Raw genomic sequence first — 72,089 nt, forward strand, 5'->3', positions numbered from 1 at the left:
CATATTTAGAATAGGGAGTTATTCTTTATGGAACACACATGTTGTATTATTACGATACTGACTGTGATTCTAACTAGTTTTTTAATCTATTTTATAATGAAATATTGATTAATGGATTATATTAACTTTTATTGCTGAAATTTGACTAATGAGTAATTAGATGAACTGATACCGTTCCTCTCATCACCCCAGCATATGTAGAATAGAGAGTTTTTCTTTATGGAACACACTTGTTGTATTATTACTATACTGACTGTGATTCTAACTAGTTTTTTGATCTATGTTATAATCAAATATTGATTCATGGATTATGTTAACTTTTATTGTTGAAATTTGACTGAGTAATTAGATGATCAATTAAAACATTTGAAAAAAAACACTTTATTTCACACCATCTCTCTTTATTGACTGAGTTTTAAGTCTTTAATGATCAATTGTTTATGTACACAATTGTACTTAATTTCTCTTCTCAACCTTCAAAGGTCCATATGACCAGAGGCAGGGGTTCTTTAACGGTTAAACCCGAAGTTTGTGAAACAGAAAACCCCATTCCGTCAAAGCAATTATGGCATTCTTGGAGCCCTCTAATTAATTACATGTAACACTGAAACATTTTGGTCTTTGCTGACACGTAGTCTCTGATCTATCAAACAAACAATTAGTATTTGTAGAGCACGGCAATAACACCCCAAGGGGTATCTTGTGCTGGGGTGCGAGGTCTCCATCAAAAAGTCAGGTCTTGAGGAAACGGCGGGAAGAAATTAGCAGAAAAGGCAAAACAGAGGGCAGAAAAACAAGTTGAAAAGGCAAAACTGAGGGCAGAAAAATGAACATAAAGGCAAAACTAATCAGAAGAGGGCAAAAGAGAAGGCATAAAAACAAGCACAAAAGGCAAAACGAAGGGTAGAAAAATGAGTAGAAGTCTCATACCTTTTAGGTCAGGTTAGGGCATTTGAACCTGAGTACAAACCCCTCATAGCTATAGCCCAGAGCAGACAGTCTTAACTCAGAGAACGTTTGGAAAGTCTTTAGTAGTACCAAAACAGTCAAAAAGTCAATATCACAACACAATAAAAATTCTAATACAAGGGGCGTGGCTACGCAGCTGAGCAAAATGGTCGCAAGTAGCGGTGTCTCTGTGACTCCCTCCCGATACCCCCTATACGACTCACAACTCCTTACCTCTGAGGCCAAAATCACAGACCTGAGGTATAGTGGAGCACATCGACGCCGGTTTTGTGCACAAGGGACATCCAGAGTCGAAGTTACAGGCACAGACATTTGAGTCCTCCTCCGAGGCGAGAGCCGGGCCTGGTGTGAAGACCAGGCCAGGGAGGTGATCATGTCTGACAGCATGACTCCTGTCCCCCTTCCGGGACCCCGGATACTCTGAATCTAAATTTGCCAAGTCAGAGCGAGCCAAGATACTCCGTGATCCCGCAGTTCCTGGCCTCTTACTGCCTTACTGATATCGGGCTCCAAATATCGAGGAGAGGCATGGCCCTAAACACTGCGTATGCAGAGAGGATCCCAACAGTGAGCGGACCGAGCTTTACGGAGACCTGCGGGGGGCGCGAGAACTGCGGACTTTGGAGGGGACTGGTGCAGGGATGTTGCACCCTGATTATTGCCCGGTGTGAAGGGATCCCCCCAAAAGACCTGATTGAACTGATCCTATGGGCCTCCACTGGCAGCTACTGCGGCGCCAACATCTAAGGCCCCAAACTCCGAGTGGCCCATTCATACCCTGCACTTACCATGCTGTGACAGCCAGCAAGCACACCGACGGGGGGTGGCCCCCTCTGCATCCCAAATGAGTATGCAGTACCGCTAAGCCTGGGGCTGTTAGAGGCTTTTATACCTTGTAAAGTGGCCATTGTTGACCTTCCGCGGTCGCTCTGAAAGGACCCAGCCAAAACCGAAGAGTTCCCATAGCCACAAAAATCAGCTGAGGTTCGGAAGACCAGAGGGGCGCGCTCCTTCCCCCCTTCCCCGCCAGTAGTGCTCCAAGCGGGACCAGCTTAGGACAAGTGGTGGCAATACCAATTACGGAGCTTTGACCGAGTGACCTTGCGGACATCACCATGTCTGGAGCAAAGGGCGCAAAATCAACCCAACAGAACAGGCTGGACCGCTACACTTGCCCGAAAACAGACTTGCCCAAATGTAAGTTGGCAGGGGACAAGCAATAAGGAGGTGCCAAAAATGACTCTCCAGACCTTACCCTGAGAGACGTAATGAAGGCCATAAATGAGTTGCGCACCTCCATGGAGCAGCGGATGGATGCCCTTTCCTCAGAAATGATGCTTATCAGAGCTGACCTTACAAAACGCAGAGAAAAGGTTAAACAACTGGAAATTACCATGACCAGCCTTGTGCAAGACACCTCGCAATTACAAACCGAAATCCAAGAACTCCAAGCGTTTGGTAAGTTCACTGAAAATAAGCTGGACGATTATGAAGGGCGCAGAAGGCGCAATATTATACGTATCCTAGGCGTGCCGGAAAAATCAGAAGGGCTGGCCACGGATGGTTGCAAAACACTTGCAATTTACCACTTACTTAAAGTAGCTGGTAAACTATTCACAAACTGGAAGGGGTCCCCAGGGGACCCCTTCCCCTATATAAATGGGTCACACTGCCTGCCCTTAAAAAATGAAACAAAAAGTTTCATTTTTCATTTTATTAAATGCGTTCGATTTTCCGTTAAGGAAAACGGGCTGTATTTTAAAAAACTACTTTATTTAAAAGCAGTCACAGACATTGGGGTCTCCTGACCCCAGCAGGCCACCATCCCTGTGAGTGCTAGCCATTCCTAATGGGGACGTTAATTGCACCTGCCTCATTTATATTAATGAGGCATGCAATTTGCGACCCCATTAATGCTCGCAGTCTCTGCGACACTGTTGTACATCCTAATTTGCGAGTCACAAATTACGAGTCGCAAATGCGATGCAATTTGTGAGTCGCCAATTGGTGGGTCATGCACCTGGCCCAATGCCCTTTTATTTCATTGCTGCCTTACCTAAAGATGAATCTTCCTATTGCCACAGTGCAATCTATGCAGATCAAAATAATGTGTGGTCAGCAGGTGCTTTCATGAAACGTTGCAGGTAGGAAAACCCCAAAAAGTAAAAAAAAACACTCATGAGGCTCAGACTTGAAGGGCTTCAAAAAGTAGACATCCACTTTAAAATCCAGACTAAGGGGATGAAAAATGCAATTAAAACATATCATTGGCGGTGTTGTCGGGCACTCCCTGAATTTAGCAGTTGTATATATTGGAAACATAAGAAATGGTATCAGAGAAAGTATAGAAACCACAATTGATTGCTATTTCATGATAGGAATCTTAAGCACCCACCATCTTGGATTGTGACTGTACATATACACTAGCTTTTGCAATTCCTGAATTCTTGTGGGGACAGAAAAAGCAGCTTGGTTCTAGAAGGATTCTAGAGGGTAAGTAAATAGCTTCTTTCAAAGAATGTCTGCCCAGACAACTACTCATTTCAAAGTATTCTTCACAGAAAGTTTGCCTTGTTGGGAAAAAGCTTCCACTGATTTGTGGTACTGATGAACAACTGAGTGAACCGAAACTGCAAATTTTATCTGCTATTGAAAATGCTTATGTTAGTAATGTGTACAAGTTTAAGTTTAAAATATGCTATGCTAAAAGGAAAAATTGCAGTAGGTAAGCAATTAAAGTGCTAAATTAAGTTAGCTTAACTGTCAAAGATGTTTTTTTTCTCTTTTTTCTGTAGATTTTTCAACATAAGAAGCCTACTGTTAGCTAGTGAATAGACATGTGTTTTTTATTAGACACCTGATAGTAGGGTTTTCACCAGAAGGAGATGAAAACGACAGGAAGGAATATTCATGGGAAGAAGGTTTGGACCACAAGAAAACAATGCTGTAACCTTTCAAGGACTAATGTCCAAGAGCCTTTTATCCTTTTGTGAAAGTATGGGGAATGAACCTGTTCACTGGAGTCTGCTGATATTCTATTGGTGGAAGATGAAGAAAGAAAATAATTTTGGAACATTGAATTTATGTGTTTATTTTAGGTCATGTTCCTAGAGGAGGTAGGGCAGATCTTACGGATACCTTCCCCAACTCTCTGACAGGATACTCACCTTTTGAGTTTCTGGTGCCTTTCCTCCTGAGAGACTGCTTTCTTCATTTTTTCCCTGAGCTGTCAGCTGTTATTCTGAGCTGATAAAACTTTCCAGCTTATGATCTTGTACGCTAATTCAGTCATCAGTACTCTCTATGGATTTCTAAAGTGATACCGTTCCTCTCATCACCCCAGCATATTTAGAATAGGGAGTTATTCTTTATGGAACACACATGTTGTATTATTACGATACTGACTGTGATTCTAACTAGTTTTTTAATCTATTTTATAATGAAATATTGATTAATGGATTATATTAACTTTTATTGCTGAAATTTGACTAATGAGTAATTAGATGAACTGATACCGTTCCTCTCATCACCCCAGCATATGTAGAATAGAGAGTTTTTCTTTATGGAACACACTTGTTGTATTATTACTATACTGACTGTGATTCTAACTAGTTTTTTAATCTATGTTATAATCAAATATTGATTCATGGATTATGTTAACTTTCATTGTTGAAATTTGACTGAGTAATTAGATGATCAATTAAAACATTTGAAAAAAAAACACTTTATTTCACACCATCTCTCTTTATTGACTGAGTTTTAAGTCTTTAATGATCAATTGTTTATGTACACAATTGTACTTAATTTCTCTTCTCAACCATCAAAGGTCCATATGACCAGAGGCAGGGGTTATTTAACGGTTAAACCCGAAGTTTGTGAAACAGAAAACCCCATTCCGTCAAAGCAATTATGGCATTCTTGGAGCCCTCTAATTAATTACATGTAACACTGAAACATTTCGGTCTTTGCTGACACGTAGTCTCTGATCTGATTCTGATCCTGTACCATGGGAGGAAAGCAACTTCCTGACACTGGTGTAATCCTTCTGTTTGAGGATTGTAAGTGGAGTGGGCAGTGCAGGTTAAAAGGGCAGTGCAGGTTAAAAGAAGGGACAGCTATCTTTATGCTGCACACTCTATCCTAGCAAACACCTTCTTATGGATACCCATATCAATCAAACAAACAATTAGTATTTGTAGAGCACGGCAATAACACCCCAAGGGGTATCTTGTGCTGGGGTGCGAGGTCTCCATCAAAAAGTCAGGTCTTGAGGAAACAGAGGGAAGAAATTAGCAGAAAAAGGCAAAACAGAGGGCAGAAAAACAAGTTGAAAAGGCAAAACTGAGGGCAGAAAAATGAACATAAAGGCAAAACTAATCAGAAGAGGGCAAAAGAGAAGGCATAAAAACAAGCACAAAAGGCAAAACGGAGGGTAGAAAAATGAGTAGAAGTCTCATACCTTTTAGGTCAGGTTAGGGCATTTGAACCTGAGTACAAACCCCTCATAGCTATGGCCCAGACCAGACAGTCTTAACTTAGAGAACGTTTGGAAAGTCTTTAGTAGTACCAAAACAGTCAAAAAGTCAATATCACAACACAATAAAAATTCTAATCCAAGGGGCGTGGCTACGCAGCTGAGCAAAATGGTCGCAAGTTGAGGTGTCTCTGTGACTCCCTCCCGATACCGCCTATACGACTCACAACTCCTTACCTCTGAGGCCAAAATCACAGACCCGAGGTATAGTGGAGCACATCGACGCCGGTTTTGTGCACAACGGACATCCAGAGTCGAAGTTACAGGCACAGACATTTGAGTCCTCCTCCAACGCGAGAGCCGGGCCTTGTGTGAAGACCAGGCCAGGGAGGTGATCATGTCTGACAGCATGACTCCTGCCCCCCTTCCGGGAGCCCCGGATACTCTGAATCTAAATTTGCCAAGTCAGAGCGAGCCAAGATACTCCGTGATCCCACAGTTCCTGGCCTCTTACTGCCTTACTGATGTCGGGCTCCAAATATCGAGGAGAGGCATGGCCCTAAACACTGCGTATGCAGAGAGGATCCCAACGGTGAGCCGAGCGAGGGTTACGGAGACCTGCGGGGGGGGCGAGAACTGCAGACTTTGGAGGGGACTGGTGACGGGATGTTGCGCCCTGATTATTGCCCGGTGTGAAGGGATCCCCCCAAAAGACCTGATTGAACTGATCCTATGGGCCTCCACAGGCAGCTACTGCGGCGCCAACATCTAAGGCCCCAAACTCCGAGTGGCCCACTCATACCCTGCACTTACCATGCTGTGACAGCCAGCAAGCACACCGACGGGGGTTGGCCCCCTCTGCATCACAAATGAGTATGAAGTACCGCTGAGCCTGGTACTGTTATAGGCTTTTATACCTTGTAAAGTGGCCATTGATTGACCTTCCACGGTCGCTCTGAAAGGACCCAGCCAAAACCGAAGAGTTCCCATAGCCACAAAAATCAGCTGAGGTTCGGAAGACCAGAGGGGCGCGCTCCTTCCCCCCCTTCCCCGCCAGTGGTGCTCCAAGCGGGACCAGCCTAGGACAAGTGGTGGCAATACCAATTACGGAGCTTTGACCGAGTGACCTTGCGGACCTCACCATGTCTGGAGCAAAGGGCGCAAAATCAACCCAACAGAACAGGCTGGACCGCTACACTTGCCCGAAAACAGACTTGCCCAAATGTAAGTTGGCAGGGGACAAGCAATAAGGAGGTGCCAAAAATGACTCTCCAGACCTTACCCTGAGAGACGGCCATAAATGAGGTGCGCACCTCCATGGAGCAGCGGATGGATGCCCTTTCCTCAGAAATGATGCTTATCGGAGCTGACCTTACAAAACGCAGAGAAAAGGTTAAACAACTGGAAATTACCACGACCAGCCTTGTGCAAGACACCTCGCAATTACAAACCGAAATCCAAGAAATCCAAGCGTTTGGTAAGTTCACTGAAAATAAGCTGGACGATTATGAAGGGCGCACAAGGCACAATATTATACGCATCCTAGGCGTGCCGGAAAAATCAGAAGGGCTGGCCACGGATCTTTTTGTGGAAACCCTAATCACTACACACCTGCATCCAAAGGGCCTATCCAACCTGTTTGTGATCGAAAGAGTTCACAGGGTGCCGGGGGGCTGCCCGAGGCCAGGAGCCCCCCACCTGACACTGGCCAAACTGCTGAATTACAGGGATAGGGATACAATCCTGCAAGCTGCCAAAGTTGCCCACCAATTAAGTTGGATAATTTGGAAATCACTTTCTTTCTAGACTTCACACAAGCTGTGCAAAAACAACGGCGCTCCTTTCTAGACGTCAAAAAGAGACTACGTGACAAGGGCCTGAAGTACTCCATGCTCTTCCCGGCCCGTCTCCGAGTCAATGCTGAGGGAAAGACTAGGTTTTATGATCTCCCGGAAGCTGCATCCGACTGGCTTGACGGTTGGAGGGATTCGATGGAGAAGAGTTCCTGTGGCAGTTGAAGCTCACCACCTGACTTCAACAGTAAGACTCCAAGTGGTCCCTAACCACTTGCTCACCTTCTGGTTTGACTGTCACTCGCCGACAACTGGTTCAAGTAGAAATTAGATCAAATTGGTGTGCACCGGTGGACTCCGAACTTTACTACATACTGTAATTTTGGTCCAACTGGGCCCAGAGAAATAATATCCTAAAGTATTGGGGAGGTGGGAAGATGAGATACCTCGGCCTCCCCCCAGTTTCTTCTTTTGAGCCCAGAGTGCAGGGAAGCAGGGAGGGGGGTTGTTGGGAGGGACCGATTTCATCTGTTTGTAGTTATTGGGTTAGTATCAACAGTACAGTCAGTAATTATCGTAGCAGAAGTTACATTTTAATACGTCGTCAATGTGTGCAGAGTGGCAGAAGGATATTAAAATATTGAGTTGGAATGTCAATGGTCTTCGGGACAAGATTAAGCACTGTGTTGTCCTGCAACAAATTAAGAGATTTGCGCCAGACATTGTGTTACCCCAAGAAACTCACCTGGTTGGGAACACATGCAGTACAATGAAGCGGTGGGGCTACTCGATGTTTGCACATGCAGGCTTCACAACCAACTCCCGGGGAGTGGACATCATGATGAAAAGAAAATTTCTCCTATCGCTCACGTACACTTGGGCTGACAATTGGGGTAGGTACATCGGGATCACTGCCACATGGAAGGGGAAAACCATAACGTTTATGTACGTATATGCTCCACGGGGCCTACAACCCACCACCTTCACTGACCTAAGCGCTATATTGCTAGCATTACCAGATGGACTGGGTGGTGCTTGGGGAATATTTTAACTCTATACTCTCTGGTACCCCCCTCATGTGCTGCCTCAATCTTCGCACTCCTTCTCCGGCTTTCTAGAGGCCATGGGGCCTGTGGATGGGTGGAGAACCGACAACCCGAGCAAAATTCAACACACCTTCCATTCCGGGGCACACAACACCCTCTCAAGCCTGGACTACATTATAGTTCCTGCCCCACAGGTCGCAAACATTCACAAAATCAGACATCTTGATAGGGGCATTTCCGACCACTTCCTGCTATGGGTGCACATAGTCCTTGACCATACAAAAGTGGGAAGAATCGCCCCTATAAACCTGTGGTACTTACAAGATCTGAAAGTTCATAAAGACCTGATCAAGTCCATAGACAACTACTTTCTAGAAAACGAGGAATCAGTGGACGATCCCCAGGGACTGTGGGAGGCCTTTAAAACTGTACTCCGAGGACAGGCCCTCTCACTGATAGTGGGAATGAAAAAAGACAAACGCAAACACATTTCCGATGCGGAGCAAGAGATATATTGACTAGAACAAGACATTGGTTCAGATGTCACACCTGATGCACTCCACACACTCCGCCTCCGCCAAGACGAGTACAGGGCATTAGTGACTGACAGAGCCAAAACACTGGGACAGGATTAGATGGGTGGAATCTACAACTGGGGGGACAAGGCAGGGAAATTGATCACCTGGCTTGACAAAAAAGAGTGTGCGATAAAAGACTTGTCCCAGCGTTCAAGGACCTTGAGATGGCTCCCATAACAGACCCTCAAGATACTGTTACCCATTTTGCCGACCACTTGCGAACTGTTTACACCTTTGTGGCACCACACACCAAAGATGAATCCCTGGACCTCCTAAGGGACATTTCTCTCCCCACTCTTTCACCCGAGGATCGAACATACCTGGACAGCAACCTTTCCACTGACGAAATAGCACTCGCAATACATGCATTGCATCCCGACAAAGCCCTAGGGCTGAACGGCATCCCTATTGAACTTTATAAACTCTGTCCTGATTAACTGGCTCCGTACCTAAAGGCTATGTACGAGGAAAGCCTCAAAAGAGAATCACTGCCTATAGATCAAAGAATTGCAACTATTGTCACAACCCACAAAGTGGGGAAAATCAAAACCGACTGCACCTCCTACTGTCCTATCTCACTTTTCAACGCAGAGCCCAAGATCCTTGACAAGCTACATGCCAAAGGATTAATTAAAGTCATAGGGGATCTGGTACACCCTAACTAATCAGGCTTTATGCCGCACAGAAACACTATGTTAAATCTGCGCAGGGTCCATGGGGTTTTGGGTAGAGCATCCACCATACGGGAACAGGTGATTATTGTTTCCCTGGATACCACCATGGCTTTTGATATAGTTGAGTCGAACTACCTCTTCTCCGTACTCACAAAGTTGGGACTTGGACCGGGCTTTATTCGGTGGGTGCGTCTTCTATATTGCGAATCTATGGCTCAAGTAGTTGTGAATAACAAAAAATCAGAGGCCTTTACACTCAGTCGAGGGACACAACAGGGATGCCCTCTATCCCCTCTACTGTACGCACTGGTCCTGGAACCCTTTGCAGCATGGATCCGGAGAGACCCAGTCATTCGAGGAATGCACTGGTCCACAGATTGGGAGGACCGTATTTCTCTCTATGCTGATGATATCCTGCTATACCTTACATTCCCTAGGAAATCTCTCATCGCAATTCTTGACATCCTAGCCATCTTTGGCAGATACTCCAGGTTTGGCATTAACTGGCAAAAAGCCATCCTCTATGTCGTCCATGGAGACCCCCCTCCATTACCTCCAAAATGGGAATATTGATCTCTCATGATCAGTCACTCTGGTATTCTCACAACCTCATCCCCCCACTGCAAAGGCTTAAACAAGACATCACAAATTGGAAGTCACTTCCCCTCTCAATGTTGAGCAAGGCGGCCCTATTTAAAATGATGTCATTGCCCTGTTTTTTGTATGCACTGCAGAACTCGGCAGACCCTGTCCCTAATTCATACTTCAGTGAAATAGAAGGGCTCCAGCGTGAACTTCTGTGGGATGGGAAACCAAGCATCGCCTTACACAAATTTACACTCAACTGGTATGACGGGGGAATCGGATTACCGGACATCAAAAAATACTACTGGGCTGCACATCTGGCAGCCATTAATCACGGCATCTACGGCCACTTTGATGAACCGGGATTTAATATGGATAGATGGGTCCTCCCCGGAGGTGTCTACAATCGGGTACTCTACTCCAAACCAGGCAGACACCCCCTCACTGGTCCCACCAAACACGGTCGATGTCTGGCACTCAACTAATAAATCGCTCATATGGGACCAGAAACTTACGCTAGCAACGCCTTTATGGGATTCTCAAAAACTGGGGATTTGTGGAAATCAAAGGGCTTTGACAAGTGGGAGCTAGTAGGCATCTCGCGTATACAAGATCTCTGGGACAAGGTCAATGAAACCCTTTGCTATACTCCAGGGCCAGCATGAGTTGGCAGATTTAGAGAGGTTCCGATACTTGCAAATCCAACATGCTCTGCGAGCAGCCTTGCCCAGAGAGTCCTCCCCTCCTGACGCATCCCCACTAGAGGACAGGATACTTGACGGACACTTACCTGAGAAAGCCATTTCCCTCATATATAAAAAACTCATAAAGCACATGGAGGATCCTCTCCGCACGTTTACCGAAAAGTGGGGCAGAGATGGCATTGAAATAGATGACGAGGATTGGCAGTTAGCTGTTTCCTCCCCCAGAACAGTCGCAATCCCAGCACATCTTCGATTAATACAATTGAAGGTCCTCCACAGAATCTATGTCACAAGACCTCAACTATTGCATATGGGAGGGCCAACTGACGGGAATTGCAGATGGGGATGTATTCAATTGGGCACATTCATGCACATAATCTGGCATTAAATATCTATGAGCCGAGTTACCTCAGCACTCACACTACTCAATGGGTCACACTTGGACTCACAGAGCTACGCACACACCCAAAATAGCAGACTGGAAGAGAGATCTCGACTGGTGTATGCATAGGGAAAAGACGGTCTACATTGCCCGTGGCTGCCCCCGTAAATGGTCTAAAATCTGGGACCCCTGGAATATGTATCATGGTAATGTCTGTGTTCCACCCCGTAATATTGATTGTGATGATGCCGCTTCTCCTTGACCCCCAATGAAATATCCTATTGTATTTGTAATGATAATTGTCTCCACTGTAATCTCACTTGTTATTTCTGCTGTACTGTATGATATATGATAATAACATTTAAAAAAAATAAAAAATCCTAATCCAACATATAAAAATAATTACAACATAATAAAGCAAAATTGCAGAACTCCAGTTAGGGGAAATGGAGATATGTATTTTTAATGATTTAAAGTGCCCAGTGTGAGTCAATTGAAAAGGTAGTTGCAATTTCTAAGCTGACTGCAATGACAGCTGGGTCAGATACACCAAGTGGATTGGTCCGAGTAAAAGTATGGAAGCCGAAAAGTTTTAAAGAGTTTCTAAGATGAACTTCAAAAGGGGTTTTGAGAAGAAAAATCCTCCCATCATGAGTAGCTGCTGAAACTGTAGCCAATGCCAGGGAACAGAAGGATGGATACCTGAAGAAGGTTACTCCCTCTGGCACTCAAAGATTTCTTCCTGAAAATGTTCTAAGAGACAATGCAGAATGGTACTTTATTGCTTTTTTTGAGGTACAGGGACATCTTAGCATCGCAAAACTGAAATCCAATCCGATGCTGCGGAACTGCAGGGTGAATACTTTTTCTGGTGTTTCACTCTGTAACTCTAGATTAAAAGTTTTTAAAAATTTCCAAACTTGCTACTTATGCCCTAACAACTAAATGAGTACACTTGTAAAGTTCCCTGGACCTCAAGGGAAGGCACTAAGAGACCCTTTGGGTGTCGGGCAGAGGCAAGCAACAGGGTCCAGTCCAAGTCCAGTTGCTGCTGGTCAGCTGGACACTTCAGGAAGAAGGCGAGACGCACTTCCTCCAAAGCAGCCTTAAAATCTCTCCACTGGCTACCAATCTCTCAAAGGATCAAATTTAAAGCCCTATGTGTGTGCCACCGGATTTTAGGAGGCAGGGCACCTATCCCTCTCAACGGTCTTATTACCCCCTATAGACCTGAACGAACGCTTAGATCTTCGGATACTGGCCTTGTCAAGGTTCCTAAAATACGCAGAGCCCGGATGGGTGGAAGATCGTTCCGTTTTCTTGCAGCCAAGCACTGGAACTCACTACCGATTGAACTTCGTCTCGAACCCTCCGAGACCATGTTCCGCAGAGCCCTCAAAACATACCTGTTCCGCCTAGCACTACCCTAGTTCCACCCCCTCACTCTTCTCATTTTTAGCAACTCAGCGCAGGGACACGCCGGTGAGCGTAACTAGCGCTTTATAAAATTCCAAAATAAATAAATACATAAATAAATAAGGCCTATTGCAGCTGTTGTTTCTCTTTATCCACATAGGAGGTCAGACAGCTGACCCCTGGAGTCCACTGCTTTGTCTCGGGTACAAATGGGAGGAGCAAGTCTAGCCCTTCATGTTTCCTTACAGGTCTCAACCAGCAGGTGCAGTAATTCTTCTGATCTTCCTTGGGATTAAAGACTTGGAACATCCTCCCCATCCCCCTACGACAGACCCAAGACCTGCTTACCTTCAGAAGACTCCTTAAGACCTGGCTCTTCGAGCAGTAGCAGCATCCCCCCCCAGCACCTTGAGATCCTCACAGGTAAGTAGTGCGCTTTACAAATGTATTGATTGATTGATTGAGGAGGGTACCTTGGGGTGCCATGTTTAATCCTGTCACCAGCGAGTGGGTGGGGTTACTCCTGGATCTTCCCTATCCAATGGGGTAAAAGATTCCAAAGGCAACCTTCCACACTTTTGTAGCAGTGGCTGTTTGCTCTTCTGAAAACAATTGCACAGTGCACCTTATTTAAAAAAATCTAAGATGAGGAAATCTTTTCCTCTTTTACAAAACATGTGTGCCCACCCAGGAAGTGACCAGGGTAATGATTAGTCTGCTGTGTGGGCACCAAAATCAGTCCTAGGGGTAGCTTTCCTCCCACTGGGTTAGGTGCCAGCCTGGCTTTAGAGACAAACGATGGGCCTTTCCAGGTGTCGCCTAACATCTATCTGCGACAGGGCAGGACCCTTTGGCAGGTCCAGCCCTCTTGGATTTATGCATAAAGGGCCACTGGGGATTGTTAGAGTAAGGGTGGAATGCATTCGCCTTCTCCATTCTCATGTGTATGGTGCTAATAATGGTTGTGACACTTCCCAAGATTCCATATTGTAAGAAACAGGGGAACTGATTGGTAGGGGTGAAGCCCTTCTCAAGCAGCAACCAGAATTCTTGTCAGAGTGAATTGACAAGCAAAGTGTAAATTAACCTGTTCTCAACCCTGAGGTGGCTTGGCAGAGAACAGTCAGGCTTGACACAGAGGCACTGCATAAAGCATTTGTGCAAACGTAACAGAGTAACAGTGAAATACACCACAAAAGAATGCCACACAAGTTTAGAAAAGTAGATTCATTTTTAACCAATAAAACAAGACCAAAATGACAGAAATCCTATCAGTTGAGCTAGAGAGATGCAATTTTAATTATTTTAGTGAAAATAGTACCAAAAAGCACAAAGCGCTACCTGCTGGACAAAGTCAACAGTTCAGGCTGAATGCAATGGAGCACATGCCTGCTACAGAGACTCATTTAGCCTCGCTGAACAAAGTACCATAAATCCTGGTTTGCAGACCATTCTTATGAGCCACATTGAAGATGTTGTGTCCCATGGCGGAGTGCGGGCTCGAACACTGCCTTGAGACACTACTTTTGTTGACCTACTACATTTCCCAGGCTCCTAAGCTGATGCGCGCGGCGGAAGAGGCAGGTGACGTCATCACGCAAGACTTCATGAGGAAGCCGGGAAATGTGGAGCGCCGCAGTTGATTATACTTTCTTCGAGGAAGATTACGGTAGGGGTGTTCGCACCGACTCTAAGTTTATTCCTGTGATGATCGAGTGTCCGTTGCCAATCTGGTTCCAGATCCTTGTGGGTTTTTGTTTCGAGGGCATTACCGAAGGTGCCTTAACCTGATGTCTGTTTGTTTCCTCCTGACTCCGTGAGGGGAAGTTCGGATCTTCCACCTTGGGAGAGTAGTTTCCTCATTGGCATCTGAGTGCCTCTCTACTGTGGGGAATATATTGTGACTTTGTTGGCTGTGCTCACCTCCAGGCGCAGCAGTTTACGTTACGAGTAACCTTGTACTTCGTTTGCTGGGCTCACCTCCAGGCGCAGCAGTTTACGTTACGAGTAACCTTGTACTTTGTTTGCTGGGCTCACCTCCGGCACGGAATGGGGAACAGTGGGTAACTCTCTGCGTTAAGAGAGTCGAGGTGTCTTTTGATACTGCACTCACCTTCAGACACTTAGGAGACCTTTGAGCGTCTCTCTGCCGTAAGAGAGCACTCGTGACTTTGATCTACTGTGCTGGCCTGCGGGCACTGTAGGAGTATCCTTGTGGTGCTCCCTGATTTTCATTGGAAGCTATTTCATGTTATAGGGTGAGTTTAACCCGTTGCGCAATCCTTTGACTTGGATATTCAAATGACTTATTGCGCAATTTATGTCTCTTTGCAACAGGGGAACTTGAGTCTGGCAGGCTGTTTTTCCCAAGCCCCCCCCTGTTGAAGTCTATTGCATTTATACTTTTGGTATGTAGTGACGATGCCTTTTATTTACAGGGACATGTCATTGATCTGTTGATAACATTATAACCTAGAGTTCTTTGTATTTTAGAATTGAACGTTCTTTGCATCTCCAGATTGCCAGGCAAAGCACCATAATTTTCCTTTACAGGTATTGCATCTTATTTGTGTATGTACAGAAGATAGCCTGTAGCAATTGTCATCTTCGTATAAGAGGTCATATTGTGTGAACTTGACTCATAGTGCCTTGTTCTCGTTTCAGCTCTCTCTCCCTGCCGTCCCCATCCTGCCCTTCCCTTTTTTTTATCCCTCACTTGACCACTCCTTTGAGTCTGTGGTAATTCAGACCTAGGGGCTGTCTAGTGGTGGAACCCATTGAGCATCGTACGATCCTGAGGACACACGGACCTGACAGAATCAACGGCCCACGAATATTAGTCCTCCCGATCGTACGATACCATAGAGGATGTCATGGCAGCGTTAGCACTAATGCAATCAGAGTTGCAGGCTTCTAGGGCTGAGACAGCGGCACTACAAGCTCAGGTAGAAAGGATGACCCGAAATCCTTTTGATGCAGGTACACTTCAGGCCTCTTCGGTGGTGGTGGAGGTTCCCGCTCCAATACCATTAGCCCCACCGGAAAGATATTATGGGGATAGTAGTAAGGTACAGGTATTCCTCACATAGGTTTTGCTCCACTTCTCCTGTAAGCCTAAAGTCTTCAACACCAATCATGCCAGAGTAGCATTCCTTATTTCGTACTTAGCAGGGGATGCTGCGCAATGGGCAGTACCGCTGGTAAAAAGAGACGACCCCTTATTCAGGGATTGGGAGGCCTTTCTGGTAGACTTTGAAAAAACGTTCAATCGTAGGGCAGCCACTCTGTCAGCGGATAGGGAGCTGTTGGAGTTGAAACAGGGAGGCCGAGACTTGATAGCTTACCTCAATGATTTCCGAAGGCTCATCGCAGAATCCGAATGGCCAGAGGAGAAACGCCTCGCTATCTTTTACAAGGGGTTGAAGGATGAGATGAAGGACATATTGGCTCAGATTGACCCTCAGCCCACCACGTGTGAAGAGATGATTAACCTGGTAATCAGGTTGGATCACCGTCTTAGCGACAGGAAGGGGGACAACAGGAGGAAGGAAAGGCTACCTCCACGTTATGAACAGTCTAGGAACCCGGAGGGGAATACCGCGTCAAAGACAGAACCCATGGAAATAGGAGCGGTGAGATCCCCTTTAACCACTGAGGAGAGGGAATACAGAAGGAAGAAAGGATTGTGTATATACTGTGGAAGAAAGGGACATTTTATCAGGGAATGCCCTTTGAGGTCAAGGCCCAAACAGGAGTATAAAAAGGTATCCGTAGTAGCTTCAGACCATGTGGCGGGAAACGAGAGAACTTGAAGAAGGAAGAAGGGACCCCTTCAAGTTGTTTGTTCATCCCTTCATTGGACGGAGAAGTAATAAAGGAAGGATTGCATTTTTATGTTGATATTCGGTTGAGAATAAGGAATGAATGGTCAATGATCCGTGCCATGCTGGACTCCGGGGCCACGGGCTGTTTCATGGACAAATCCAAGGCTACCAGCTTAGGGCTCATATTGTATGAAAAGGACATACCAGAAGCAGTATTTGCAGTAGATGGAAGAAAGCTAGATGCTGGTCCTATCCGGCTACAAACAGGGGACCTCAGTATGACCATGGGTATGGAACATCAAGAAACCTTAATTTTCAATATTATCCATGCCCCACAATATGGGGTGATCCTGGGGCTTCCGTGGTTACGGAAACACAATCCCACGGTGGATTGGGAAGGCCAAACCCTTCAATTCACCTCTGATTACTGTCAGCAAAACTGCTACCCCTCACGGTCCAGTCCCGCTTCTGGGTTAGCCTCTATACATCATATCGCAACAGCGGAGGAACAGGACGTGGAGCTTCCATCGGAGTATCAGGAGTTAGCGGAAGTCTTTAGTGAAGCTATGGCTGAAGTGCTACCGCCACATAGGCCCTACGATTGTCAAATTGACTTGATTCCAGGAGCGAAGATACCAGTAGGGCGAGTTTATGCGCTTACCGAGCCAGAAACTTTACACCTGCGGTCATATCTGGATAAGTTATTGGAGCTGGGTTTAATCAGAGAATCAAAGTCCCCAGTGGCCTCGCCTCTGTTTTTTATTCCCAAGGCAAATGGAGAACTTCGTGCTTGTGCGGATTACAGAGCGTTGAACGCAATCACTATAAAGAACAGATATCCGCTCCCCCTCATAAACGTGTTGTTGGAGCAAGTGAAGAAAGCAGTCATATTCACTCGTTTAGATCTGAAAGGAGCCTACCATTTAGTCAGAATGCGACCCGGGGATGAGTGGAAGACTGCCTTCAAGACTCGCTTCGGGCTCTATGAGTACTTAGTGATGCCCTTCGGGCTCTGCAATGCGCCTGCTGCATTTCAATTCTTCCTGGATGACATACTCAAAGAATACTTGGAGCATTTTGTTGTAGTCTATATTGACGACATTCTGGTGTATTCGTCAAAAAGGGAACAACACACAGAGCACGTGAAAACTGTCCTTAGAACGTTGCTGGAACATCGTTTATATTGCAAACTCAGCAAGTGCGAGTTCAATACCACCACCGTTGAATTCCTAGGGGTTATGCTCACCCCAAGGGGACAAGAGATGTCGGAAAGAAAGATCATGGCAGTGAAGAATTGGCCTACTCCCAAAACAGTTCGGGATATCCAGTGTTTCATCGGCTTCGCGAATTTATATCGCAGATTTATCGTGAACTTCTCGGCTTTGGCTACTCCTATAACAAAGTTGTTAAAGAAGAAGGTGCCGTTTATATGGTCTGAAGAAGCCCAAAAGGGTTTTGAGAATCTCAAGGAGGCCTTTGCTTCAGCACCCGTCTTAGTACATGCAGACCCAGACAAACCCTACATAGTGGAAGCAGATGCCTCCGACTCAGCCGTAGGAGCAGTCCTATCTCAACGCCATAGTGATACAGGCCAATTGCATCCTGTTGCATTTTTATCAAGAAAACTAAATCAGGCTGAGCAGAATTACGTCATTTCGGAAAAGGAACTGCTGGCGATACGAATCGCATTCTTAGAATGGAGACATCATCTCATGGGAGCCCGTCATACAGTGACGGTGTATACTGACCACCGGAACTTGCAATTCATGGCAGCAGCACGTCACTTAACACCTAGGCAAATGAGGTGGATGATGTTCTTTGCTGAGTACGATTTTATTGTGACATATCAACCAGGGAAGGAGAACAAAAAGGCAGACGCCTTGACTAGACAGTCAGCCAAGTCCAGACTCAACGAAGTACACAAAGACTCTATCATCAGCCCTGATAAGGTTATCGGTGTAACATGTACCCAAACGTTTCTGCGTAATGTCGCCAGGAACATTTTACAGGAGGGATGGAAGAAATGGCTAAAGGACAACACAGAGTGGAAGATGGTCCAGGGACTCCCTATGCGTCAGAAACAACTTCTACTGCCCATCCAGGCGCTAAGGAAACAGGCGTTTCATTGGTGTCATAGTTCTCCTTGTGCAGGACATAATGGGACCGTTAAGACATTGGAAAGGATACAGAGACAATTCTGGTGGCCCAATATAAAGAAGGATGTTGCGGCTTGGGTAGCTGAGTGCCCTATATGTAGTCAAATGAAGAATCTACATACCAAACAGACGGGACTGTTGCAGCCTCTTCCTACTCCTGAGGTGCCCTGGGAAAACATCTCGATGGACTTTGTGGTGGGCATGCCTGCCGACCAAGGGTGTACAGCAATCCTGGTAGTTGTTTACTATTTAACCAAAATGGCTCACTTCATAGCATGTAAACAGGTTCCTTCTGCTAGTTTGTTAGCTCGTTTAATTTTAACACACATAGTGAGGTTACATGGTTTGCCCAGGGTTATAGTCTCGGATAGGGGCAGTCAATTTACGGCCAGATTCTGGAAGACCCGGTGTAAAGCCCTAGGAATAACATCGAACACTTCCACTAGTTTCCACCCCCAAACAGATGGCCAAACCGAAAGGGTTAATCAAACTTTAAAGCAGTATTTAAGATGCTATGTGGATGTCACAAAGGAGGACTGGGTGGACAGGTTGTGGTTGGCTGAAATAGCTTATAATAGCGCAGTTCATGGCTCAACAAAACACGCACCGTTTTATAGCACGTATGGTTTCCATCCCAATTTCACACCTTTTAAACACCCTGCATCAGCAACACCAGTTCCAGAAGTACAGGAAAAGGGTACAGGCCATACATGAGACATGGAAAGAGGTTAGAGATCATCTGAGACATGCTAAAGCGAGTTACAAGGCCTATGTTGACAAGCACAGATAACCGGCTCCGGTGTATAAAAAGGGGGATTATGTGTGGCTCTCGTCCAAGAACATACGTTTCAAGAGATACAGCATATTCAACCCAAAATACATAGGTCCCTATAGAATAATCAAGCTCGTCAACCCTGTGGTGGTCAAGCTGGCCATCCCTTCCACTTTGAGGATACACCCAGCCTTTCATGTTTCCCTGGTCAAACCTACTCACTCCAGGAAGAGAATGCGCCCTGTATCGGTCACAATAAATGGTGAGGAAGAACATGAAGTAAGGGGTATCCTGGATTCAAAGATACACCGCACCAGATTGTGGTATTTGGTGGAATGGAAGGGGTATGGCAATGAGGAGAATTCTTTGGAGCCTGCAGCTAGCAGTCATGCACCCAGGTATGTAAAACAATTTCACAACAGGTTCCCACTCAAACCATGTCTCTGTCAGTGTTCTTCTGGGGAGGGATGTACTGTTGTGTCCCATGGCGGAGTGTGGGCTCGAACACTGCCTTGAGACATTACTTTTGTTGACCTACTACATTTCCCAGGCTCCTAAGCGGATGCGCGCGGCGGAAGAGGCAGGTGACGTCATCACGCAAGACTTCATGAGGAAGCCGGGAACTGTGGAGCGCCGCCGTTGATTCTACTTTCTTCGAGGAAGATTACGGTAGGGGTGTTCGCACCGACTCTAAGTTTATTCCTGTGATGATCGAGTGTCCGTTGCCAATCTGGTTCCAGATCCTTGTGGGTTTTCGTTTCGAGGGCATTACCGAAGGTGCCTTAACCTGATGTCTGTTTGTTTCCTCCTGACTCCGTGAGGGGAAGTTCCGATCTTCCACCTTGGGAGAGTAGTTTCCTCATTGGCATCTGAGTGCCTCTCTACTGTGGGGAATATATTGTGACTTTGTTGGCTGTGCTCACCTCCAGGCGCAGCAGTTTACGTTACGAGTAACCTTGTACTTTGTTTGCTGGGCTCACCTCCAGGCACAGCAGTTTACGTTACGAGTAACCTTGTACTTTGTTTGCTGGGCTCACCTCCGGCACGGAATGGGGAACAGTGGGTAACTCTCTGCGTTAAGAGAGTCGAGGTGTCTTTTGATACTGCACTCACCTTCAGACACTTAGGAGGAGACCTTTGAGCGTCTCTCTGCCGTAAGAGAGCACTCGTGACTTTGATCTACTGTGCTGGCCTGCGGGCACTGTAGGAGTATCCTTGTGGTGCTCCCTGATTTTCATTGGAAGGTATTTCATGTTATAGGGTGAGTTTAACCCGTTGCGCAATCCTTTGACTTGGATATTCAAATGACTTATTGCGCAATTTATGTCTCTTTGCAACAGGGGAACTTGAGCTTCGCCTGGCAGGCTGTTTTTCCCAAGCCCCCCCCTGTTGAAGTCTATTGCATTTATACTTTTGGTATGCAGTGACGATGCCTTTTATTTACAGGGACATGTCATTGATCTGTTGATAACATTATAACCTAGAGTTCTTTGTATTTTAGAATTGAACGTTCTTTGCATCTCCAGATTGCCAGGCAAAGCACCATCATTTTCCTTTACAGGTATTGCATCTTATTTGTGTATGTACAGAAGATAGCCTGTAGCAATTGTCATCTACGTATAAGAGGTCATATTGTGTGGACTTGACTCATAGTGCCTTGTTCTCGTTTCAGCTCTCTCTCCCTGCCGTCCCCATCCTGCCCTTCCCTTTTTTTTATCCCTCACTTGACCACTCCTTTGAGTCTGTGGTAATTCAGACCTAGGGGCTGTCTAGTGGTGGAACCCATTGAGCATCGTACGATCCTGAGGACACATGGACCTGACAGAAGATGCATTGCACAACCAAAGTGATGCATAGGTACGGAGGTGCAGTAAGGCTGTAATGTGAGGTCCTGTGAAATCATTGAGTTTCCCGTTGACAAGGGCTTGCGATGCAAAATTTGGTGTCAAGGTGCGATGTCCCAAGCAGCCCTGAGAAGGGAATGTGAAGTCCGGCATCATTCACAAGGCTGTCCTTGATGACGGATGCATAAGCCTGAACCAAGGATGTGTCCTGCAGCAGTGGTTCCTAAGAGACTGCAGAGGCGATGCAGGCATTTGAGACGGGTCCAATCCATGCAGCAGACATGCTTCGGTTCTACACAGGATTGCGTCGTGCAGCATCGGAGATGAGTCTGTTCTGTGGGATCCACTGTTGGAGCATTCTGTTCCTGAGACTCTACGCTGGAGGCCAGTCAACTAGTCCTTGGAGTGACTCTGTTCATGGGCTCAACAGATGCAGGTCTAGTCCTTCTCATCCATGCAACAGGGCAGCAGCCTGCAGGTCAGCACATCAAGAAAGCAGTCCAGTAAGACATCAGCATAGAAGTCCTTCTTCCTGGCAGAGTATTAACAGGTCCAGAAGTGTACTGAAGAGTTGGTGTCTGAGGACCAATATTTATAGCCGGTGCCCCTCCTCTGGAAGGTCCGAGAAGCTTCTAGAAATTCCCTTTGAAGTTCATATCATCCTGCCTTTCCTGGCCCCAGATTTACAACAGGGGGATGCAACCCTTTGTATTGCCGCAGGACAAAGCCTATTCAAGTGTAAGTAGGGCTGGGCCCAGCTCTGCCCTCCAATCCTGACAGTGAGGGGCCATCCAGGCACACCTAAGCTCTCATTTGTGCAGGTGGTTAGGAGAAATACACAGAGCCCAACTGTCAGCTACACCAAATCATGTGAGCCTGAAAAAGGCTACAGCCAATAAATGGCTAAGGCAGGAAAAACGGTGAAAATGCCAATTTTTCAAAAGTAAAATTTTCAAAATTGTAATTTAAAATCCAACTTTACCATGAGAGAAAATTTGTGTCATGATTCCATAGACACCAAACATGAATTGATTATCTACTCCCATTTGAAAATTACAGCTAGCAAAAAGTAATAAGGTAACTATAATGTTATCCTAGAGGAAAGGTAGGCCTAAGGCCAGCAAAACAAGATCAGCAAACATGCAGGAGAAAGGAACAATTTTGGGGGAGAAAATCCTATGGCTGACAGGACTAACACATACATGTTGTAACTCTTCCAATATGATCCTCAGAGGATGCTCTTAACTTTGTTTTTCACCTTGAGAGAGGCACTACACCTTCCATGCTCCTGTGCTGATGCAGTCTTGGGCAGGAGGCAGAGGAATGAGGAAGTTTTACACAGCTCTATATAGGATGCTTCATTTATCCAATGTGCAGGATTCATGCAGGAAAAAATGTTCCTTCTGTGTCAGTAAGAGGCTAGTCCATGCCTCCATCCTCCTTTTATCAGATTTGTTTTTATCTTGGAGGACATAATAGGTAAGAGGAAGAATAACAACACTTTTTAAACAGGAAAACTTTGACCCCTTCCTAACAAAATTGTACGTTTTCAAAACAGCACACTGGGACATTTAGAGGAAGCTCTATGTGGAACAACTTTCGGTCACACAAAGACTTTCCTCTGCTGACCTAGCATCTTCTGATGAGATGAACCCTAAACATATCACCCTGAACACTCCATGTGTCTACACTCCCCCCTGCTCTCATTGCGAAATGGTATTATCAGCCTTAGCATATGGATTCCTGTCTCACCTTCCCTCCACTGGCTAAAAAGAAGAAAAGGTCTAATTGACTGGTTCCACAAATTGCCTTAGTAAATCAAATAATGCAATTCAAGATACCATTACTAGAAATAAGCTTTGTAAATCCCCCAACTGTCAATGGAGAATTTCAGAATCCCTCAGCTTGTGTTGCATATTATATTTTAATTATCAAATATTGCTTTACACAATTGAAAAGCTATGGCTCTCCCTTTGAGTTTTTTTTTATAAAGACCTGGTTTGTCCACTACCAGCTTTATGCCTGGGCAGTCCTGAGAAATGTAATTATGTCATTTCTCACTTTGACTCCACTAACAGATCGGCTCCTCTTGATTCACTTGACAGCAATGATTGACTTTGTCCTTCTTTTGTCAGTAATTTTAATCATGATAATGGTTTTTGAACTGTCTGTTCCTTGCCTTTAATAGATAGGCTTGACAACTGCTCTAATCAGATGAAAGTGGATTCATTGAACAGTGCGGGTTTGTAGAACAAAATGTTTAATTAAGATTGGTTAGCCTTTGTTTGAAATTTTTCATCTTTTCATATTACAAGAAACTTGGGCTAAGGAAAGAATCTTTTTAGATGGGTTTTCAACTGATGCAGTAGCCACCAGTATCTTCTTGTTGGGCAGGGGGAAAGGCAGTTTAGCTTTTTTATTTTGCCACCTAACTAAGATGAAAGGTCAGAACTTTACACTTAAACTTGCTGAATGTTCAAGTTTTAGATCTTAATTTTGATCAGAGTTTGAGCTGTGTATAAATAATGTTTGTAATGATCATTTTACCTGTTAAAATTCTCGTAATACTGAAAATCTCTCTGCAATTTAAAAGCATCATAGTGATGTGATCAGCGGCAGCCTTTTCTGTTATTGCCACTCAGAGCCAGCTTTAGTGCACCTCACACATATGAACTCTTCCTCAGATTCTCTCATTATCAAATGGCAACATTTCCCCTCATCTCTCTATAGCCCCTCTCTCAAATACATTTCACTTGTTTTAACTGCGCTAGTAAAGGCTGGCGTTACTAATCCACTCAGCTATCCACAAAAATTGCAGCAGGCATAATAACCCTTTGTGCAAAACTGTCACTCGCAAAACTCGATCTCTGTCTAGCAGGAATATTATTCAAAAGAATTATCATGACATTTTCTTTTCTGCCTAAAAGCTGTAGGAACAAGGAACTCTGCAGCAAGTGCTTTTAAATCGTACTTTATTGCTTAACACAGCCAGCCCCCCCCCCCCCAGGTTAGTGCCTCCCCCTCAAGGTCAGCGCCCAGTGTGTCCACACCAATTGCACCACTTTAAAGCTGGCCATGTTGGCAGTGGGTCTCTCCAACTGTGAGTACGGTTTCTTCCATTTTGTCTAAAATTCTCAGGGGAGTCACGAAACAATTTATTGCATTAAAAGTATGGTAAATGTGCATCAGATCACTTGTCATCTTTCCCTGTTTGTACTTACTTTTAAATCTCGAGAAGCTCATATATTTATTGGTTAACTTTTCATTTCAGGTACCTTTAGGAATACTGCTGGTAATTTCAAAACTATGGTCAGGGTATTTAGTGATCACACTCCTATTACCCTTTGTTTAGCACTTCTTTGCAAGTCTAAACGTATTAGCGTAATTCATCCTAGAGTTGAGGTGAAAACTGAAAAAGGGTTATTCATGCCTTTAGCCAGAAAGGATTGGTGGACCAAGCTTCCCATACAGCTACTTATAAATCTCCCCAACACAACAGTCAAGCATGGTTTGATAAATCCTGCTCAGTAGCTCATAACCATCTTCTCAGAGGACTAAAAAGAAAAATTCGCATTTATGCTGTGGTGGTCACCTGTAGGAAGTTGTTGAAAGTTACTATCTTTTGTGGGGTATTTCTACACGTTTTTTCCTAACCTGAATTTGTTATCTTTACCATTCTACGCACTTTACTGCTTCTAATAAGTAGTAAAAGGTTGTGCTCTTTCTTACAATGCACTGGAACTGCCATACACCTTGACTGACACAATTTTGTTACCTATAAATTCCTAGTAGATGTACTAAATGTACTCAGTGCCTATAACTTAAATGCTGCTAGTGGGAGGCAGCACTGATTGTGCCAATCACTACAGTAGAAGTGTAAAGCATGCCTCCAAGCCTGTCACTGCAGCTTGGCTGTGAGGTGTTCAAACTGCCATTTCAACCTAACAAATCACTCTTGTGACAATCCTAAAACTTCTTTAAAATATTTTAAGTCACCCATAAGGTAGGCCTTATTTCCCAGTAAGGCAGGATGCATGGCATTTTAATGTAGGGAATGCTGGTATTCAACACTCACCTGACCCCATGATGACTCCCCTGCTGTGAGGTGTGGATTTCTCCTAGAGAGAGGACAAATGGCTCGGGTGTGTCAAGGACTGTACCCAAGAGCTAGTTACACTTCAAAGAGGCCAACCCTGTCACAGGCAGATGAACCTTACCCCAGGCCTGCTTGCCCCTCTAGTCAGCTTGGCTTTTAATCCAGTGGAAGGGGGAGCTGCCCCAGAACTAGTTTAGATTGACCACAAGGAAGGGTGTGTCCATTATTGTAGTCACACATTTGGGTGTGCCCAGTGAGCTCTGTCTATGAGAAAAATTCCGTACTATTTTAGGAGGGGCACTGTGGGATGGTTTACCATAAAACAAACAGAATGTGCTGCGGAAATGGGTATGGTCACCTCTGTGAACTCTTATCTCATTGGGCAAGGTGTGGGCAGTGGTTACCCTCACCCACAGGCTGGCACTGGACATAAATGTTGCATCCCCAGTACACTTCTCAGAGCACTCCTTGACCTGAGAAGAGTCAAAGGAAGAGCTGATCTGACCTGTGGCTGACCTCATGTTTGAGTTACAGGACGACAGCAAGTGCTTAGTGGCCTTTTTCTGCTTTCTAGTGAGTCTCGACCCCCAGGTACTATCCCCAATGTTCTGGTCCCTTGACTGTGGTTAGAGTGTACCCCTCTCTGTCTAACTGAAAGCTTCACCGGATTAGAAATCAAGAAGTACCCAATCGACTTGACGCTGAGCAGCACACGATTAATGGCTTTACCAGAATTGACGATAATCAGCATTCAATTGGCTCCAAGATCACAAGCAGTGCCTCCCTGTTGTCATTGAGCGTTTCATTGGTTCCAGTCAGCTGCCCGGCCCCACTGAAGACTTTCTACCTCCATAAAAGTTTCTAAGTGATAAGATAACTTTGCAGGAGAGATGAACCTGGTCCTTGTATCCAACGTGTGCTACATTGTGGTCAGCCTCACATCTTACCCTTGTACTGTTCCAGCATGTCTTATTGCCCACAGTTGGTTGTTAGCCATTTTATGTGGTTTTTTCAAGCACTAACTTTTAAAATAAAAAAGTCTGGCTTTACTAATTGGATTTTTGCTATTTTGGTTGAATTGTACTTATTAAAGTATTCTCTATTTTTCTAAAGTGGTTTGAGATTTTTCTTGTGTGTGGTTTTTGCTTTATTGCTGTTTGAGAACTGCATACATACTTTATACATTGAATCTAAGTTAAGCCAGGCTGCTCTAGCTAGCATTGGGTCAAGCAAAGGTTTATTTAGTGACTTTTGTGATTCACCCAAAGAGGATTGTGAATATTTTGTGAGGTGGGTTCTCATCCGGACTCAACTAATGCCTCACTTTCTTACAGAAGGGCTATAAAGGTGCACAGGGCTGAAGGAAGGCTAACAATATAAAGGAGTCGTGGATCAACATTTTTTATGTCAGCAGCCACACAAAAATTGCTGACTTCTGCTGGATGGTTTCTTATCCATTCTCTACAAAACAAACTAATATAGTTTCGGACCTTGTGATGCTGGCTGATATTTGGGTAAACAATTTCACATATATTTATTCTGCTTCTGCTTCACTGGACAACTCTCATCTCACCCTTCTTTAGTGAAAGCAAACCTCTAATATTTCTTCTATCAGTTGTCAAAGAAGCAATCCGTGATAGTCCTACAGGCATGTCCTCTGGCCCTGACAAAGTGCCCATGGATCTATATAAGTATAATTCTTACGGGTGAGTATCTCTGCTCAATATTATGTTTATTAAATTGTGTAATACAGGCTTATCTGTCTCTTGGCCTAAATTCATCATACTCCCAATTTTTTGAAAATGAGCTAAGGACAACCCTACATTTTATTACCTGATATCACTTATAGATTCCATGATTAAAATTACAGGCAGAAGTTTAAAGGACAGGTTATCTGATTGAGCTAAGAATATCAACATCCTTTCAGATGTTTAATTTGGTTTAGGGCCCCGTCCGTAGAACCCTAGAGAAGTCTTTATGCCTCCAACTTTAGTTGCATAATTGCTGTCCATTTAGTCTTTATGAATCTGAGTTCAATGTTTGATTGTGTTAACTGTATTAAGTTAAGATCCAATGTTATCATCCTTGGAGCTGCCATGATAGTGTTCTTTTAAAAAAAAAATACTTTGTAATCTTTCAGCATGAGTAAGATTTGTCTTATAGGGACAATGTAATAATTCATTCTTATTCATCCGTAGGGTGTGGAACTGATTCATTCTGCCATCATTTCCTTTTATGTTATGTATTAATATTTTGTAATAAAAAAAAAACTCAAAATGGTCTAGATATGCTAAAAATTGATACTTGCATGTTATGAGTGATTATATATGCAGATTATGCTATTTTTACGACTAGTACAGTCAAGGGGTTACATTTGCTGGTCAACCTTTTTGTGGAGTTCTAGAACTAGCAATAACTCAGTACACACTTATCTCATCTTATGTGATGGTAGTTGGCACAAAATGCACTACAACCTGATGCATTGCCAATAGAGGCATGGAGGGTTTACTTTTTTCATATGTGGGAGTCACTCATCATTGTTCTGTAGTTGACAACACTCGGGGGTCGATTCCGATTCCGGAAAAACCGCTCCGAATAGCCGTTCGGAGTGTTTTTCCCATACGAATTGTACCCTGCAACGTCCCCCATACGTATGACAAAGTACGATTCGTACCAGGAGTAAGCATGGGCGGATTTTGCGGATCCACGATTCGCGGATTTGCGGATTTGCGGATTTGCGGATCGTGGATCCGCAAAATCGGCGGATTTTGCGGATTTGCGGATCCGCGGATTTGGGGCGGGGCTTCCATGCGAGTGCACATGCCTCTTGTGTGGGTAAAAGGTCCGATTGTTTTTTGGGCTGATGAATGAGTCACTGCATTTGAGCTTCAACTAGTTCCAGCGACCATGTGTGTGTTACTATGCAATCGCCCCGAAGGGCGCAGGGGTCCCTTAGGTGAGCTGTCCATCATAGTGGGTCAATGGCGGGAAGACGGTGCACACCGCGAGTGTGAGGGCGGGGCTTCCATGCGAGTGCACATGCCTCTTGTGTGGGTAAAAGGGTTGAGGCCGATCAGAGCAGTAGGTGAAGAGACAGAAGCTCCTGGTCACAGGAACAGCAAAAGGATTGCGCTCCTGAAAGTCAAGGATGCAAAGGCCTCTGTCCAGCATCACAGCTGATTTTCGAGGGTAGATTTGGGAAGAAGGCACACCTGCCTCGACGACGCTCACGATTTTTTTTGGGCAGATGAATGAGTCACTACATTTGAGCTTCAACTAGTTTCAGCGACCATGTGTGTGTTACTATGCAATCGCCCCGAGGGGTGCAGGAGTGCCTTCAGCTTCCTGGCCACAGGAACAGCACGAGGATTGCGCTCGTGAAAGTCAAGGATGCAAAGGCCGCTATCCAGCATCACAGCTGATTTTCGAGGGTAGATTTGGGAAGAAGGCACACCTGCCTCGACGACGCTCACGAGTTTTATTGGGCAGATGAATGAGTCACTGCATTTGAGCTTCAACTAGTTTCAGCGACCATGTGTGTGTTACTATGCAATCTCCCCGAGGGGTGCAGGGGTCCCTTCAGCTTCCTGGCCACAGGAACAGCACGAGGATTGCGCTCGTGAAAGTCAAGGATGCAAAGGCCGCTATCCAGCATCACAGCTGATTTTCGAGGGTAGATTTGGGAAGAAGGCACACCTGACAGAAGCTCCTGGTCACAGGAAGGCCATGTTATAAATATTTTACGATGGCGCCGGCAAGCTGCCAGCGCCATCCTAAAATAGTTACTAAATTAGCTTCAACAGGAAGCTCTAATAGATAAAATAAAGCAGGTGCTCGAGCTCGAGCACCTGCTTTATTTTATCTATTAGAGCTTCCTGTTGAAGCTAACTTAGTAACTATTTTAGGATGGCGCTGGCAGCTTGCCGGCGCCATCGTAAAATAGTTACAACAGGCCAGCAAGGCTTCAACTTTTGCCCCCGGAATCTGCCGCGCGTGGATTTGCGAATTCGCAGTAAAGTCGCGGGAGTTCGCGGATCGCGAATTTACCGAAAATTCGCAAAATCCGCGAGCGGAACGGATTTTGCGCCCATGCTTAACCAGGAGCCGTACTCCATACGAGTCGTACAGAGACCGTACGACTCTAATCTCCGTACGATTCTCCCTTGGAACCCGCTGTATGCGACATCTGAACGGTTCGCGGCTGGTTTTTATGACCCAGCAAGTACAATATGTGTCGGGTACGCACCGTACGACCCTTTTTCTACGGGAGCTGAAAACAGCCGTAAAAGCAGAGTTCGTGCCAAAACAGGTACGGAACGGCCCCCGGGTACGGTGCGTACCCCCCCATGATCGCAGGGGTATGCACCGTACCCTACGATGGGAGTATGAGCCGTACCCCGTTGTACGATGGGTGTACGAGCCGTACCCCATTGTACGATGGGTGTACGAGCCGTACCCTCATTGTACGATGGGTGTACGAGCCGTACCCCCATCGTACATGGGGTACGACTCGTACACCCATCGTACATGGGGTACGGCTCGTATACCCATCGTACAATGGGGGTACGGCTCGTACACCCATCGTACAATGGGGTTACGGCTCGTACACCCATCGTACAACAGGGGTACGGCTCGCACACCCATTGTACAATGGGGGTACGGCTCGTACACCCCATTATTGCAGGGGTACGGTGCGTACCCCTGCGATCATGGGGCGTACGGTGTGTATGTGTTTGTGTGCTTTTCCGTACGACTCGCCCTTACCTGACGTGGACCGTACGAATCGCGTCCTCATACCCCGGTCCGGATCGTACTCATCGGGTCGTACGGCATGTGTACGAGTCGTATGGTATGTGTACGAGTCGTGTGGTTCACGGTTTCAGCCTTGCAATACATACGGATCGCGACGATTCGGACGGATTCACGGAATACGGATCGTACTTCGTGACTCGGACGGACGGGTACGATTTGTACGGAGAGGGCTCCGGATACAAATCGTACGGACGTTTTTTTTCCCGAATCGTAATCGACCCCCATGTGTTATGCAAGTGACTAAAGTTAGTGAAATCTATTGGTGCTCTGTTTGAGTGTGTAACTAATCTTGCCTCAAAACCAATTAAACCAATGCTTAATATCTGCAATGCCAAATTAGTTGCCATTGCATATTATGGGACAGGTGTAGTGAGCTATGCCAATATTTCGAATTTCCAATGTGACAGAAGTGGTATGTGCTTACTATCTTTACCCCATTGATCACATGTCTTATCTGTCAAGAAGAACTAGATCAATAACATCTGGAGGATTCGATTAAATTTCAACTACTCCTTTTATGGACCTCCCCATAGCACAAAAAAAAGTCTGAACCAAAATCTTATAAAAGACTGTTTAACCTTGAATTGGGTACATAATATTCCTTGGCTAGCTTTTGTTAAATCATCTTTTAGGGAGTTTGTCAGGCCAGATTTGTACTCTAGCCCCTCCAGCATAAGCACATATGAAATTCTTTAGTTTAAGGTTGCCTTTCTTTTACTGTAATGTGCTTGTGGAGAGACAAATGATTTGGCAAAGAAACCTGCTTGCATAAATTTAAAAACTCTGTTCTCCGTTCATCCAACTTTATCTCAGTGCAGAACAGTATTGATAGATTCCTACTAATACATTTTATATTAGGCTATATACACCAACTACTTGGGTTTGCTGTTTGGTCAGTGATGAATCATCTCTTTTTTCCTTTGGTCACTTTTTTAAATAATGCACTTTGCATAATGTTCTATTGCGTTCTTTTCATTAATTTCTGCAGCGTTGCTGCTTGTTTTCCTAACCAAAGTAATGGAGATTTCCCAGGCTAGACTTGCACTTGTTTTCTTACAAATGTTGAATACTGACCTAACCTGTGTGATGATGCCTTGCGTTTTAAAATAATGTGTTAGTATCAGGAAGGGTATCCTACTTTCATAACTTATTTTATATATTAATTTCTATTTTTTTATAATGTTTATTTATTTTAATATTGTATACTTTGGGTTTTGCTGTTTCTAAATAGCCTTTGGCAGAATTAAAAATTATTTTTGCATGATTGGTGTTCAGATCACTTTTTTTTGCTTACTCCACTGATCGCATAGGGAATCAGCCTTTCCTACAAAGTTTTAACTTCGCGCATCATTTACCACACATTTTTTACTACGAAATAACTGTTGCCACCAAGTCTTTATATCGCAAGACTTTACCACGCAATTGAGCAGCAGGTGGCAATGTTACACCTTAGCCTTTTTAAATAGGTGTTTTAAATATGTAGAACATAGCCTTATAGCCCACAATAGCGGGCTATACCGGCTATTAAAGGCACGCGGCAGCATTAAAGGCCCCAGGGCCTTTAACAAGGGAGCGGAACTTTATTAGTCTGTATAGCCCAGATATGAAGGGCTACAAGGCTATTAAAACATTCTGCCACTAGAAGGCAGAATGTTTTAACAAATAAATTAAAGGCTTCAGGGAGTGTGAGGGGTTTGAAATCCCCTCAGGCTCCTTAAAGCTTTGTACACAGCTATGAACAAAGAAACATTGGAATGTTGGAGCTCTGGGCTCATACCAGCCATTATAAGCCTGGAGCTACCCCAATGTTTTCAATGGAGCTTCCAACATTCCAGTGTACTAATTGGGTTTATATGTAGATTTGGGTGTGTTGTAATACCAATTAAATTAAAGAACGGACTGCATGGCTATTAATATGTTTTAAATGACATACCCTGTTGTACCTGAGTATTAATTTACTTAAAATCAATAACAAGAATTGAAACCAAAATACTTTCAGGTCGGAATGCATGGGGTTCTCGGACTATTAGCGGGTAATTGTATTATTAAAAAGGAAATAAAACCTGGACGGGATTCAGAGAGTTTACATGCAATCCACTTGCACCTCTTGCAATACTAGAGTATTTACTAGAGTATTCACAAGGCAACTAAATAAAATATACATATTAATACTATTAAAATGCTACCTGAATGAAATGCTGAGAGTTTAGGGACAGTGGGTAGAAAAGTATTTAAGTACTCAGACATTAAGTAAACAAAAACACATTACATGCACATTTTTGCAGACAAATAAAATACAAAATAAAATTATTTTGCGTTCTAAATAATTTTATTAACCAGTTTCAAAAACTGAATTGCATCGTATTAAGTAAATAAGTCTTCACAAATAATATAAACAAAACAAACCAGAAGTTCTTAAATTGATTTATTTTGAAAAATATTTCAAGGATGTCAAAACAAATATTAAAATATTTTAGCCCTTTTGTTGCCAGGACTCCCTGTGTCACACCCTTTTTTGGCTATTTGGGGTAGTTCACGCTCAGGCCCCTATACCGTTTGGTCCACATAAGGTATTCAGGCCAAATAAATGTCCTATTTTTTCAACCTCCAGTGGATTATAAAGGTACCAAGAGGTTATGGGGTCCCCTATAGGGGAACAAGAACTAGCAAAAATACAGCTACATTTTATGGTGGGGAAAAATGGGAAAAAAATACTGCAGAAAAAGTGTCTGTCTTTTCTTTGCAAATGGTATCAACAAAGAGTTTGATGTGCCAAAATCACAATCTTTCCAGCTTTCAGAAACAGGCAGTCTTTAGTCAGAAAACCAACATTTTCTACACAGGTTTGAAATTTTACTGGGACATAGCAATTTTTTCATATTTTTTGTGCTTTAACCACCATCCAGTTAGTGGTAGAAATGGTTGTGAAACCAATAATAAATCGTGGAAAGCTATACATTTCTGAAATATACACAAAATTCTGAATTTAGAAAAAGTTAATGTGTGTAGATCCTTCAAGTTTTTCCTATATAAAGTAATAGTTGAAATGATAAAATATTAAAATTTAGTTTAAAAAAAACGCTATTTGTGCCTACATTTTCACCTGTAACTTATTCTAACTATGACAGATTTTTTAAAACAATATACTGGCACATATACTGGATCAATATGGTTCTGGGGATATATAGTGCTTCTGGGTTTACTAAGAGCCCAAGGTACCCAGAACCAATAACTGAGCTGCGTCTTGCAAAGGTTTTCATTGTGTCCCGGGTATACAGCAATTCATTTGGTAAAATATAAAGAGTGTAAAATAGGTATCAAGGAAACCTATGTGTTTCCAAAATGGGAACAAGAAATACAAGAATTGTTTAAGCAGAAGTTATTTGCACATCTCTGAATTTGTGGTTACTCATACTAGCATGTGAATTAGAGGGCATTTTAAAAAATGTCTTCTTTTTTACACATTGTCTTACATTTGGAAGGCAGAAATGCATAGAAAGACAATGGGTAATAACACATGTTCTACTATTCTGTGGTCCCCTAGGGCTCCTGATAAAAACGGTACCTCACCTATGTGAGGAGGCCTAGTACCCGTGACGTAAAATGGGTCAAAACTCAACGTGGACACATTACGGGGCATATTAGCAAGAACCTCGTTTAAATTATCGCCGTTTTAGCGGCAGGAAATTGCCGCTAAAACTGCGATAATGGGCTTGCTAATATGCGTTATAGAATTCCAATAGAAGCCCTGGTTAGATGTCCTGCACATTTAACCTGGGTTTCCATTGGAATTCTATAACGCATATTAGCAAGCCCATTATCGCCGTTTTAGCTGCAGTTTCCTGACGCTAAAACGGCGATAATTTTAACGAGGTTCTTGCTAATATGCCCCAACATTTTTCCAGTGACAACTGACCCTTTTTTGCATTGAGACTAGCAGTGGATTTTTAGTGCTAGCTCAGCCGGGACATAGAGAAACCTAGCAAAAAAAACATACATTTTTGAAATCTTGTCACCCAGGGAAATCCAGGATGGGGTGACTTGTGTGGCTTCTACCAGGTTGTGTTTAGCAGAATCCCTTACAAACCTCAAACTTCAAAAACACATTTTCCTAAAATTTGTGTGACAGAAATTTCTGAAATCGGCAGGAGGCACAATGTTCCACCCATCCAGCATTTCCCAAGTCTCCCAATCAAAATTGTACCTCACTTTTGTGTGCAGGTCTACTGCCCATGACTAGAAACAGCCCAAAACCCAGCATGGACTAGTCACATATTTTCACTGAAAACTGACTCTTTGTTTGCAATGTACATAGCTGTGAATTTTGGCCCCTAGCTTAGCGGGAACCTAGGGAAACCTAGCAAACCTGTACATTTTCAAAATCTATACACCAAAGAGAATCCAGGATGGGAAGACTTGTGTGGCTCTCATCAGGTTCACTTACCCAGAATCCATAACACACCTCAACATTTATTTTAAAAAAAAACATTTTCCTCACATTTCTTTGACCAAAAGTTCCAGAATCTGTAGGGGAGACACAAACTTACACACAACCAGCATTCCCCCAAGTCTCCCGATAAAAATGGGCCTACTACCCACAACAAGAAATGGCTAAAAACGCAACGTGAACACATCAAATTTTGCCAGTGAACACTGACCCTTTTTTTGCAATGTGTCCATCAGTGGATGTTGGGGCCTAGCTCAGCCGGCACCGAGGGAAACCTAGCAAACCTGTACATTTTTTAAAACTAGACACCCAGAGGAATCCATGATGGGGTTGGGTTGTGTGGCTCTCATTGGGTTCGGTTACCCAAAATCCCTTACAAGCCTCAAACTTAGGAAAATAAAGCACATTTTCCTCAAATTTCTATGATGAAAAGATCTGGAATCTGTGGGGAGCCAAAAGCGTCCAACCACCAATCATTTTCCCAAAACTCTCAATAAAAATAGTACCTCACTTTTGTGGGTAGGTCTAGTGTCTGCGACAGAAAACGGCCCAGAACACAACTTGGAGACATCACATTTTTCAACAGAAAACTGACCTTTTTTTGCAATGTGCGTAGCTGTGGGTTTTGGGCCCTAGCTCAGCCAGCACCAAGGCAAATGTAGAAAACATGTAATAAAAAAAAAATAGAATCACAGGTAAATCCAGGATGGGGTGAACTTGTGTGGCTCTCACCAGCTTCTGTTACCCAGAATCCCTTGCAAATCTCAAACTTTGTGCCAAAAAATACACATTTTCCTCACATTTCTGTGATGAAAAGTACTGGAATCTGAGTAGAGCCCCAAACTTCCCCCCACCCAAAATTTCCCCACATTTCTCGATAAAAATGTTACCTGACCTGTTTTGGTAAGCCTGGTGCCAGAAAAAGGAATTGGCCCAAAACGCAAAGTGGACACTTCACATTTTTCCAAAGAAAACTGACCCTTTTTTTGCAATGTGCCTAGCTGTGGATTTTGGGCTCTAGTTCAGCCGGCACCTCAGGAAACCTAGCAAACCTTTACATTTTTGAAAACTAGACACGCAGAGATTTCCAGGATTGGATGACTTCTGTGGTTCTCCTCAGGATCTGTTACTCAGAATCACTTGCAAACTTCAAACTTTCTAAAAAACAAAACACATTTTCCTCATATTTCTGTGATGGAAAGTTATGGAATGTGCGTGGAGCAACAATTTTCTACCCACCCAGCATTTCACCAAGACTCTCAATAAAAATGGTACCTCTGGATTTTGAAAAAAGAACAATTGATGGACAGAATGCAGAACAATGTCATACATTCACCCCAGTACAGCGATCTGGGCCTAAATCCATCTTTATTTTGCTCACCATGCCATTTCAGTTTGGACCCAGCCATATGCAAATCAGTCTTGACCCTGCCCCAATGGGAACATTCCAGCCGGAACTGCCATGCCAGGTCCTCCCTGAACTGAAAATAAGTACCTAGGACCGGTTTCGGGCTTTCATCCCTCATCAGCCAGGATAGCTAGACACCAGTGGATTGGAGAGCACGGGACCCTCGTCTGGGCATACCCTTCCCACTCGGGGTGACTAATTAAAAAAGAACAATTGATGGACAGAATGCAGAACAATGTCGTACATTCACCCCAGTACAGAGATCTGGGCCTAATTCCATTGTTTTTTTGCTCACCATGCCATTCCAGTTTGGACCCAGCCATATGCAAATCAGTTTTGACCCTGCACCCAATGGGAACAGTCCAGCCTGAACTGCCAGGCCAGGTCCTCCCTGAACTGGACACAAGCATCCTAGGGCCAGTTTCAGGCTTTCAGCCCTCATCTCCAGGATAGCTTGACTCCAGTGGCATGGAGAGCACGGGACCCAAGTCTGGGCATACCCATCCCACTCGGGGTGACAAATGCAAAAAGAACAATTGATGGACAGAATGCAGAACAATGTTATAAAGTCACCCCAGTACAGAGATCTGGGGCTAAGTCCATTGTTTTTCTTCTCACCATGCCATTCCAGTTTGGACCCAGCCATATGCAAATCAGTCTTGACCCTACACCCAATGGGAACCGTCCAGCCCGAACAACCAGGCCAGGTCCTCCCTGAACTGGAAACAAGCATCCTAGGACTGGTTTGAGGCTTTCAGCCCTCATCAGCCAGGATAGCTTGACTCCAGTGGCATGGAGAGCACGGGACCCACATCAGGGCATACCCGTCCCACTCGGGGTGACAAATGCAAAAAGAACAATTGATGGACAGAATGCAGACAATGTCATACATTCACCCCAGTACAGAGATCTGGGCCTAAATCCATCATTTATTTGCTCACGATGCCATTCCAGTTTGGACCTAGCCATATGCAAATCAGTCTTGACCCTGCGCCCAGTGGGAGAAGTCCAGCCCGTACTGCCAGGCCAGGTCTCCCTGAACTGGAAACAAGCATCCTCAGACCGGTTTTGGGCGTTCAGCCCTCATCAACCAGGATAGCTTGACTCCAGTGGCATGGAGAGCACGGGATCCATGTCTGGCCATACCCGTTGCACTTGGGGTGACTAATGCAAAAAGAACAATTGATGGACAGAATGCAGAACAATGTCGTACATTCACCCCAGTACAGAGATCTGGGTCGAAATCCATTGTTGTTTTGCTCACCATGCCATTCAAGTTTGGACCCAGCCATATGCAAATCAGTCTTGACCATGGACCCAATGGGAACAGTCCAGCCCGAACAACCAGGCCAGGTCCTCCCTGAAATGGAAACAAGCATCCTAGGACTGCTTTCAGGTTGTCAGCCCTGACCAGCCAGGATAGCTTGACTCAAGTGGCACGGAGAGCACAAGACCAACGTCTGGGCATACCCATCCCACTCGGGGTGACAAATGCAAAAAGAATAATTGATGGACAGAATGCAGAACAATGTTATACATTCACCCCAGTACAGAGATCTGGGCCTAAATACATCATTTTTGTTGCCACCATGCCATTCCAGTTTGGACCCAGCCATATGCAAATCAGTCTTGACCCTGTGCCCAATGGGAGCAGTCCAGCCCGTACTGCCAGGCCAGGTCCTCCCTGAACTGGAAACAAGCATACTCTGACCAGTTTTGGGCTTTCATCCCTCATCAGACAGGATAGCTTGACCCCAGTGTCTTGAAGAACATGGGACCCACGTCTGGGCATACCCGACCCATTCAGGGTGACAAATGCAAAAATAACAATTGATGGACAGAATGCAGAACAATGTCATACATTTACCCCAGTACAGAGAGCTGGGCCTAAATCCATCTTTTTTTGCTCACCATGCCATTCCTGTTTGGACCCAGCCATATGCAAATCAGTCTTGACCCTGCACCCAATGGGAACAGTCTAGCCTGAACTGCCAGGCCAGGTCCTCCCTGAACTGGAAACAAGCATCCTTGGACCGGTTTCAAGCTAGCCTGGCTGATGAAGGGTAATACCCAGAAACTGGTCTCAGAATGCTTGTTTCCCATCCAAGGAGGACCTGGCTTGTCAGTTCGGTCTGTACTGTTACCATGAGGCACAGGGTCAAGACTGATTTGCATATTGCTGGGTCTAACCTGGGGTGGCATTGTGAGCAAAAGAAAAGTGGATTTAACCCAGATCTCTTGACTGTGGAAAATGTAAAAATTTATTCAGCATTCTGTCAATCATTTGTTTGTGTAGCACTTTTCACCCCAAGTGGGATGGGTATACCCAGACTTGGGTCCCTTTCTCGCTGTGCCACTGGATTCAAGCTAGTCTGGCTGATGTTAATATTAATGTTAATGTTATTTGTATTTGTAGAGCGCTAACTGATACCCGAAGGTGTCCTGGCGCTGTGAGAAGGCCTACTGTCAGCTAAAAGTGGGAGATATACAGTTATAATGTAAACAGACACGTTTTTAGTGCTTTTCTAAAAAGGAGGATGTTGGAAATGCTTCTTATATTCAGTGGTAGTGAGTTCCAATATTTTGCAGTATTAATCGTGAAACTCCTTACACCCCCAATTCGCTTTTTTTACTCGAGGAGTGCTGATGAGCTTTTGGTCGGCTGACCGTAGTGCTCTGTTTGGTTTATACCAGGTTAAGCGTTCTTGAAGAAATTTTGGTCCTATGCCAGGAAGTGCTTTAAATACCAGGCAGAGTGCCTTGAATTTAGTGCGTTTGCTGACAGTAAGCCAATGAAGCTGTTTGATTTTGTTCGAGATGGATTTATATTTGGGTGTGACTGTAATACGTCTTGCTGCTGCATTTTGTAGCATCTGCAGCTTGTTCATTGATCCTTTTTGAACAGTTAGGTACAGACTTTTATAATTTTCTAGTCTTGACATTATAAGGGCTGATACCACTGTTTGTTGTGCATCCTTAGGTAATAGGGGCATGATTTTTTGCATGATTTAATGATGTAGGATGTGGTGGAGGCAACCTGATTTATTTGGTCCTTAAAATTCATTTTGTCATCAATCAAGATGCCAAGATTCTTGACCTTTCTTATAGGGACCGGCAACGATCCCATTTCTTCTGGCCAATAATTGGGAGTCCAGAAATTAGGGTCATTGCCAAAGAGGACCACCTGCATCTTACCGGAGTTCAACTTTAAGCAATTCTGGGACATCCATGCTCCTACTGCTTTCATGCAAACCTTTAATTTTGTTGCTGTTTCGTGTAGTTTTTCCGGTAAAAGAGACACGACGATTTGAGTATCGTCGGCATATGATGTTAGGGAAAATCCAAAACTTTGAATTAAGGGGGCTAAGGAGGACACATAGACATCGAACAATGTCGGGCTTATTGATGATCCCTGTGGCACCCCACACAGAAAGGAGAAAGGTGTAGCTTTAAATTCATCTAGGGTCACGGTTTGGGTTCTGTCTGTAAGGAATGATTTAAGAAGTTTCCATGCGTTGTTTTTGATTCCTAATTTGTCTAGTCGGTCCATCAACAGATCGTGATGGACCGTGTCGAAAGCCGACTGGTAATACCCAGAAACCGGTCCCAGGATGCTTGTTTCCCATCTAGGGAGGACCTGGCTTGGCAGTTTGGTCTAGACTGTTCCCATGAGGCACAGGGTCAAGACTGATTTGCATATGGCTGGGTCTAAGCTGAGGTGGCATGGTGAGCAAAAGAACAATGGATTTAACCCAGATCTCTTGACTGGGGGTGAATGTATGATTTTTTCAGCATTCCATCCATCATATGTTTGAGTAGCACTAGCTGTGGAGTTTGGGCACTAGCTCAGTCGGCACCTAGATAAACCTAGCAAGCCTGTACGTTTTTGAAAAATAGACACCTAGGGGAATCTTGGATGTGGTGAATTGTGTGGATCTCACAAGGATATGTTAACCAGAATCCCTTGTAAACTTTAAAGTTTATATAAAAACGTCTTTTCCTTATATTTCTGTGATGGTAAGTTCTGGAATCTGTGAGAAGCCACATATGTCCATGAAACTAAGAATTTCCCAAAGTCTCCTGGTAAAAATGCTACCTCACTTGTATGGAGACTCCCTAGTGCTTGTGACAGGAAATGGCCCAAAACGTCCTGTGAAGTCTTCCAAATTATTTATCACCAAAATACCTGATTTTGCAAGGGAGTCACCTGCATTTCTGGTCCCGCGGTTTCCAGGCATCTAGGGAAACCTACCAAACCAAGACATTTCTGAAAACTAGACACCCGGCAGAGTCCAGGGAGGTGTGGCTTTGCGTGGATATTCAAATGTTGTCCTACGCAGAATCCCCTACAATCCTCAAATACAGCTAAAAAAATCACATTTTCCTCACATTTCTAAGTGGATAGATTATGGGATCACTGGGCCGAAACCAGCATTCCTGCAGGTTTTCCTATAAAAATGGCACGTCACTTGTGTAAGTGCACCAAGTACAGGGGACAAGGATGAGCCCAAAACTTACTGTGGAGACATCAAAATTATCTATCAAAAAACAACCTGGTTTTGAAAGGGGGCACCTGGGTTTTTGTTCCCAAGCTTGGCAGCCATCTAGGGAAATGTACCAAACACAGACATTTCTGAAAAGCAGAAACCCGGGGGAATCGAGGCAGTTGTGGCTTCCATCAATTCCCCAGTGTTTTCCTACACAGAATCCCCTGTAAACCACACATTTTGCTAAAAAATATCTTATTTCCTAACATTACTGTCTGGGATTACTGCACTAGCACAAATTTCCCACCTCCAAGCGTTCCCCTTTGTCTCCCGATAAAAATGATACCTCACTTTTGTGGATGTCCAATACAAAGTCAGCCTAAAAACATATATAAAAAAAATGTAGCCCATAGAGCTCGCTGTGCTATCCCTCAGTCTCTTTTTTTGGCCCTTCCCTGTTGCTGGTCCTTGGCCCACCCATGCAAGTGAGGTATTATTTTACTTGGGAGACTAATGGGAACGCTGGGTGAAAAGTTTGTGCTGACATTGTGCTCCTACCCAGAAATGTGAGAAAAATAAAAACATTTTAGCTAAATTTGATGTTTGCTGGGGAATCTGGGTAAGAAAACGTCGGCGATCAATGCATGCACACATCTTTGTACTCCCCCAGGTGTCTAGTTTTCAGAAATGTCTGGTTTTAGTAGGTTTCCCTAGATGGCCGTCGAGCCCAGAACCAAAAGCATATGGCCCCCCTGGCAAAACTAGGTCATTTTGTGATTGACAATGTTTTTATCTCTCCACAATACATTTTGTGCCCTTCTCTGTTGCAGGCACTTGGCCCACCCACACAAGTGAGGTACAATTATTATCAGGAGACCAAGGGGAAAGCTGAGTGGTTGGAAATTTGTGCCAGCCCAGTGATTCCACAACCTTCCTACACAGAAATGTAAGGAATATTTGATTTTTTGGCAGAATTTGAGATCTGCAGGAGATTCTGTGTAAGACATCTTTGGGGGATCCATGCAAGCCACACCTGGATGTCTAGTTTTCAGAAATATCTGGGTTTGGTAGGATTCCCTAGATGACCCCCTAGCCTGGGACCAAAAATGCAGGTCATCCCCTTGCAAAAACAGGTTGTTGTTTAATAGATAGAGGGCAATTGCATTTTAGGTCTCGAGCTCGGCGACCATCTAGGGAAACCGACCAAATCCTGACATTTCTGAAAACTAAACACTCAGGGGAGTCCAGGGATGTGTAGCTTGCATGGATCCCCCAATATTTTCTCACCCAGAATCCCCTGCAAACCTCAAAATTTAGCTAAAAAGTCACATTTTCCTCACATTGGTGTATGGGAAGGTTGTGCGATCACTGCGCCAGCACAAGTTTCCCATCACCCAACGTATACCCTTAGCTTCCTGATAAACATGATATCTTACTTGTGTAGGTACCCATAGCAGAGTCTGCCTAAAAACTTATTTTAAAAAAACTGCCCTTTTGGACGTACTTTGGTTCCACCTCAGTTATTAATTTTATACGTTTTTAGGTCCTCTGCTTTGGCCACTGTTGGAAAGTGGGTTATTAGAAGTGGTAAATATGGATTTACCTCTGGCAATAAGGCCACTACCACAATATAGGACTCAGTATGGGTCTTCGAAAACTATCCCAAGCTCAACCCTTGGTAGCTTGGCTACAAGCAGGCAGGCTTAACTTCAAAGACAGGTAGGTAAAGCATTTACAAGTGACAATTCAGTAAATAAGTAGGATACAATATACAATAAAAACCCAACACCAATTTATAAAAGTAGGAAATATTTCTCTCTTTAAAATAACACCAAAACAAAAAAAATTCCAATGTAGAGAGATATGATCTTTTAATAATGTAGCACTATATAGCACATAGAAACCTATAGCGCCTATTGGGACATCTTGTCGAGGAAGACTTGGACAAATTCAAAGTTTCAGGCTGACCACGATGGATCCCCATGCAGCAACCCCTCGCGGTAGGTCTCGGCCAAAGTTTTCACCTTCGGACTTAGAAACTTTTCTGAAGCTTTTGTTCCAGGGGTCCCTCAAAGTTCTCAGCCAGTCCGGATTTGATGAGGGTTTGCCAGCTTTCCCGGTCAAACTTTTGGAAGTACAACCTGCAGAACTTTCCAGCGTGACAAACCGAGGTACCAGGCCAGCTAGCAGTTGAAGGTGAGCGGCTTGATTCTTATGGTTGGTCCTGGTCGCCTCTCCTATGTACAAAAGTAGAAACTTTTACAGAGCTTCTCTTCACCAGTTCAGATTTGGTGAGTGTTCGCTGGCTTGGGTTTCAGCTTACTCTCTTTCAAACTCTGCAAATTGGACCTCCGGACCTTTTCAGCAGGACAAACCTGGACCGCAGGTGGGCTCGCGGTTAAAGGTCCCCCGCTTGGATGGCCAGGTAGAGTCGGTCCACTTATGGAGCTTTTTTCCAGAGTGTCCAAAACTTACTTCACTGGTCTGAAAGCTCCAGGATGATCCTTGAAAGTCTGGGACTTCAATTCCCCCAATCCACTTGGACAAAACCCAAATCTACCGTTAGTACTCCAGGTGGAAGGATTCTTGATGATGATGTCCCAGGTGTGCTCTGCTGATCTGTAGCTTGCAGGGAGTTCACTCTTAAGTCCTTTTGAAGCAAGGGCTATAGTTCCATATTGTGCAGCAGGTGCAGTCAGTTAGAGTGCATGGCCTTGTTGGTGCAAATCAAACTTCCAGCATGGACCGTTCTTTTTCCTTTAGTTTCAAGCAGAAGATCTGAGAGGCTCTGCCCCTCCTAGACACGTATTCCAAGTTCTCCCTGGGTCAAGCAGGAGAGTAGCCCTGTCCAATGAGGTGCAGGGCAACACCCCAGGGTATTACCACATCCTCCAAAGTGTGTCAATATTTTCTGTCGGAGAGCACCATTTCTCCAAAATTCATCAAGGATGATTCCTGCAGAGAGACAAGAGCTGACTAAACCAGCCTACAAGATGGCTCATCTACATGTGATCTCTCCCCATTGCATCTGGAAATTGTATTGTGTTGTATTGTATGTATACTTATATAGCGCGGTCCTGTCACCCCAAGGGCATCCTGGTGCTTGAATCGACGTTCACACCGTATACGCTGCTCTGGCAACCCTTGGGAAGAGATGCGTTTTCAGAGCTTTTCTAAACGGGAGGAGGTCCCTTTGGCTTCTTAGGGGCAGTGGTAGCGAGTTCCAGAGCTTGGCCGCTGAGACACTAAGCGAGCGGCCCCCCATCCTCACTCTCTGGAATCTCGGTACCACGAGCAGGTGATCCGAAGAAGAGCGCAAGGACCGTGCAGGGGAGTACCAGACAAACATATTCTGCAATGGAACTGGGCCTTGTCCATGCACCGCCCTGAACACTAAGCATGCAGCTTTGTAACAAATACGTAGGTGCACCGGCAGCCAGTGTAGGTCTCGTAATGCTACTGTTGAAGAGCTGTGAGTGGGGCGGGAAAGAGCCAGCTTGGCGGCCAAGTTCTGCACCCGCTGCAACTTCCCCAGCAGTGTTTTTGGAGCCTCCAGAAGCAGCGCATTACAATAGTCAAGGCGACTCAAGATGGTACCACGCACCACTTCGGGCCTGGCCTGCTCGGGGAGAAGGGGCAGAACTTTACGCAGCATACGAAGCAGCGTCATGCACGTGGATGTGGTCTCATTTACGTACATATCCAGCTGCAAGTTGGGGCCAAAAATCACCCCCAAGTTGCGTGCCGACTCAGCAGCTGACACAATTTCGGGAAAGGTCGGAGGCCAAAAATTCTCCGGAAGATCACGAGGAATCCGGTCCATGGAGCAGTACAGCACCTCGGTCTTTGTACTATTGAACTGCAAAGAATTGGACCGGAGCCAGTCCGCTGTGGCCGACATGCAGCGGTGAAAAGCCTCCAACGGGATCGCGTTCTTCCCTTCCAGCGAAAAGACCAACAGGGTATCATCCGCATAATTAAATGCGGAGATGCCAAACGATTTAATTAGTTGGACCAGAGGTCGGAGGTAAAGATTGAAGAGTATAGGGCTGATGGCCGAGCCCTGCGGTACCCTCTGCCCTACTCTCCGCACCTCCGAGCTGAAAGGAGGCAACGCCACCACCTGCTGCCGGTTATTCAAATAGGAGACCAACCAGTCCCTTGCCCCTGCCGTGACCCTGCCTTCTTCCAGGCTCCTGATGAGGATACGATGGCAGACCGTGTCGAACGCAGCCGACATGTCGAGCAGCACCACAAAGGCTGCCCGCCCACTGTCGACCCGCGAACGTAAGTTGTCAAGCACGGTCACCAACGCCGATTCCGTCCCGTGTACTGGGCGAAAACCAAACTCTACCTCATCGAACCAGGTGTTATCTGCCAGGAAGCCAGACAGGGAGCGGGTCACTAACTTCTCCATGATCTTAATGGGGAAGGGGAGCAAGGAAATCGGTCTGTAATTAGACAAGCAGGCGGGGTCCAAGGTGGATTTCTTAAGGAGGGGAGACACAGTTGCCAGTTTCCAGCACTCCGGAACCGTTGCGGTGTCAAACGACTGGAGGCAGATGCAATACAAAGGCTGGAAAAGTTCGTCCTGAAATATTTTCCAGAATTTTGGTGGCAATGGATCCAAAGGGGATCCAGATGACACCATTTGTGCCACACTACAAAACTCCTCAAAGGAGGGGGTAGGGAAACGGCTCAGCTGGGGTCTACTGGGCACAACGTCCTGAGCTCCCAAACTGAGGGCATATCCACTCAGCTGGGGTCGACTGGGCAAAGTGCCCGGAGCTCCCAGACCGGAGACAAGCCCGCTCCTTCGGGGTCGACTGACTGAGACATCCGGAGCTCCCAGACTGAGAACATGACCGCTCAGCTGGGGTCGACTGGATGAAACCGCCGGAGCTCCCAAGCTAAGAGTACGGCCATTCGGCTGGGGTCGACTAGATAACTCATCCGGAGCTCCCAGACTGAGAGCGGTGCCATTCAGCTGGGGTCGACTGGGCGAGCCATCCGGAGCTCCCAGATCGAGGGGGTTGGATGTTGGACTCTGTAAGCCTTCCAAGATTTTGGCAATCTTCTCTTCGAAGGCACTCGCCAGGGAGTCGCACAAAACCTGCGATGCAGGTGTATTATTGGCCGCACATGAAGGATGGGTCAGGTCCCTGACAATTTTAAACAGTGCTTGCGACTTGTTAGAGGCCTGATTCAAGGTGGCTTCCAAATAGGACGCCTTAGCCACCTTGATCTGTGCCTTATATTCCTGCAATGATTGTCTAAAAATGGCCTTCAGAGAGTCAGAGTACTGCTTCCTCCATGCCCTTTCAGCACGTTTACAGCGCAGCTTTAACTGCCTCAGGTCATCCGTGTACCAGGGGCAAGCACGATTCAGTCTACCCCTAGATCTGCGGAGTGGTGCCACCTTATCCAGAGAGTTCGAAATGGATCGACATAAGGAAGTATAACTCTCCTGAGCCGAATCGCTTATATTAAAATTGTCCGGTAGTAAGCGTGGCAAGGGCGTGGATTTTAACAGGCGGGACCAGGGCCTGCTCAACTTGGCCTGTCTGGACCCAGCCTCCGCCGGGATATAATCCTCCACGTGAAGGGAGAAGGCAACCAATGAGTGATCCGTCCAATACTGGCAGAAGATGCCATTCACCGTCACTAGGTGAGCGTCTGCAAATACAAGATCCAAAGCGTGACCCTTCCGATGTGTGGCAGAACCAACCAGCTGTTGCAGCTGGATGTCGTTGCAAGCTTGGCACAAAGTGGAAAAGGCACTGTCCAGTGGACCGCCCGGCCACAGATTAAAATCTCCTAGAACCACCAGCTTAGAGTGGGTGTTCGAGAGATCATAGATCAGATCGATGAAATCGGGGAGGGAGGGTGCATTGCCCGGCGGACGATAGCACAAGACCCCTGAACAAAGTATCTTTCCATGGCCTTTAAAAGCAAACCCCATCAGCTCAAAGCCCGGTACCTCTCTAATCTTGAGCTGGGAGAGAGCTAGCGTGTCTCTAAAAATAAAACCAATCCCACCACCCCGGTTCTTCACACGAGGGGTATGGTTGATTTTATAGCCTGGAGGGCAGGCCAAACCCAGCTCGACCTCACAGTCCTCCCGGGTCCAGGTTTCCGTAAGGAATAGCACGTCAAGCCCCGTGGACTCGATGAGGAAGGCGATCTCAGTGTGGTGCTTACACAAGGAACGAACATTAAGCAGTCCACATGAGATAGAACTAGGCTTCGGAATAATAACCTGCCGACTAACGGGCGCCTGACTCGGTCTACAATCCAATAGTTCAGACCGAGAGTAGACTATGCGTACTGGACGCGAGGGGCCAGAGGTAGCGGCCCTGAGCGCGCCCGTGGCTCGAACGGGCGCAAACGGGCTTACCTCTGGCGCACCTCCGGCGCGCCTACGTCGCGCCCGCTGCGCGCAACCGCTGCGCGTTTGTATCTCCATTCTTTATAGTATATTATTGGACCGAGCGGGAGTCCGCCTCCTGCGTCCCTTGCCCTTCGCAAGATGGCGCCCGAAGTGCTCCCAGCCTTCAACCCCACCCAATATGGCGGACGGACCCACTAGGCTGTGTGGATCCCGCCAAATGCGAGTGAAATGCCAATTAAGGTGCAGGTAAGCCTGGCTGTTCCCCGGCCTCGAGCCGACACCTAAGTAGGCAGCGCAAAAATGAATGAGCTCTAGCAGCTCTGGGGCGAGTTATCAGCAGCGCGAGCAATATTAAAAATACACGTGTTTAAAAGTTTAGCGGCAGCAGCAGAAGCGCGTCGATCAGATTCTGATCTAGGCACCCCCTCAGAGGATTAAATAAGCTCACCTGACTGCGGGAGTCCGCCTCCTACGTCCCTTGCCCTTCGCAAGATGGCGCCCGAAGTGCTCCCAGCCTTCAACCCCACCCAATATGGCGGACGGACCCACTAGGCTGTCTGGATCCCGCCAAATGCGGGTGAAATGCCAATTAAGGTGCAGGTAAGCCTGGCTGTTCCCCGGCCTCGAGCCGACACCTAAGTAGGCAGCGCAAAAATGAATGAGCTCTAGCAGCTCTGGGGCGAGTTATCAGCAGCGCGAGCAATATTAAAAATACACGAGTTTAAAAGTTTAGCTGCAGCAGCAGAAGCGCGTCGATCAGATTCTGATATAGGCACCCCCTCAGAGGCTTAAATAAGCTCACCTGAGTGCGGGAGTCCGCCTCCTGCGTCCTTTGCCCTTCGCAAGATGGCGCCCGAAGTGCTCCCAGCCTTCAACCCCACCCAATATGGCGGACGGACCCACTAGGCTGTCTGGATCCCGCCAAATGCGGGTGAAATGCCAATTAAGGTGCAGGTAAGCCTGGCTGTTCCCCGGCCTCGAGCCGACACCTAAGTAGGCAGCGCAAAAATTAATGAGCTCTAGCAGCTCTGGGGCGAGTTATCAGCAGCGCAAGCAATATTAAAAACACACGAGTTTAAAAGTTTAGCTGCAGCAGCAGAAGCGCGTCGATCAGATTCTGATCTAGGCACCCCCTCAGAGGCTTAAATAAGCTCACCTGAGTGCGGGAGTCCGCCTCCTGCGTCCCTTGCCCTTCGCAAGATGGCGCCCGAAGTGCTCCCAGCCTTCAACCCCACCCAATATGGCGGACGGACCCACTAGGCTGTCTGGATCCCGCCAAATGCGGGTGAAATGCCAATTAAGGTGCAGGTAAGCCTGGCTGTTCCCCGGCCTCGAGCCGACACCTAAGTAGGCAGCGCAAAAATGAATGAGCTCTAGCAGCTCTGGGGCGAGTTATCAGCAGCGTGAGCAATATTAAAAATACACGAGTTTAAAAGTTTAGCTGCAGCAGCAGAAGCGCGTCGATCAGATTCTGATATAGGCACCCCCTCAGAGGCTTAAATAAGCTCACCTGAGTGCGGGAGTCCGCCTCCTGCGTCCCTTGCCCTTCGCAAGATGGCGCCCGAAGTGCTCCCAGCCTTCAACCCCACCCAATATGGCGGACGGACCCACTAGGCTGTCTGGATCCCGCCAAATGCGGGTGAAATGCCAATTAAGGTGCAGGTAAGCCTGGCTGTTCCCCGGCCTCGAGCCGACACCTAAGTAGGCAGCGCAAAAACGAATGAGCTCTAGCAGCTCTGGGGCGAGTTATCAGCAGCGCAAGCATTATTAAAAATACACGAGTTTAAAAGTTTAGCTGCAGCAGCAGAAGCGCGTCGACCAGATTCCTGCCATCTGTCTGGGTTCAGGTGGTAGGGCTGTAACTGGACCTGACTTACACTGTCTGTCCCCTCCTCTCTTTGACGAAGATGTTTTACGACCCCTATAATAGCATTCCTACGTAGCAGAATACAGTATGTCTCTCTGACCCCTGGGCTGCTTATCACCTTATTAAAGAAGCCTAATCCACTTAACTCTGACCGATCAGGAGAGACCACCGGAAGGCTAAATTGTGGTTTACAGACATTAAATTCTTGTCTTTACATTTGAGAATAAATTCAACAATAGCATATTGTTGGATTTATCACTACGTTTCTAGGCAGTCCTTGAATGATATTTTGATGACCTCCTGGTCGTTAATTATTATTTAATAACTTCCTGCCATGTTAACCTAAGTGGCTGGGGATTTGCAACGGGAAGAATGACTTGGGCCATAAAACATCTTTTATAAGAACCATGCCCATATCTACAGGACCCTACACCCCTGAAACACCCAGGGGAGAGTTTAGGGGTTCTGATTTAAATATGTAAACATATTGAAGGTCCTCACTCTACAGTGCTCCTAGCACAAAAGTCAATTTTGAGAAGCACTTCACCACAATGTTGGGAATGAAACGCACAATTTAATAAACCCAGGGCATATAAAACTAATTAAGGGTTCTCCTTATAAATCCCTGACCCCCCTCCACCCATGGGAAACAAAGGGGAGACACTGGGGGTACCTAAAATGCCCAAATATTATAGTTTGTTTATTTGTAAGTGCCCCAAACACCAAAGTCAAGTTTGGGCACCATTTGCATTTTAAAAGCAGTCCTGCAACAGAGGGCTGCTTTCAAACTGACCGTAGGCTTCAGCAATGTACCCATGCAAGTTTGAAAAGGGCCTCTGGCCTCTAAACAGACATGCCCTATTATATACTAGGGGCTTAAGGGTAGTTTCAATCCCCCTGCCCCATAATGTACTAGGGCCATATAGGGTGCCGCTCGTAATCTGACTGTGCGTTCGGAGGCTCCACTGCTCGAGTGAAGCTGCTGGCGAATCCTTTTCTTTGCCCTTTCCTTGCTTGGACTCTGTGCTGTTTGGGAGCCTGTGCTGCAAGGTGTAAGGAGGAGCTGTGACGCGTGAGCAGGGGAGACCGGGATTGCGAGGACCAGCATTCAGCAGAACACCCTCAGCTGTTGCCTCTTCCCGGCCGTGCCACGCCCCCTCTCACTGCTGCTTATCACCTCTCGCGGCCCCCGCTCCGCGGGTGCCGCTCGTAATCTGACTGTGCGTTCGGAGGCTCCACTGCCCGAGTGAAGGCGCTGGAGAATCCTTTTCTTTGCCCTTTCCTTGCTTGGAATCTGTGCTGTTTGGGAGCCTGTGCTGCAAGGTGTAAGGAGGAGATGTGACGCGTGAGCAGGGGAGACCGGGATTGCGAGGACCAGCATTCAGCAGAACACCCTCAGCTGGTTCCTCTTCCCGGCTGTGCCACGCCCCCTATCACTGCTGCTTATCACCTCTCGCGGCCCCCGCTCCGCGGGAGCCGCTCGTAATCTGACTGTGCGTTCGGAGGCTCCACTGCCCGAGTGAAGCTGCTGGAGAATCCTTTTCTTTGCCCTTTCCTTGCTTGGACTCTGTGCTGTTTGGGAGCCTGTGCTGCAAGGTGTAAGGAGGAGCTGTGACGCGTGAGCAGGGGAGACCGGGACTGTGAGGACCAGCATTCAGCAGAACACCCTCAGCTGGTTCCTCTTCCCGGCCGTGCCACGCCCCTATTACGTATGTAACTGAGTTCCCATCGCGCATTGCGGGACGCGCGCGGGACTCAGCCCGGGGCTAAGCCCGGGCAAAGGGCGGGCCGTTCGAGGCCGTGAGAGACTGGACTGGGCCACCTCCTTTCGCTTCAATCTCGCTTATTTTTCTGTTACCTTCTAGGTAACATGGTATTGACTAGAGGAAATAAAACTAAGTCCCCGGGTAGTGTGGGTAAACTGCTAGGTCCTATGGATGATTTCATTACAAAGGCCAATACATTCATAGACCAAAGTATTTCATTGATGGAGGATAGGGTGTCCCTGGATCTGGCATTTGCCAAAAGATCCTCTATGGGTAATTTGGCAGATGCTAGAACACCCGCCCCTGGTAACAATAATGAAGGGCCGATGGTGCTTTGTGAGGGCAGACGCAGTCTGCCTAACAATGTGGATCTGTCGGCTTCTCAGCTTTCAGATTCACAGATAAGCTCTGACCTCGAAAGAACACCTGAGCTATTACCCCACAGTTTTCCATAAACGGCATCACAGGAAAGAATTCTAGCAAGGGGGAGGAGGGAGGGCGCAATAAGTAAAAGAAAGAATGATCCGAAATACCCTACCCCTGATGCGACGGAACATTCTTCTAGTATCCCACAGAACCCACCCCCTAGAGCAGAACAGTTAGTAGTTCCCGCGTTGATCCATCATGTTGTTCATGAAATCCCTACCCCTATCGACCTGGAATCGCCTATCCTCCTATCTACTAGTAAGGGATCAATAGATAGTAATTACTCACAGCTGCTAAATAAGATCGCTGACCTTTTTAAACTATATCTGCAACCAGTAGAACAAAAGTTAGCGCAGCTGGAGACCCAGATATCCAAGTTGGCTAACCTCCCCCACCATAATCAATCGGGAGGGGCCCAAAAAACGGGAGGAAATAATCATAATAAGCAATTCTCCCTGAAGCCAATAAATACCTTTCCGAAACCCGCAATTATCCAAAAGAATGTATCCCGGGCAGTAACACCTACAACAACGAACACTAAGAGTACATTGAATCCAACTACCAATGTAGCCACTACCCTATCACAGGGAAATGCCCTGTCAACAATAACACCTGTACTGAAGACAGTGCCAACAAACAAAGTAACATCTAAAACTCTGGTGATTCAAACTTTGGCCCCTGATCCTCCGGTTCCAATAGATAATAGAAATGTTTCTAGAGGACCCGGGGAGGCCAGATTCCCTCTTGATTTGCCACCGGACGCATCACCTTACGTAGTGGTAATGACTGGTGTCCCGGAGCTAGCGGACTACAACGCGGAACCCATGTGGTCCTTAAAAAACAAAGCACAACACTGGCTACATACTAATCGTCCCATGCCTCCTACTTGGCATGGAAGGATCCTGACAGTACGCAGGACTCCATGGGTGGGTAAAGGTAGAAAAACTATTCCCGGGGATTGTATTGTGATCACTTTTGAAGATCCCCGTGTAGCAGATTATATCTGCTCCTGAGATCATACGAACGCAAATGGAGGTATAGGTACTAAACCACTCTCCTTTTTCTACCCCCTAAGACAACCAAATGGCTTTTATCACGATCATGATTCATCCTGGGCTGTACCACCTCCCCGTCAGATCGACTTTTCTAACACTAGACAATATGGAGGCCCCCGTCATCGGGAGTATGATAACTCTTGGCATCTTGTGGGATCACGTTACCAGGGTGGAGGTTGGGAAGAATGGGGTCCACATACCGCCCCGTTGGGACCCTTGGTATAACATCCCGTTGAGTAACAGATTTAGCGGACTTGAAATGGTCGATTGACCATCAATGGAAACTGAATCTATTAACTCCAATTCACCCCAGCAGACCCCCAAAATAGGAACGACCCCCAGAATAAGAACACCCCCGGCAAATATTGAAGCCGTAGCACTAAAACCTGATACTTTGCACATACCTACCCTCTTTTGGAATGTGGCGGGTTTACGCCCGAAGATTGAGGACGGGACGGCCCCTCATTTCTTAGAACCATGCAAAATAATCTGTCTCCAAGAGACATGGTCCACAACAGAGCTTCATCTCTTGGGCTTTAAAACTTATTTTATCCCAGCCGTGCGTAGCTTAAGTGGTAGGCCTAAAGGAGGGCTAATAACGTACATAGCAAATACATTGAACCATCTAAAAGTGTCCATGGTTTATTCCGACTCAAATTGTCAAATTCTCTCTCTTTTATTTGCGAATAAGGAATCTATCCTTTTGGTCAACTCTTATAACAACTTAGAGGATGATCAATTTTTGGCTCTTTTGAGTAACGTTCAGGAGAGATTAATGCAACTCTATCAGTTGAAGGATGGAGACGGGCCAATTCATCTTTTATGGGGAGGGGATTTTAACCTCCATCCATGCCCGCAGGCAAATTCACAGTGTTGCGGGATAGTGGACGAATTTGAGGCCCCATTAGTGCACTTTGTACACACCAAGGTGGGGAATGCCATGAACAATCTGCTCTCAGACTTGGACCTTGTAATAGCTAATCGGCCAAGTCCGGATCAAAACTCCCTCCAACCGACCTATGTGGGCAGAGGTCACCAAACGACAGTTGATTATATTTTCTTGTCTCCTGGATTGCTAGATATAGCTAAAGCTTTCCAGGTTATTGTCAACTCTTTGAGTGACCACTTCGCGCTGAGGCTGGACCTTTATTTAACTGAGTATAAGCCCCGAAATATAGAAATAGCGAAAACTCTTGCCCAGAATAAGCTAGAGCTAGGAAAACAGAATGGCTACACAATAAAGTGGGGAAAAATTAATCCAAATGAAATTACAAAAAAACTGGTCGGAGTGGCTTATCCCAATATAACTAAATGTTTGGATCTCTCGGTCAACCATGAAGAAGTCCTAAATAATTTTGGACAAATTTTAGAGAAAATTAAGGGACTACTCACTGCAAAATCAATCCCTAAGAACCCAACTAAAAAAGGGTGGTTCAACCACAGCTGCATCATAGCCCTTTCTAAATTAAAACTCGCCCCACCATAATAAACCCAGAGACGCGGGGCAGATCCAACTTCTTAGGCGCCAGTACACCAGGGAACGCAGTCTAAGAATCCAAGAACTGAAACAGAAACTCTGGGAAGACCTGCATATGAGCGCTCTCTCAAAAAATAGCGAGGCTTTTTGGAGAACTGTTAGATCTCCCTATCTTACTGATAACAACAGTCCTAAGATTGAAGTGGCCATAGACGAAGAAACATGGGTGGCCCACTTCACTAATATTTTTAAAAACAATGTAACCACAGGAGAGACTGTTAACATACTTCCAAAAGTACAATACCCAATTCCGCTGCTTTTTGATATACCTGACTTAATAGTGGCCCTGAAAATAAGCAAGACCGGGAAAGCCCCAGGTCCAGACGGGGTCCCGGTGGACCTATTTAAACACAATTTGGACTTCTGGGCCCCGATTCTTACCAGAGTGTGCACAGCCGCCGCTAACGTGGGAGTGCTACATTCCTGGACTAAGTCCATCATGGTCCCCATTTTTAAAAAAGGGGATCGCCAGGATGTGAAATGCTATCGCCCCATCTCATTGCTGGACTCACTCGGCAAGGTTGTTGGGAGAGTAATCCTTAAGCGACTCCAGCAATGGGGTGAGGAGAGGGGCATTATCTCTGATCTCCAGTTTGGTTTCCGAGAGGGGTTCGGAACGGTAGAGCAGGCCCTTAACCTCAGTTTGATTATGGGTAAATATATACAGGCAAAGAAGAACATGGTCTATATGGTCTACGTAGACCTGTCCGCAGCTTTTGACTGCATTTCGCATTCAAAACTGTGGACGGTCTTAAGGCTAATGGGAGTGGATTCCTCCCTTTTAGATTTTCTGAGGGAACTCTATTCTAGTGCCTCGGCAAGAGTGTGCTTTGGTCTGAACGGAGAGCTGACGGCATCTTTTGGAGTAGAGTGTGGAGTCAGGCAGGGGTGTGTCCTGGCCCCCTTTCTTTTCTCATTATACACCAATGGCCTGGAGCCAGAGATGTTGAGGGGGGCCCAGGACCTCCCACGTGTAAAAGAGCGCCTGATTCCCGCTCTGCTCTATGCGGATGATGCCGTCATTCTCGCGCGCACACCGCGCGAACTTCAGAAATCTTTGAATAGATACACAACTTTTATGGGCGGTCTGGACCTACAAGTGAACGTCAGAAAAACGTTTGTCATGATCTCAGGTAAAGGGAGAAAAGGAGTAAAAGACATCTATCTCGACAACCAAAAACTCGAGGTAACTGCCCAGTACCCATACCTCGGAATCATGATAGACGATAGATTGACATGGAAGCCAGCAGTAGAGACTGGTGGCACTGATGAGTTTCTCCCAGAGATTGGGGAGGAGGGCACCAGTGGAGCTATTGAAAATTTTAGTGCCAAGTGCCAGGCCATAGTCCTGTACGGAGCGGGAGTCTGGGGACACACGGACACCAGCGCCCTCCAGGTAGCAGAAAACACTTTCTTAAGATTTCTTTTAGCCACCCCGAGAGGCACTTCAACCTATGCCTCTCATTTGGAACTAGGAATTCCTTACTTAGAGGATTTGCTCAAGATTCAGCCATTGATGCTGTGGCGGCGCATTTGGACTTCTGTCAAAAATGCACTGACGCAGGCAATTATAGCTGACACAATGGCTCTTGACCAGTCCTCAAAAGCAAAGTGGCTCTGCTACATTAGAAACTTCTTTAAAGACCTTGGCCTTGAGAAATATTATTTCCACCCAGAGTCAATAGTTGACCTCCCGAAGCGAGCCTTAAAGCAACAAGCCCTCTGTCATTTAGAGACATTGAGATTGACTTCCGAGGCGACAAAACCTTCAATTCTCCATGCGAATATGGTCCAGTCAACTTACGGCATTCAGTCATATTTAACCCTTCAGGTCACTACCTATGAGAAAAGGTTGCTGACAAGATTCAGATTGGATACTTTTTTTAGACTGGTTGCTTTCCCCGCGACTAACAGCTGGGACCTAAGTCTTCCCTCATGTCCCTGTGATGGGGAATCAAACCAGTCAAATTTACATGTTATCATGCTTTGTAAATTCTATCACCCACATAGGAAAATTTGGCTATTACCAACACTGAGGCGCTGGGGCCTCAGACATTGCCGGCCTGTTTTCCTCCGCATCCAAATGTTGGAATCTGAATCTGTATGTTACATTGTCCTTAATTTCTTAAAATGTATTATGAAGCATAGGAAAACCCTGTAAAAAGCCCTCTGGAACTTCATCTCTATGAATCGAAACGTTTTGATATTCCCTTTTAAAATTTGTAAAATTGCCTTTGTATGAATTTCTTTGGAACCTATTTTAGTAATTTGTATATTTGTGCAAACATGTAAATTGTACTTTTTAATGTTCCTTTTATGGTTTTCCTTTGTGAAAAGCCGAATAAAGAAATGTATATACAGGGGAGGACATGCCCATCAAAGGGGTACCACAATCCACAGTGTACCCTAGTGTGTGTAGGTGTTTTCACTGTATTCTAAGTGTATTTTTCAGCATAGCACTGGCCATAGGCCTGGTTAGGCAGATCCCCGAGTTACCCCCAGTGCTAGTCTGTAAAAAAATGGGGATGCCCAGGGCACAAAGATGACTTTGCAACAGTCACCAACATGAGTGAGGTATCACTTTTATCAAGAGGAACGCTAGGTGGTGGGACATTTGTGTTGATGCAGTGATCCCACTTATTTTCCCCACAGAAATGAGACTTTTAGCTAAATTTGAGATTTCCTGGGGATTTTGGGTAATAAAACACTGGGGGATCCATGCAAGCCACACCGCCAGCCAAGCACCATATACACATACCATACTGCCAAGTGCCATCCAGGCATACCATCAGAACACCACCAGCCAAATGACAGTCCACACACACTGCCAGTCAATTGCCATCCACGCACATTGCCAGCCAAGTGCCATCCATGCACACCACCAGCCAAGCACCATTCTATGCACATTGTTAGCCAAGCAACAGTCCAGGTACACTGACAGCCAAGCGACAGTCCACGTACACTGGCTGTCAAGCACCATCTACGCAGACCGCTAGCCAAGCGACAGTCCACGCACACTGCCAGCTTAGCACTAATCCACAGACACTGCCAGCTAAGCGCAAGTGCACACAAACCACCGACAAAAATGCAGGTTCACACACAGCCAGCCAAACACCAGCACACACTGACCCTCAGCCGAACTCCAGTTCAAACACACACAGAAAGGTGCACTGCTGTCTAGTGCTTTTTGCCCCCCTTGGGGAAAGATGAGCTTAAAAACATCACATATGCACCCAAGGAGGGGCAGAAAAGGCCAAAATGTATGCACAAAACAATAGAGCAAACCTTGCTTAAGAGGCCGCTCTTTGACATGCCCATAAACATATCTCCGATGCCTAGTGGGCTTTTTGCCCCCTGGGGGGCAGATCAAGGGCATTTATCCCATCTGCCTCTCTGGGGGGGCCGAAAGACTATGGCTCTTTTTTGGGAGAGGGGGGCATTAACATGCCCATTTTGATCAGCCCCCACCCCTAACATACAAACAAAAAAGTCACTGTGCCTAGTGGGCTTTTTGCCATCCAGGGGATGCAGATTAGGGGCTATTGTTCACATGTGCCACCGAGGGAGGGCAGAAAGACGGTGTCCATTTTGTTTTTGAATGCGGTGGTGACATTGGCATGCCCATTCTGGGCAGCCCTCACCCCAACTCTGGCTAAAGAATATACTTCCTGGTGCTTAGTGGGTTTTCCACCCCACATGGGGCAGACCTGGCGCTATTGTCCCCATATGCCACCCAGGCTGAGCAGAAAGACTGTGGCTATTTCTTTGGGGGTTGGAGCATTGGCATCTCTATTCCAGGCAGTCCCACCCATTAACCACCAAAAATACATTGTCCCTGATTTCCTAGTGGGTTTTCTGCCCCCCCACCTCCCGGGGCAGATAAATTGTCCATCTGTTTTTGAGCGGAATGTCCATTCTGGGCAGTCCCCACCCCTACTCTATTTTTTGGGGGGAAATTCTTTTTATTGTGTAGAGAACATTCGTGCATAGTACACCAACACAAAAACAGGTCAGTATTTCCTTTCATATGTTTCTCTCAATTGAGGCGTTCCCCACAACCCCCCTCATTTTACATGTCCCCACTCTATATTTATCAACTGTTCCTCTTACAATGCATTCACAAAGGCAGTGCTGGCCCTTTCTTAGTTCACAGCTGGCTATCATCCCATAGTTACAATCTTCTATATTTAAGGATGTATGACGTTACATCGCATACTTTTACAACGCATACCTTTACAACGTATGCCATTACAACACATTTTTAAAACTACCTTTACAACACATTCCATTACAACGCATACTACTTTTACAATGCATACCATTACAACGCATAACATTATATTGCATGTATGGTAAGTATTGGATAGTGTAGGGGTAAAAATTACTATTCTAACCCTAGGGGTGTGCAACAGTAGGGTAAGTGTTGGATAGTGTAGGGGTAAAAATAACTATTCTAATTCCAGGGGGGAGCAACAGTAGGGTAAGTGTTGGATAGTGTAGGGGTAAAAATTACTATTCTAACTCCAAGGGGTGCAACAGTAGGGTAAGTGTCGGATAGTGTAAGTTTACTATGCATTGTAATGTTATGCGTTGTATTGGTATGTGTTGTAATGACATGCGTTGTAGTGGTATGCGTTGTAGTGTCATGCGTTGTAATGGCATGCGATGTAATGGATGTTGCGTTGTAAAAGTTTCTTTGTAACGCTCCCCATATTTTGTCCCATTTTCGTGGGCAGCCCTGGCGCTGGTAGATTGCTTTCTCTGCTGCACAACACCAATCTAGATCTTGCTCCCATTCTCTCACTGTCAGTGTTTGTGGCTTCCCCCGAGCTCCAGAAATATTTATTTTGGCAACTATATGTGCTAGCATCAACCAAAGTCTGGTGTGCATTGGCCAATCGATTTCACCCATAATACATATAAGGCGCCACCGGGGACACTTACTGTAGTTAAGCAAGTAAATACCCACTGGTGCTTAGTGGGCTTTCTGCCCCTGGGGAGCAAATCAGGCGCTATTGCCCCCATATGCCCCTCAGGGGGGTGCAGAAGAAAAACTGTTGCCATTTTTGGGGTGGTGGGGGCATTTTCAGGCTCTGTCTGGGCAGCCACCACCCCTGAAGTATTAAAAAAATAGTCCCTGGTTTATTAGTGGGCTTTCTGGCCCCCAGGGGGGATAAATCAGGGGATATGGCTCCCATCTGCTACCTGGGGGGCAAAAAGATTGTGCCAATTTGTTTTGAGTGAGGTGGGAGCATTGGCGCGCTCATTCAGGGCTACATCAATCCCTACTTTGGGTAAGAAAAAATACTCCCTAGTGCTTAGTGCCCCCCCCAGTAGGCATATTGGGGGCAATTGCCCCATTTGCCCCTAGAGGGAGCAGAAAAACTAACTAACTTTTTGGAGGGGTGGGGTTACTGGCATGCCCATTCTGGGCAGCTTCCACCCCTGCACTACTAAAAATATTGTCCCTGGCTTCCTAATGGTATTCTTTCCACCAGAGGGATGATCATGGGGTTATTGCCCCATCTGCCTCTCAAGGGGGCAGAATGACTTATTTTTCACACAATAAATTGAGGGAGCAAAAGCCATTGCTCTAGGGGCAGCTCCCCCACCCTGGAGTCTAGTTGTGGATCCCTGCTTGCGGATCGCACTCCTGCGGTGATCCCCAAGCACAGATCAACTAGTGAAGGATACCATTGGAAAGCAGAGATTCTCCCCTTTTTAATGGTACCTCTCTCATGTTGTTCAGTGTTTGGGTGAGTTAAGATAGTCCACAAGCAATAAAGCAGTAAAACTGAAATGAGCTGATCACTAATTTCAGTTTCACTTTCAATGTAATGATGTCAGCGTGCACTTCATTCAACTGAGAAAAAAAATGGCTCGGAAGGCATGGGAAGCTCTTCCCCAGCTTCAAAGGCAAAAAAATAAAAAATGTAATCCATCTGCTGTTTACAGCAGAGGGATTTCAGGGTGGTGTGCAGAGGACATATCTGTTACATCCTCGGCACACTAGCTCCACAGCTGAGGACTTAACCGTTACTTCCTCAGCGCAGAAGGGAATCACGATTGTGGTTAACATTATTTACCAATACAGTGATCGTAAAACTATTATCCAATTTCACTAACAATGAATATCCAACGACATATGAGTTGAATATCTGCTTTACAGGTAAGTTTAGTTTACATTCTTTACCTAATTCTGTACATTTACTAGCAAAGAAATAGAAATGGTATGCATGCTAAAACTGTGCATGCTGGTTGTTTGCATGGTAAGTGTACTTTTAATGTTAACGGATATACAAGTGTGATAATGGTATGAGCGGTTAAATCTATACTACTATGATAAAGGAAGAACTTTGAACCTTTATGGCAAGTAAACTCGGGAACCACAGCGCCAATCCACACACCCGATACATCGTTGTAATCGTCAGGGTGTGCAGATGGACATAGGCTATATAAACGTAATAAATATACATTATTTAAAAAATTTACCCAAAAAAAGTAGTCCCTTGGAAGCAGCGCCGGCCGCGACGTGCGTGCTGACGTGAGGAGCGCGGGGAGGAGCGGCGTCCAGGAGCGCGAGGAGGAGCGGCGGACATGGCGCGGGGAGGAGCGGCGGACTGGCGGTGAGGAGCGGCGGACGGGCGCTGAGCGGCAGACAGGCGGGAGGAGCGGTGAGCAGCGGATCAGGTAGGTTATTTATTTATTTAGTTAGGAGCGGTGAGCGGCGGAAAAATGAAGCAAAAATGACAATCGTGAGCAAGAGGAAGCAAACGGAGCATTACAAAAGTGAGCCAAACGGTGCGTTACAGGAGGAAAAAGTTACGTGTGCAGGTTACAAAAGCGTACATCGTGAGCAAGAGGAAGCAAACGGAGCATTACAAAAGTGAGCCAAACGGTGCATTACAGGAGGAAAAAGTTATGTGTGCAGGTTACAAAAGCATACAAAGTAAACATAGAGGTATAATACTGCATTACAGGAGGAAAAAGTGACGTGTGCAGGTTACAAAAGTGTACAAAGTAAACATAGAGGTATAATACTGCAATGTATGGAGGAAGGCTCCGGGGGACCCACGGACAACATTGGGGCGTGCGGGGGCCCTGAAGTCTAATTGCTCCCGGACAATGTAGGGACGGGCTGCTAGTATGCGATGTAAAGGTGCATGGTAAAACCACTCATGGTAATGTCATGCAACCCCCTCATATGCTTCTTCCAGAGTACTGGTGGAATGCCCATAGCTGTGCTTGATAATTGTTATCAATTGGTGTGTGCTAAGTGGCTAAGGACAGTTGATATAAAAATGGAATTGCAAGAAGCCCATTCAGTAGTAGTAAAAGACTGACTGGACTGCAAAGCGGCTAACTGTTAGACTGGAATAGACCTTTTTTTACACACGTAAGCCCATGAGTGCACCCTATAGTGTGAGTATACTAGCCAAAGTGCCCAGATGGAGTGAGGTGGATGGGTTGGGTAGTAGGCTAAACCACTGGCTTCTTCTGTGACTTGGAATATAGTTCTATCAAGCACTATTACTGAAAGATATATATACATCACCTGCAACATGGCGGATGGTTGGGGTGGCGTTTGGACAGGTTTAAAAACCACGGACAAAATAGCTACGGATTTCCTGCGGGAACACGACACACAGTACTCCTGGGGCCATCCTTTCCGGCTCATCTTTCGATGGAATGGGACTTTACACCAACTCCGGACCCTCCAGGACACCTGCGGAGTGCTGGGAATCACCGCAACAGATGAGGACGCACCTACACCCCGCCGTCGGCGTGGCACTAGAGATGGTTGGCAGACGCTTCAGGGGCGGCGATCCCCACCTACGCCCATGCGTCCAGACTCGCCCACTATCCGGGCGGAAATGGACAGTGCAGTACGTGAGGTGACCAGGGACACGACGTCTGGTGATATAGCCCTAACGGCCTGAGCGTACTCCGGGGGGAGATCGACATGGCTTCATCATCATTGCAGGTTCGAGGGTTCTGGGGGTGGGGGGCGGCGGGGGTGTGTGTTGTGGCTGGACGTCCACCTGAATAACTTTCCACGGACTTGTCCACTAGGGACCAGACTGGGACAATGGTAAAATTTGAGCAGTTGGTTGAAGGGAAGGAGGGGGAGAGGGGTGGTTGGGGAAGTTTCGGGGTTGGGGGGCAGGAAGAGGGGTTGGGGAGGAGGACGGGAGGAGGGAAGAGAGAGAGGGAGAAAAGTGAGGTTGGTTGTTTGCATGGGGGGCCTGTTGGGGGGGAGAGGAATGAGGGGACGGGGGCGGGACGGGATGGGCTGTTGGAGGGAAGTTCGAGGGGAGTTGGGGGGGGGAGGGACGGGGACCGTACTATATTGTTGCTGCATTTGCTCTGACCTTACCCTACTCCTACACACTACCTGCACTGGCACCGCCCCTCCCGGGCCGTGACTCACTGACTGGGCTATGCTCTTACCCGCATCGATGACAGCCCTTAAGGTCATTACTCTTAATGTGAAAGGGCTGAATAACCCTAACAAAAGGAGGGCAGTGCTGTCCCTGCTAGAGAATACACAGGCTGATATTTGTCTTTTGCAGGAGACTCACCTTCTGGCCAGAGATTGCCAAAGGATGGGGTCCCCGAAATTTCCAACGCAGTTCTTCTCCTCCAACACCACCAAGACGGCAGGGGTTGCGATTCTAGTGTCCAGAACATTTAAAGGGGAGGTCCTACATAAAGGGGCAGAACCGAAAGGGAGGCTCCTAGCTTACAGGGTTAAGCTGGGGGGTCTGGTGTTTACCATTGGTTCGATATATAGTCCCAACGAACACCAGGAACGGTTCCTTCACTCGGCCTTGGTGGATATCGCGACCACCCCAGATAGGCACATAATCATAGGAGGTGACCTGAATATGGTCTTTGATTTGTCCTTGGATAGATCGGCGCAGCGACACCCACAAACGGGGAAGATCTCGCAGACGGGCAAGTCCCAACTGGACGACCTAGATCTACACGATCTTTGGCGCCGCCTCCATCCTACCGCCCGGGGCTACTCCTATTACTCACACGCACATAAGACCTACGCGAGAGTGGACCACCTTCTGGTCACAGGACCGGTCTGTGACCTGGCCATAGCTTCAGAAATGGGGGTCCTCTCGCTGTCGGACCATGCCCCCGTCGCGGGCAGTTTCCGGCTGCCACCGATGTCTCCCTCACGTGGGGTGTGGCGCCTCAGGGACACTCTTCTGCATAAGAAGGCAGTGGTGAAACACATACAGGACGCAATTCGCGATTACCAGACGCACAATGATAATGCTGACACCACCCGGGCGACACAGTGGGCAGCGCTGAAGGTGGTGCTTCGAGGTGAATTCATTGCCATCTCCTCGGCGGAGAATAGAACGCGGCAACAAAAGAGGGACGAACTCACCAGCAAGGTGCGTGAGCTGGAACAGGTGCATCAAAGAACGGGGGCTCCCAGAGTCTGGAAGCAACTTAAAGCCGCAAGAAAACTCCTGTCAGCGTTAGACATGGACAGGGCTGAATACGCTGCGTTACGCTTGAAACATGCGTACTACACGGGCGGCAATAGGTGTGGCCGACTCCTGGCGAACAAGCTTCGAGTAGCGCATCAAAGACACTTGGTGAAGGAACTATCGGTCTCCACCGGGGTGACAGCCACGGAGGATAGCCAGAGAGCAGAGGGCTTCCGTCGGTTCTACGCCGAACTGTATGCGGGTGAGCCCCCTTCGGCACAGGCGGAGGCAGAGTATCTGGACTTAGTTGACCTTCCCTCCCTCACCTCGGAACAGGCGGAACATCTAGAACGAGACATTCGAGTTGAGGAGGTGATTACAGCCATCTCCAGGCTCAAACACGGGAAGGCTCTGGGTCCTGATGGTTACACGTCCCTTTTTTACAAAACGTTTTGCCCTGAGTTGGGGCCACTCCTTACGTGCCTCTTTAACTCATTCTCCGCGCCTGGAGCTATCCCCCCGGATCTACTTCAAGCAATGGTGTCGGTTATCCCCAAGCCAGGGAAAGACCGGACTCAGTGCGGCTCCTACAGGCCGATTTCCCTTTTGAACGTCGACCTCAAACTGTACACTGGGATCCTGGCGGCCCGCCTGGCACCTCATCTGCCGGGGCTGGTGGACCCGGACCAGGCAGGGTTCATCCCCGTGAGGCAAACAGTGAACAATACCAAGAGAGTGGTTCATATTCTGGAGAAGGCCTCCCGAATCCCTGGGGAGAGGATGCTGCTAGCGGTCGATGCGGAGAAGGCCTTTGACCGGGTACATTGGCCCTACTTGGAGAAGGTTCTGTCGAAGGTGGGCATAGGGGAGAAATTTCGCACCCTAGTATTCAACTGCTACAGATTTCCATCTGCGGTGGTATGGGTGAATGGCTGTAGCTCTCAGAAGTTTGCGATAGAGCGGGGCACCAGACAGGGGTGCCCATTATCACCACTGCTCTTTGCTCTCTATATGGAGCCCTTTGCCCAAAGGATACGCCAAAATCCAAATGCGACTGGCATACGGATGGGGAGGTATACGCACACCATCAGCCTCTACGCAGACGACATTATATTAACACTAGCTGACCCAAGAAGGGCACTCCCTGCTTGTATTGCTGAGCTGGAGGATTTTGCCGCTGTCGCAGGCTTCAGGATGAATATGGGGAAATCAGCAGCCCTTGACGTCTCGTTGACTGCCGCCACAAGAACCGAATTGCAGGGCCTCTTCCCCATGCACTGGTCCAGGGACCTGGTGCCATACCTAGGCATACTACTGGCACCTACCCTACCTGCTATGGTGACCGCCAACTACGCGGACTTAGGTAAGAAAATTAAAGAGGAGCTAGCCCGATGGAACAAGGGAACACTGTCTTGGCTGGGCAGAATAGCCGCAGTGAAGATGACTCTCCTGCCGCAAGTGCTATATCTATTCCGAGCTCTGCTGCTCCAACCCCCGAAAGGATGGATCCGGCAGACTCAGGCAGACCTGGCGCGCTTCGTCTGGCAGGGCCCAAGCCGAGACTTAAGAGAGCCTTATCCACACTGGCCCCTGAGGCGGGGGACTGGGCATACCGGATCTTCACAAGTATTTCCAAGCGGCACAACTACGATATCTCGTGGAGTGGAGCAGGTGGGAGTCAGATAAGCACAGGCTTTTTCAGGACCAGGCGGTCACAGGCCGGACCTTGCAAGAGGTGCCCTTCCTGCGCAGGGCTCATCATCCCCCCAACCTGTATGCGTCCTTCGTCACGCGAGTTCCGATGCGAGTGTGGGACACCACTAATGTCGCGCATGATCTCACTATCTTCCCCTCGCCATTCATGCCATTGGTTGGACCCAGATTTTCATCCCGGGATGGAGCCCGGAGCTTTCGCACACTGGCGGACTGCAAGATGCAGTGCGCTGTTCCACGTATACGCCCCAGACGGCGTCATCTCATTTCAAGATCTCAGGCGAGAATACCATCTGCCCGAGACCGAGAGGATGCGGTATATGCAAGTGCGTCATTGGGCGCTCCAGCCTCAGGTGCGCGAATCGGCAGACAGAAAGCTCAAGCCTTATGAGAAGTGGCTCGTGACACGCACCTCGGACTCAAAACTCATCTCGGACCTATATAAGCTCCTGCAGCCTTCCTCCTTTCATATTTATAATCCGGGACGGGAACGCTGGGAACGAGAACTGGGGAGGGCTCTAAGTCACACAGAATGGGACCACATTTCCTAACGGGCACGACATTCCACGTACCATACTGGACTCACCGAAACGTTCACTAAGGTATCCACATACAGGTATTATACACCGGAGAGACTGCACGAAATGAACCATAACATTGTGAACACTTGTTGGCGGGACTGTGGGCAGATAGGCACACTTACACATGTTCTATGGGACTACCCCCTACTGTGCCCCTATTGGAAAGAGGTCTTGGACGAGATTGATTCACGCTTTGACATTGAACTGCCTCGCTTCCCCGCATATGTCCTGTTGGGCTTGCCCAAAGGGCTGATGTACCCTTTGAAATCCCGCAGGGGTAGGCAGATAGCGATTGCACTGGGCTCTGCTGTCCAGAACATACTCATTCACTGGCGCACCACCACACTCCCCTCCACTACCGGTTGGTTGCACAGGCTGTGGCATGTCCTGGGGATGGAGAAGTTGTCGCTTATGGTGGCGGGAGAGATGGAACAGTTTAATGACCTGTGGCAGTCGTTCCACTCCTTACTTGTAACGGAATTTAGAGAACTTACATGCCCCCGATATCTCCGATTGTTGAGATTGACATCACCGGCGGCTCCGACTGACCAATGAATCTGGGATTGTGGTCAGATGAGAGGGGAGGGCGAACTGAGGGGGGTGGCATGGGAGGGCGACTTTGGCACGGTATGGGGGAGGGCAGGAGGGGATCCGGAGGGAGAGGGAGGAGGGGGGAGTTCGGAATGGGGTTGTTTGTTTTTGAAGTTGTTGTTGCCGCATACGCACCCAGCACCATGCTCTGATGGACATCACGATAGCAGAGCCTTGCACGCTGGTTGCGCTCCTGCATAGTGGTACCATGGCACTAATCCTTTGAGACAACTGTTTTCATTTGTTTGTACTGTCTTCAAAAAATAAAATACTTTAAACCTAAAAACCACGGACATTTAATCTGGGCAACACGGATATGAGGCGCGGCAGCAAGAGGTGTCTGAGGAAGGAGTAAATTCGAAATGCATTATACCTACGCTGTCCAGCTTCCATTAAACAGCCCTACCTGTATATCCCTGTTTGTGGCTCCTTCCTTTCACATCGCTGGGGGGCTTTTTTGATATTTCGTGTCAGCCAGAAGACACATAAAGGAGCCCCGTTCTACTGAGCAGCAGTCTGCTTTTCTGGTTTCTGCGCAAGCAGAGCAACTGAGTCTGCTCAGGTATGGGCTATCAGGCAGCCCACCAACGGAGCTCCGGTATGCGAGGGACACTGCTCAAGTGCAGACCGTGGGTACATGGGAGTGTTGGTGCAATCTCACCGACCTATGACCCAGCTACACGACGCCCTGCGGGTTTGAACGTCATGCAGGGACTCGAGGGGCCAGGACATTCAAATAGCGACCTCATCAAGTTTGCCCAGTTCCATAACGCCATAAACTATAAGAAATAACTTTGGTTTCCCAAATCACGCCATTCCAGACGTATAGCAAGCTGGGAGTTGGAGTTTTACATCACCTGCAACATGGCGGATGATCACATGGTTGGGGTGGCGTTTGGACAGGTTTAAAAACCACGGACATTTAATCTGGGCAACACGGATATGAGGCGCGGCAGCAAGAGGTGTCTGAGGAAGGAGTAAATCCAAAATGCATTATACCTACGCTGTCCAGCTTCCATTAAACAGCCCTACCTGTATATCCCTGTTTGTGGCTCCTTCCTTTCACATCGCTGGAGGGATTTTTTTGATATTTCGTGTCAGCCAGAAGACACGTAAAGGAGCCCCGTTCTGCTAAGCGGCAGCCTGCTTTTCTGGTTTCTGTGCAAGCAGAGCAACGGAGTCTGCTCAGGTATGGGCTATCAGGCAGCCCACCAACGGAGCGCCGGTATGCGAGGGGCACTGCTCAAGTGCAGACCGTGACTACACGGGAGTGTTGGTGCAATCTCGCCGACCTATGACCCAGCTACACGATGCCCTGCGGGTTTGAACGTCATGCAGGGACTCGAGGGGCCAGATCATTCAAATAGCAACCTCATCAAGTTTGCCCAGGTCCATAACGCCATAAACTATAAGAAATAACTTTGGTTTCCCAAATCACGCCATTCCAGACGTATAGCATGCTGGGAGTTGGAGTTTTACATCACCTGCAACATGGCGGATGATCACATGGTTGGGGTGGCGTTTGGACAGGTTTAAAAACCACGCACATTTAATCTGGGCAACATGGATATGAGGCGCGGCAGCAAGAGGTGTCTGAGGAAGGAGTAAATCCGAAATGCATTATACCTACGCTGTCCAGCTTCCATTAAACAGCCCTACCTGTATATCCCTGTTTGTGGCTCCTTCCTTTCACATCGCTGGAGGGCTTTTTTTGATATATATATATATATATATATACCTATATATATATATATATATATATATATATATATATATATTCACTGAAAAAAACATAGGTTTCAGACATGTTATTGTTAGAAATTAGCATAAAAAAACCTTAGAAATTCACTGAAAAACACTAAGTTTTAGACGTTTTATAGTTATTTGGACATTTCACTCGTACAAAACCATAGAAATTCCCCTGTTATAGTTAGTTCAGCTAACTATAACTCCCGCACCCGCAATGCGCTGCTGATGATGTCACATATTACATCATTCAGGACATGGTCAGTGACATCAGTGATGACATCTCAAATGACATCACTGATGACATCATCCAGTGACTGTGTGTTTCTGTAAAGTTTATTTTTTTTGTATATATATATGCCAAGCTGTATTAAGGAATGAGTGGGTATATAAGTGTCTGTATAAAGGATTTAGTAGGTATGTGACTGACTGTATAAATGAGTGATTACATGTGTCGTACTGAATGATTTGATTTATCCACTTATAAAGCGCGCGATTGCCCGAAGGCGTCTTGGCGCTAAGACAGATAGCAAGCCTCAAAGATGGAAAAAAAACTCCCCTAACAGTCAGCCATGAAAAGCCACGTTTTCACTGCCAGTGATGGACTTTCTTTTATGCTAAGTGGCAGCCGGTTCCATGCCCGAGCTGTATGTACCAGGAAACTTCTCCCGCCCCAATTGGTTCGTCTGAATTTCGGGATACTAATTAATTTCAGTTGCCTTGATCTAAGCATCCTGACTGGTTCATACAATTTCAAGTTATTTCGCAGAAACTGTGAGCCTGAGCCCTGAACAGCCTTGTATGCCAGGCAAAGGGATTTGAAACATACTCTTTTTTCCACTGGAAGCCAATGCAAGAGTTTTAATTCAAATGTAATTTACTCATATTTAGGGATACCAAGCACTAACCTCGCAGCTGCATTCTGCAGGCGTTGCAACTTGGATAGAATTTGTTTTCCGGCCCCAGCGTATAAAGCATTTCCATAATCTAACCTAGACATTGCCAATGCCGTCACCACTGTTTTTCGGGTATCGTCTGGTATATAGGGCAGTAGTTTCTTTATCATCTTTAAGATAAACCAAACTGAGGATACAAGTTTACTTGCTTGAGCCTCAAAAGAAATCTTGATGTCAATGGTCATTCCCAGATTCCTTACTTTGTCTACCGGGTCCGGGCAACTCCCCAGATTGTTCGGCCACCAGGCTGGAGACCAAATATCAGCATTTCCTCCCAGCACTTCACTCTTGTCGCCGTTCAACTTCAAACAGTTGTCCGTCATCCACTGACTGACCTGTGACATACAGTGTTTGAATTTGGCTGCTGTCTCATTCACCTCCTTACTGATAGACACCACTATCTGCGTGTCATCGGCATAAGACACTGGGGTAAAGCCACATTCCCTTATGATTTTTGCCAGAGGTGCTACATATAGATTAAAAAGTGTAGGGCTTAAGGCAGACCCCTGGGGTACCCCACAAGGTGAACTAAATGATTTGGACCTTGCCTCTCCCAACTCAACTGAGAAGGTTCTATTCCGAAGGTATGAGGCAAAGAAAGATATTGCAGAATCATGGACCCTTACTTCTGCTAGGCGGGCCAGGAGTGTCTCATGGCTGACCGTGTCGAAGGCCGCCGATAGGTCTAATAACATTAGGGTGGCCTTCCCTCCATTGTCTAGCAGCCTCCTGAGTTCTTTAACCGCCGTCAGCAGAGCTGTTTCTGTGCAATGTCCCTCCCGGAATCCATATTGAGAATGATCTAGCCAGCTACCCTCTGCTAAATTCCGGGACAGGTGTTTGTTTAATAATTTCTCTAGGATTTTCGCCACAAATGGGATCCTGGCTATGGGTCTGTAGCTACTGGGCTCCTCATTAACCAGATTCAATTTTTTCAGGAGCGGCCTTATTGATATATTTTTCCAAACATCAGGGAAAATCCCAGATGTTATAATTTGTGTGAAGAGTTTCACCAGAAGGGAACTGAGTAGTTCTGGGAAAAGCTGCATTACTTTAGGCGGACAGGGGTCCATTGGACTGCCTGAGCTGGTAAAGTTCACTTCCTTTATAATTTGCTCCAAAGTAGGTGGGGAAAATTGAAACATTGGAGTCTGCGGCAACTCCTCCGCGGCTTTTGTAGGGCCGGAGATAACCAGATCTACATTTTTTTAAAGGTGAGTCTTAAAAGAGTTAAAAACCAAGGAAACCTTATTCACAAAGAATTCACCCAGTGTGTTACAGAAGTCCGATGTAATTGTCTCTGGGCTGATGTTATACATTTTTGCTAGTTTCTTGACCGTAGAAAAAAGATCTTTGCTAGATCCTTTTGAGTCATTAATTTTTTGCACAAAGTAGTTGCTTTTTTCCGTTATAATCAATTTTTTGTACGTGCCTAAAGCCACTTTATAATCTTCTTTATGCTTGACATCGTAGTTTGACCTCCATTTTTTCTCTGCCCTTCTACAACTCTGTTTTTGAGCCTTAAGTGCTTCCGAGAACCAAGGCTGTGATGGAGTTTTCCTTTTGAAGGTCACTTTCCTTTGTGGGACAGCCACCTGCACTGCTGCCTTTATCCAATCATTAGATTGTCTGTAAGAACCTGAAGGTTCGTCTTTGCCCAATCAGGGTACGTGGCCTGCCTAAGCATTTCCACCGGCCTTCCAGTGCTTTCCTTGATTTGTAATGAGAACATAATTACCTTGTGGTCAGACCAGGGGACTAGAAGAGTGTCAATGTTACTTAACCACTGACAGGAGGAAAAAATACCATCCAATGAGTGGCCAGCACAGTGAGTGTCTACAAAAACCTTTTGTTCCAAGGAGAAATTGGCTAGCGCATCATTAAGAGATGCTACCTTGGGGTCACCATCTTTCTCCAAGTGCAAATTGAAGTCACCCATAATAGTGTAGTCAGTGCCAGCTAGACTTGATTCTAGGAAGGGACTGAGTGAATCAATCAGTGGGCTCTTTGCACTAGGGGGCCTATAGATTAGTAGATCATTGAAAGTGAAATTATTTGTGAGCATAATTTGAAACAGAAGCATTTCACAGTTCGGATTGCTGCCCTTCTCCGAGCTCTTTACCCTGAAAGTGTCCCTGGTTATAATTGCTAAACCCCCCCACGTTTCCTCTCTCTATCCGCTCTATACATAGCAAACCCCTCTGGAATGGCTAAAGCCAGATCAGAGTCAGAAGCTACATCTGCCCAAGTCTCCGTAATAAATAGTAGATCCAAATCTTGGCTTTCAATAAGTTCTGCCGTATGAGTGTTATGTTTAACCAACGACCTTGCATTTATTAGACCATCCTTAATGAGTGTAGTTTTACAGTCCGGGTCCTTGGGCTTGACGTTAGGTTGAGTCACCATGTCAATATGTGAGAATGCAAAGTCCTGCATACATACCGGACAGTTTGTAGGTTCTTGATGTGGCCTAATAACAGGGCAGCCAGCTCTAGGTCTCAATGAATGAAGTTCAGTGCTAGAGTATGTGTACTTCATCCTGTTTTCTACAATTCGCACAGGGGGTTTGGCCCTGGGCCCGGACATGGTGCGGACGGGATGTCATCATCATTATATCCGGTGTAGAGGAGGGCGGGATGTGGCCAGCAGCTGGACCGCAGCCCTTTTCTCCCTCCAATATGGCGGCTGAGAACCCTCTCTCCTCAAGCGTCAGCAACCTGATCGGCTGCGCTGGGAGCAGGGTAGAAATGCGGCGTGAAGCAAGAGGTATGGGTTATCTGATTTAAAATGTAGTACAAAACGCTAAATGATTCCCACAACACAATAAAATGCACACTTTTAAAAATTGCCATCGGCAAGCTAAGCCCCCGGCTTCCGCCTCAGGGGTAATACATACGCTATTAGTCAGCGCACTCGCACTCTCGCGCTGTTTAAATAACCAGGGAGGGCGGGAGGCGGCCAGCAGCTGGACCGCAGCCCTTTTCTCCCTCCAATATGGCGGCTGAGAACCCTCTCTCCTCAAGCGTCAGCAACCTGATCGGCTGCGCTGGGAGCTGGGTAGAAATGCAGCGTGAAGCAAGAGGTATGGGTTATCTGATTTAAAATGTAGTACAAAACGCTAAATGATTCCCACAACACAATAAAATGCACACTTTTAAAAATTGCTATCGGCAAGCTAAGCCCCCGGCTTCCGCCTCAGGGGTAAGACATACGCTATTATTAGTGAGTCAGTGGGTTAGTTACTAAACAGTGTGAATGTCTGTATGAGTCTGTCTGTTGTTGTGTAACCTGGGCATGGGTTGATCAGTAGCTATATAAGTGTCTCTATGGGTTATTGATTGGTGTCCTGAGTACTTGTATGGGAGAATGAGTGAGTGTGTGGGTGGGTGAGTGGTGTCTGACTCTGCATAGATGTGTGAGTGGTTGATTCACTGGATGTATGGGTTCAAAAGAGCTTGTGGAAACAGCTGTATGGGTGGGTGAGTGTGTGTATGAGTCTGTTGGTAACTGAATGGATGTCTCAGTGGTACATGAGCAAGTA

Source organism: Lissotriton helveticus, chromosome 6 (genome assembly GCF_964261635.1).
Source record: "Lissotriton helveticus chromosome 6, aLisHel1.1, whole genome shotgun sequence".
Classification (NCBI taxonomy): Eukaryota; Metazoa; Chordata; class Amphibia; order Caudata; family Salamandridae; genus Lissotriton; species Lissotriton helveticus.